Source organism: Oryza sativa, chromosome 1, assembly GCF_034140825.1.
Source record: "Oryza sativa Japonica Group chromosome 1, ASM3414082v1".
Lineage (NCBI taxonomy): Eukaryota > Viridiplantae > Streptophyta > Magnoliopsida > Poales > Poaceae > Oryza > Oryza sativa.
In genome coordinates, this window is record NC_089035.1 from 36,177,218 (window position 1) to 36,238,367 (window position 61,150).

At 46.7% G+C, this 61,150-nt stretch overlaps 9 protein-coding genes across 9 annotated transcripts; 5 read left to right on the top strand and 4 right to left on the bottom strand.

Annotated features, from left to right (window-relative positions):
* The first annotated feature begins 5,499 nt into the window (after positions 1-5,499).
* LOC4327431 (transcription factor LAX PANICLE 1-like) lies at positions 5,500-6,966 on the top strand. The gene has a single exon (NM_001409099.1). The coding sequence runs from the start codon at positions 5,932-5,934 to the stop codon at positions 6,577-6,579; it is 648 nt and encodes a 215-aa protein (NP_001396028.1). The 5' UTR covers positions 5,500-5,931; the 3' UTR covers positions 6,580-6,966.
* Positions 6,967-29,948: 22,982 nt separating this feature from the next.
* Positions 29,949-33,388, top strand: LOC4327432 (BAG family molecular chaperone regulator 4). Its single transcript, NM_001409101.1, has 4 exons — positions 29,949-30,430; positions 31,293-31,555; positions 31,651-31,797; positions 32,979-33,388. The coding sequence occupies exons 1-4, from the start codon at positions 30,250-30,252 to the stop codon at positions 33,174-33,176; spliced, it is 789 nt and encodes a 262-aa protein (NP_001396030.1). The 5' UTR covers positions 29,949-30,249; the 3' UTR covers positions 33,177-33,388.
* Positions 33,389-33,531: 143 nt separating this feature from the next.
* On the bottom strand, positions 33,532-36,224 carry LOC4327433 (ammonium transporter 2 member 3-like). The gene is made up of 3 exons (NM_001409100.1): positions 35,396-36,224; positions 34,557-34,842; positions 33,532-34,375 (listed from the first exon to the last, which is right to left on the bottom strand). The coding sequence occupies exons 1-3, from the start codon at positions 36,044-36,046 to the stop codon at positions 33,819-33,821; spliced, it is 1,494 nt and encodes a 497-aa protein (NP_001396029.1). The 5' UTR covers positions 36,047-36,224; the 3' UTR covers positions 33,532-33,818.
* Positions 36,225-37,960: 1,736 nt separating this feature from the next.
* On the top strand, positions 37,961-38,917 carry LOC136355503 (uncharacterized). Its single transcript, XM_066308151.1, has 2 exons — positions 37,961-38,367; positions 38,572-38,917. The coding sequence occupies exons 1-2, from the start codon at positions 37,961-37,963 to the stop codon at positions 38,915-38,917; spliced, it is 753 nt and encodes a 250-aa protein (XP_066164248.1).
* A 3,690-nt stretch (positions 38,918-42,607) lies between these two features.
* Positions 42,608-43,441, top strand: LOC107277154 (uncharacterized). Its single transcript, XM_026025031.2, has one exon. The coding sequence runs from the start codon at positions 42,608-42,610 to the stop codon at positions 43,439-43,441; it is 834 nt and encodes a 277-aa protein (XP_025880816.2).
* A 1,320-nt stretch (positions 43,442-44,761) lies between these two features.
* Positions 44,762-46,687, bottom strand: LOC4327434 (ammonium transporter 2 member 2-like). Its single transcript, NM_001409104.1, has 3 exons — positions 45,975-46,687; positions 45,596-45,881; positions 44,762-45,510 (listed from the first exon to the last, which is right to left on the bottom strand). The coding sequence occupies exons 1-3, from the start codon at positions 46,635-46,637 to the stop codon at positions 44,954-44,956; spliced, it is 1,506 nt and encodes a 501-aa protein (NP_001396033.1). The 5' UTR covers positions 46,638-46,687; the 3' UTR covers positions 44,762-44,953.
* A 2,123-nt stretch (positions 46,688-48,810) lies between these two features.
* On the bottom strand, positions 48,811-51,718 carry LOC4327435 (probable phytol kinase 2, chloroplastic). The gene is made up of 6 exons (NM_001409103.1): positions 51,349-51,718; positions 49,945-50,012; positions 49,741-49,872; positions 49,394-49,509; positions 49,175-49,289; positions 48,811-49,097 (listed from the first exon to the last, which is right to left on the bottom strand). The coding sequence occupies exons 1-6, from the start codon at positions 51,652-51,654 to the stop codon at positions 48,920-48,922; spliced, it is 915 nt and encodes a 304-aa protein (NP_001396032.1). The 5' UTR covers positions 51,655-51,718; the 3' UTR covers positions 48,811-48,919.
* Positions 51,719-53,372: 1,654 nt separating this feature from the next.
* On the top strand, positions 53,373-55,586 carry LOC4327436 (GDSL esterase/lipase At2g40250). Its single transcript, XM_015789396.3, has 3 exons — positions 53,373-54,049; positions 54,619-54,886; positions 55,004-55,586. Exons 1-3 carry the CDS (start codon positions 53,417-53,419, stop codon positions 55,195-55,197), a joined length of 1,095 nt encoding a protein of 364 aa, XP_015644882.1. The 5' UTR covers positions 53,373-53,416; the 3' UTR covers positions 55,198-55,586.
* A 1,700-nt stretch (positions 55,587-57,286) lies between these two features.
* On the bottom strand, positions 57,287-60,734 carry LOC4327437 (selT-like protein). Its single transcript, XM_015756170.3, has 4 exons — positions 60,485-60,734; positions 60,307-60,377; positions 58,683-58,998; positions 57,287-57,699 (listed from the first exon to the last, which is right to left on the bottom strand). Exons 1-4 carry the CDS (start codon positions 60,677-60,679, stop codon positions 57,583-57,585), a joined length of 699 nt encoding a protein of 232 aa, XP_015611656.1. The 5' UTR covers positions 60,680-60,734; the 3' UTR covers positions 57,287-57,582.
* Positions 60,735-61,150: the final 416 nt, after the last annotated feature.

The window sequence follows — 61,150 nt, forward strand, 5'->3', positions numbered from 1 at the left end:
AGGACGAGCGCAGGTGTGTTGGGAGTCTAATTTACAAAATTCCAATGATTTAGAATGATCACTTCTATTTAATGTCAAATTTATTAATCTACTGTCATGAGGATGAAGTCATTGTAATCGGTCATTTTAATTTACTTGCTGCCGTTCTTCCTTTTCTCTTCTTCCTAATCTTTCGGTTGCCTTCTTCTCTTGGTTCTTGCTGACGTAGGAGAAGTAGAGTGCGTCAACATCTCTTTTGATAATTTTTTGATCACCTCACGATTAGCGTCGGTCGATTGGACGACTTAGCTTTTAGGGTTTTAACATTGAGAGAGTTTGAGAGTCCCCGCGAATTAAATTTCAAAATATACCGTTTATTTAATTTTTTTAAGGAATATTTGGGATGAAAATTTTTTTTTTGCGAAAATATACCGTCGATCTCGCACAATCATTGCGCGAAAATAACGGATGCGTGACGTCGCAGGCGGTATCGCGTGGGCTATGTGCGAGACCGCGCGGTCTTACGAAATGAAAGAGCGAGGTCTTGCTGAAACAGTCTGCGACAGTATTAACCGGCTCCATTTAATTAGTGATCAAGTACATAATTAACTATTAGCTAATAATAATTAGTGATTAATTATCGTGCACGGTGCGGTCTCGTACTTTCAATGCGCAATACCGTCTGCAATGTCACATCCACGTCATTTTCGCGCAACGGTTGTGCGAGATCGTGCGAGATCGACGTTATATTATCGCAAAAAAGTTTACATTCGAAATATTTTGAAAAAAAAAATAGATGAACAATATATTTTTCAAATTTAATTCGCTTCCCTGCTACCTCTCCTCCGCTTTATTTATTTTGTAGGGATACTGGTAGAACTCAGGTGATTAATCTTCTGTTACCTAGGTTCGATTCTGTTTTACACTAATCATACAAAATAAAACTTTATCTTATATTTTTTTCTTAATATATAGGAAAGGCAACGATGGTTCTATCTTTTTTTTAATTATTTTTATCGGCAGTAGTGAACCCATAAATCAAGGCACCGGCGTGACAAGCACACGATCAAGCAGCAACGTCGTCGTCTCGCGGCCGCCCGACCGGCCGGCGCCGTGGCCTGGTGCGCGCGACGCGATTGCATTGCATGTGCACAACCGTACATGTGCGGCACCGGCCCGTGCAGCACGAATGCAGGATGCACCACTGCACACGGCTAAGCTAAGCTGCGGGGGCAGGTAGGGGGCCAGATTTTCCATGTCGCTACTCCGTGCCAGTGCCACTGCAGCGTCGTCAGCGACTCTCAGGCGCGCGCGGCCACATCATATCATATCATATCATATCACGTCTCGTCTCGCTCTCGGTGCAGGCGGTCCTAGGCGCGCGCGCGCGCGCTCGTACGTACACAGGCCGGAATGTCACATGGCAATCTCTTCACGGCGACGCGACGCGGTCGGTCCGTACGACGACGTTGCGCGCGTCCGGGTTCTCGCTGGCGAGCTGGGCCTGACAGAACTGACTGTTCAATGTGTTCATAGACTATTCTTTGTCACGGAAGAGAGCCGTGCCTCCGAGACGACCATAGCAAGTTCGGTGTGGAGTAGGAGTACTAGAACTAAAAGATCATCAGGTGTTCCAAATTGGAAATTGAGATTTTCCCAAAACGAAATTAAGATGAGGTCCGGAGTATAATAACGCATGGCAAAGCCCCTATAGCTAGACTCACTAAACATGCTCATTGCCGTCAGCTTTGTGACATCTTAAACACACAATCACCCACCCGGCCAGGAGTTTTTCCCATTTAATGGAGAAGCTTGAAGCAATGAAATTGTTGGCGTCAAAAGTCTAAAATACATGCAGTCGTCAAAGAACCTGGATTAATTTGCAATGAGCAGATTTTTTTTTAAAAAATACTAACCGGTTTTCAGGCAAATCGACTAAGAAACTACTACTACTCTAGACATGAAGGAAAAAAATAAAAAAGATAGGTATTTCTAGTCGCCCCTAACCCGAAATATACATAGGGGCACCTAGGATCAGTGGCCTGGTATTAAATATATTTTAGAATAGATTTTGAGTGCCTCCAAATTTGTTAAAGTTCAGTTATTTTATTCATCCGTTGGATGATAATACAATGGTTGCCAACACCTCCTAATTACACTTATTTAAACAAAGTCACTTCTTTAGATACATGGTTGAAAAATATGTTACTCTAACCAGAAAAAAAATATAAAATTACATGAAATAAACTTATAGCTAATAAAAAGTTATAAAATTTACGTGCATTTTTTTTAACTTAGATTAAATATAAAGTAAAAAAAATCATATATAACGACAAATTTGTAGTTAGATATATGCATTGTGGAATTATAGATGACTGAAAATGTATAACTCCTTAACCGTATGAAATCTATCAAATCCCTAATTAAAATAGAATTGCACATCATGTTCCAATCCAATTAACGTAAATTGATGGAGAGAAAAATATCACGTACTCTCCATTTATCATATATAAGCATTTCTACTCTATCCGTTCTAAAATATAAACAACACTATCACCTTCTGGCAGTTCTAGCTACTTCCTACCTTACCAGTGTATTTTGAGGTAAATTACAAACACCCCCTTAATTAGCCGCCTCCGTTGCCTACTTGCCTCCGCCCTGCAGTGATCTGTCATGCATGGCTTGTCTCTGCCTCCCATCCTCTATCTCCTCCTCTTTGCCTAGCCTCCATTTGTTTAAGCTGATCGAGGCGACCGCGCGATGTAACACGGCAAGGCATGCACGTACACGCGCGGACGAGAAGCTCTGACTCGTTGCAGGCTAGAATGCTACAGTACAGTAGATAGCTGGTACGTGTTAAGACCGAGTTTAGTTCCAAACTTTTTCTTCAAACTTTTAATTTTTTTATCACATCTAAACTTTCTTACACACATAAACTTTCAACTTTTCTATCATATCTTTCCAATTTCAACCAAACTTCTAATTTTAACGTGAACTAAACACACACTTAATCTTCCAGAGGCCCGGAAGGTAGGAGTAGCTATATAGCCTATTGTTGCAAGCAGAGCCAATATATATAGAAGGAAATATATACCTGGTACGTACGTACTCGTCGATATGGAAGCTAAGCTAAGCTACACCGCGAAGCGGCTGGGCACTGTTCATGCATGGCCATCGACCGAATAGAATAGAAAGTACACGTACTTGTAGCCACTGTGTCACAGCGACTTCCATTTCCAAGAACTGTACTCGCGCACGCTCGGTTGGAAGCTTGTAGGCGTACGGTATCGGGCGCCTTCGATTCAACGATTTCCTCAAAGTGCTATAACATCCTTCCAATGATGATGATCAGAGATTTGGATGACTCGAGTCTTGTGCAACCATGCATGCGCATATATGCATGTGTCGTTAAGTTATAAGCTCGACAGTGAAATCCCATCTTGTTTGGAAGCCGAAGGTTTTCCAAAATTCGTTGAACTTTCTTAGGATAATTATGGAAGTGATAATTCAGTGTGTTCAACTCTTTCGCGTTTATTATATTAAAAAATAGTTTTTTTTAAAAAAAATATGTGTTTCAAATCCCGCTAACTCTATTTGAATTAATTTCTCTCAACGTATATATGTGTGGTTACCTATTATCCTAGTGATCACAGAGCCAGAAATTCTAAAATTTATAAGTAGGGAGGTGTTTGCTGCGGTCATATATAACTTGTCTCATACTCCTATTTGCTTAAACTATAATAAGCTAGCATTTGCTTAAGCAAAAATAATTTGAGTACGATGGTAATTCCCGATAGAAATGAATGGAGGGATCGTCCAAAGTAATGCTTCCAAGAGTAGACCACGCTAATAAGTCCCATAAGCGCTCATGGAGCTTATATGACCCAATGACTGAAATATTTTTTTCAATGACAGCATCGGCTACGTACAGGGCTTCAAATATCCACCAAACACAAGTCTGTACAAGGTAAAACAACTGGAGTAGACAGAAGACTAGAGGTGAAGCTAGCTAGAAACGAATAAAGAGCCATTATTCTATGCTGTCTCTTTGCCACCATCTCCGGGGATGTGTTACCTCCCGGGTGGTCATGTGTACAAAGGGGTGAATGTGACACAGGTACCAATCATGTGATCATGTATTTCACAAAGGCACTCAATAAAAAGGGATTGTACGGCTTCCGAAGACCCTAGCTGGCTAGGCTTCTTTTCACCAAAAATATAGCGGGCTTTCGATCACTGGTACTGTATGAGTGCTAGTAAAAATTAAAGTCGAGATCTCTAGAGACTAGAGCTATCCCATCCATGTACGTACCTCTTCATGAATTAAAGCATGTATTGTGAACTAACAATGTCAACATTATTCATGACCGAATCTGTTTATTTCATCTCTCGCTGTATAGTACAAATTAGGACTTTAATTTTGCAAAGTTGTAGATATATGTATTAATTAATTGTTTAAATGTTGTGATATTTTTCTTAAAAAATATAACCATTCAGTTGATATTTAAGAACAAAAAACATGAATCTAAACGAGTGCACGTGCACTTGAGTAGGTACGGAGCACAATTTTTCTGCCCACTGCACTGATCATCAGAAATAACTAGGCCAATTACGAAAACATTGCCTACGTTTTTTTATTAATAGAAGAAGCCTTGCGTTGATCCTTTTTCAAACGTAATTAAACTCATCAATTTAAATTAATTAAACTCATCAATTTAAAATCAATTCAAACCCTGGTCTTAGGTGGGTTGACTGTAACCCTATTTTCTTCTTAATTGATTGGCAGAGTTCCTATCCCTTTTCTATAAGAATTCAAAGCATCAAACTATGAGACTAGAGGGGGAAAATACAATAACAGTGCATGATGTATTTCTTAAGAGGGGACCGTCTATTGTCCAATATAAAAATTCAATCAAATTAAAAGAGTAGCCAGCTTACATCGGACTCATGTAAGATCGTAATCTAATATATATTTCCTGGTCCTATTACATAACCCATGATATCTTCATTGTACATTTTTGTCACGCTCTCGTCACCAATGAAGTCGCTAAAGGCCCCTTCTCTCTTCCCCACCTCTTCAGCAATACTCCCATGTGCCCCCCTTTTCTTCTTTGTCGGTGATTCGTCTTGTCGCACTTTTCCTGTCTGTAGTGGCTTATGCGACACACTCCCTCTACTACATACCTAAACATACTTGGTCTTTCTCACCTTCTAGTGGAATCTACCACTGCCTCATCCAGTTCAATTCATTGCTTGGAATAATATAACGACGCCCTTTAATTTCTCTGCTCACCTTTAGGTTTTAGCCATCTAGATCATCCCTACAAGCTCTAGACACACACTTCATGCTGTGTCTCTTCGATTGGCGTTTTTAATTTGTTGGTGTCAAGTCTTAGAGTATGAATCTCAACACCAATTCTCTTATTTTTCCTCTTTATTAACCGATTTGGTTCAGTGATATCACTGAACCACCAAATCACTTACAAGATTGACCAAATCACTTACAAGATTGGCCATGACGATGGTTAATCCAAATAACATATTGGCCCGGGTTCCAACTTCTACCCTCTTAGGGTAAGTTATGAGCACGAGAATTACAGAATCTAGGAACAAAGTAAATATCAAACCGTACTTGACAAAGCTTTATCGATCAAATATAAGAAGCTTTATCTGATAAAACTTCTTGTCCAGTTATAATTTGTACTATACATGGTTAAAAAAGATCACGCGGAGTAACAGAACCATGCATCTATGTGCTTATACTCTCCCATGCGATTGTACGCGCGCAGTATATATATGCATACCGCGCGTCTCCTCCCAGCAAGCGGAAATAGCTCCAGGGGCTGAAACAAACCCAGCACATTTGTGTTTGTACGCGCAGCTAGCTAGCCACGAGCGCGGATCCATCTCCTAGCTAGCGCACCATCTATGGATCCATACCACGACTAAAACATGCATGACCCACGCGGCTTCCCCATCCACCCGCAGCCGTACCACCTCCACCCCACGGCCGGCGGCCTCGGCGAGGGCAGGATGCGGGGCGGCGGGCGGCGGCGCCCCGGCGCCAAGCTCTCCACCGACCCGCAGAGCGTGGCGGCGCGGGAGCGGCGGCACCGGATCAGCGACCGCTTCCGCGTGCTCCGCAGCCTCGTGCCGGGCGGCAGCAAGATGGACACGGTGTCCATGCTGGAGCAGGCCATCCACTACGTCAAGTTCCTCAAGGCGCAGGTCACCCTGCACCAGGCCGCGCTCGTGCAGCACGAGGAGGGCTGCCAGCACGCCGACGTCGCCGCGGCGTTCTCCGCCGCCGACGCCGATCTGGCCCTTGAGCTGAACCATCGCCACGGCGGCGCCGGCGATGATGACGCCGGGATGACGACGCTGGAGATGGCGCCGATGCAAGAGGCGGTGGGCTACGGCGACGGCCCGGCTCATCAGATGATGCAGCAAGCGCTCGATCCAGCGGGGCAGCTGATGATGGGCGGCGCTCATCAGCTGCCTCCTTTGCCTTGCTGTGTCTTCGTCCAGGAGACTGACCCCTCGTGCTACTCGGTGTGCAATGTCCACGGTGAGGAGTCTGGTGCGCAAGGATCTTATTAGCTAGCTAGTGAGACAGTGGCTTGCTTAGGTAGTTAATTTCCTTAAGTATGCTCGAATATTGGCTCTACCCACTAGCTGTCTAGCTCTACTTAGCTTACCTAGGTCGTCAACCAATATATTACCGGTTGGTCATGGTCCCTTAAATTAGCTAGACTCTTGATTTCTGTAAGAATGCATATATGCATGCATGGGGTTCTGTTGGAGCAATGCATAACAGAGCTTTGTTTTACATGCATGCGTGCATGCTTCCTAGATATCATTCTGAAATCTGAACTTGTTTGCTCGATCGCTTAATTGCTATCTCACCATTTCGGTTAGTCTGATGTTTATCGTTCAGCTCCATTCTGTGTTAATTTCTTTTCCTTTCCATTTGCGGCATGTATGATAGTACGTATATTCTTCTCACTACGTCCTAAAATATAAGGGATTTTAGGTGGATGAGACGTATCCTAATACGAATCTGGACATGCTCCCTATCTAGATTCATAGAATTAGGATACATTATATCTAACCAAAATCCCTTATATTTAGGAACAAAGGGAGTACATTACTACTCGCTCCCCCGGTCACAAAAAGATGGTTTGAACTTTTAAAATCAACAAGGATGGTAGCTCACGTATTCACGCGGGCAAGTATATCATAAGCCCGTATTTGAAAAACTTATAAGGATCAGAAGTACATTTTCTTCATAAATTTATTTGCTGGCTTTGCTCAAATATTTTTCATTAGGTATTTGTTATCTTCATACTACGTAATATTTAATTCATCTCTATAAGTAATTATTATTTTCTTCTTCATCATTTAAAAATGAGGTAGACTTAGTTTGTTTAGAAAACATGTCTAATAGTTCAAATTAAAAATAAGGTGCTTTTTTCTTTTTAGATTGAATGTTTTGGGATTTTTTTAACAAATCTTAAAAAATATTATTTTTAATAATGGACCATCAAGCTAGCCCTCCTTTTAATTGGTTCATATTAATGTAATTTGTTATACATATATTTACATATGGATCAGTAAAGATAGATTAGATATATGTATCCTGATCTTGCTTACAGGAGACGTGCACAGGTACGCCCGACATTAGGAAGAGATGAGTTTTATTTCCTTTGAGATAGATTCATTGGTTTCACCAACTTGAGTTATCTATATTTACAAACATAATAATGACCCAAAGTTCTATACTTATTAAATATATATTTTCTAATTAAAATTGTTTATTATTGCATATTGTTCTATTTAAAATATATGTGTTGCTAAATAGATTGTTAAAATATCTATACGATTTTCCCTATAAATGTGTTTTATTTCTTTTACTTACTAAATATAGTTAGTTTGGGTCTTCAACTATAATTTTTTTGGTAAATATTCTAATGTTCTAATGATGTATTATGTATTTTCTACATAATATAGCATGAAGAGGAGGAGAGAAAGGATATATGGCGTACGTACGTGCACACAGTACGTGCACCAGTGCACGTACACGATACGGATTTAAAGTGGGTCCACCGTATTTAAAATAAAATCTATGGTTTACCTTTTAAGAATTATTAGATATTCCTTAAATTTATTAAAACACCATGTGGCGACTTAGGAGCGTTTGTAGGATTTACACGTGGCGGCTTGAGAGCGTTTGTAGGAAATTTAATAGACTTTTAATATATAATAATAGATAAGATATAACTTCGACATATAGTGTTATACTATTATGAAAGCTTAGATAATACTAGCTAACTTAGCTACTCCCGTCACAAATAACTGACGTTTTGGATGTGACAAATAAAATTGTCGACAATGCATTAGTTTTGGTACTTCCTCCGTTTTATATTATAAGACATATGTGTTTACATTCATTAACATCTATATAAATATGGGCAATGCTAGAAAGTTTTATAATATGAAACGGAAGGAGTACTAATTACTACTATCTCTATTCTAGAATAATTTCATTTTTAACTTGCTTTTTTCTCGTTTGTCCCAAAATAAGTTCATTCTTTAAATAATAATTGCATAAGTGTTTGTAAAAGTATGAAAATAAATATATTAGGAACAAATTAACAAATGAATAATTTCATTGGTATTTGATAAAGTAAAAGTACTCTGATCTTTTATATTGATATGTGTGAGATAAGTGAAAAATAAACTTATTTTGAGATAAAGAGTGTACTATTTAACTTATAACAGGAAACTATTTTGATCCCTCGAGGGGACTCCCCTCGTTATTTGCATATCACTCAAATGATTATGACAAAAATTGAAAAAAGAATTGAGAAGTTGTATTAACATGCGATATATCACTTCACAAATATACAAGTTCAAAAATCAACTTCTACATCTTGCAACGGAAAAAAAATTAAACTACAACAAGTTAATATGTATTCACAGTTAAATTTGTTTTTTTCGTTGCGAAATGTAGAAGTTAAATTTGAACTTGCATGTTTGTGGAGTGTTATATCACATGTTAGTACATCTTCTCAATTTTTTTATAACTATTAGAGTGACACGCAAACAACGAGGGGATGTCACCTCGAGGGATCAAAATCCACTCCCAACTTATAACAAAGTGTTACACATTAACTTAGGGTATAATTAACCGAATGCAGTAGTATAAGTTACAACAAAATTCTACTACCTCCGTCCCAAAATAAGTGCAGCCATAAATATCTGTGTTTAGCGCTTTGACCATCCGTCTTATTTGAAAAATTTATGAAAAATATTAAAAAAATTAGTCACACATAAGGTACTATTCATGTTTTATCATCTAATAATAATAAAAATACTAATCATAATCTTTTTTTAAATAAAACAAACGGTCAAACGTTGAACATAAATAGTACTAAAACTGCACTTATTTTGGGACGGAAGGAGTACGTTCCAAATGGACCACTAGCGGGCACCCTCAACGCCTTCCTCTTATCACTATCTCTAAAAGGATTTTCATTATAAAATGGCAATACAAAGCGACCACATGCTAGCTAGGTGACATTGACACATTGTTGGACTTGGACGTAAGTGCCCTTAAACTCATCAGTTGCAAAGATACACAGTTTATACTGACTAAGGTATATTTCTTCCGGATTTTCTATTTCAGATATATAAAAAATCTTATATTTTTAAAAATATATCACTTCCATTAAATTGTTATTAAAATACTGTAAAATTCATAGTTGCTATTTCCTAAGACCATATGCAGTGGCGAGTTGACTCGTGTAGGCCACGTAAAATGGTTCGAGTCGACGACTCCCTCATCTCCACAAATGCTAACCCGTCATCATGTTGGGCTATCCTAATTAATAAAAAAAAATCCCAAACATGAAAGCAACGTGACCATAATATTTAGGGGCATTTGCAAGCCAACCACTGTTTTTGATATTTTGTAAAAATGCCACACGAGTGGTAGTTTATGGCAGTTTTTACAAGTATTCAAATGACAGTTTTACAACAATAATTTAAACAGCGGTAAATTTATAATTGCTCCTAATATGTACTTCTGCATGCATCAACTCATATTATGCTTCGGTTTTTTTGCATTATGCAAGATTCTTGTGTTCTCCGGTGAGGAAGACTCGATTCATAAGTTGCCAGCTCGTTGTATATTTATATGAGGCCTCACAGCACGAGCTCAGTTTTGTTATGGCTCCGCTTGGTCCATGCAGTCAAATCGATAGAGCTAGACGTTTAGTTTTATCTATTTAATAATAAGAGATGATCATAGTCGATTTAGATAAAAGAAAATTTAAAGGCTATTGATAACAATCCGGCTCAGGTGGGGTTGGCTGAGGCCCAATAACTTAAGATTGCTCGGACCTCAACAGTTCATAGGCACACACACTCGGGGAAAGGCCCAATCTCCCTAAAAGACACTGGTGGAGAAGGAGTTTTTACTCCCGGTTCGTAACCCCCTGTAACCGGGACTATGAATCCGGGACTAAAGATCGCTATCTTTAGTCCCGAATGAAAAAACCGAGAGTAAAAATCCATTTTTAGTCCTGGTTGGTGTTTCTTTAGTCCCGGTTGGTAACAGATCGGTTGCTACTTTATTCTATTCTTTTCTTCATTGTTTTTAATATATTGATTCACTCTATCTCATCCCAAAATCCCAAATCAATCATCCCCGAATAGTCTCCAAATTCTCAAATCAATATCTCTAAATACATCACAAAATCTTAAAAAAATTACATCACAACTTCTACAAAATTCATCACAAATACATCACATATTCATATCACACACAAATCGTCTCAGACCCGAATTGTAACGCTCCGCTTTTCGTGAGGCGTTAAAAACTAATTCGGCAAAATCCTAATTGCGAAAATTTTCGTTCTTTGTGTGAGAGTCTAAGTCGTGCCAAGATCTCATCTCAAATCACATTGTTCCCTCTCATCGAAATCAAAATCCTCCACCTCAAATTCCTCTTCCGATTCAAGTCTCCAAATCAAATTCCGAAATTCAGTCGCATCCTTTGAATCCTCGCTAAACACTCGCTCCCAATTCCGAAAAATACCAAACCCTATCTTGAGCTTTCCTTGATTCCTCCCTGAACCCTCGAGTTCGAATATCGAATTTGAATCCAAATCCAAACTCCAATTCTCTCCAAATCAGCCTTCTCTGTGAAAGTCTATTTTACCTCCCTCTGGCTCAGTGGGCCGACTCTTCTTCCCCAGCCCATCTCCTCTCAGCCCGCTTCACCTCCTCCCCGCACGTGCGCTGCATGCGCCGAGAGAGAGAGAGAGGCATCGCCTCTCTTCTTCCTCTCTCTTTCCTCGCTCTCTCTCTCTGCTTCCTTTCTCCCTCTCCTCAGCGCCGATTTCCCGCCGCCGCCGTTCGAAATCCGGCTGCACCCCCGCGTCGCGCGCGCTCGCTCGAGAGGTGGCCGACCGGCCGAACGCCGCCGCCATCAGCCCTTGCGCCGCCGACGCCACGAGCTGCCGCCTTGCCCCCGCTCCATGACAAACCGACCGCCGCCGTCATCGCCGACGTCATCCATGGCCCCTGCCACTCCACGCCGCATCGTCCAAGAATGGGAGAAGCAGCTGCTTCCCCTCTCCTCAATATGGCAAAGGACCAACCCCCCTTTTTCCCCCCTTCTTTTTTTCCCTTTCCCCGACCACCGCCGGCGTCACCACCTCTGCGCCGCTTGACCGCTCGCGCCACCCGCCTCATCTCCTTGACCGCCCCAAGGTCGGTTCTCTCAAACTGACATCGCCACCTATAAAACCCACACCCCCTCCCATACCTCTCGCTTCCTCTCCTCCATCACACCACTGCCGCCTCGCCGTTCGTCGTCGTTCTCGCCCTCCTCTGCCGTCGTGCGTGTCGGGGAACTTGCGAGCACGAGGAGTCGACGAGGAGCTCCGCGCCGCCCCCATCCTCGCGCCTCTCCATCTGTTCTTCCCCGGCCGCGCCCTCTCGGTGCCGCGCCGCCCCGCCGTCGCGTCCGCCTCGCCGCGACTCCATCCGCGCCGCCGACTCCATTTCTCTCGTCGGTGAGCTCCCCACCGAACCCCTTTTCCCCTGTCGCACGCCGCGCCGCGCCCGCCGCCGTGTGTCACATCTCGCCGCGCGCCCTTGCTCTGTCCCGGGCGTCGCTCGCCGTCGCCGGCCTCTATCGGCGTCGCCCGTGCCCTCTCAACCGGTGGAATGAGCTCGCGACCTCGCGTAGATGCTCCAGCTCCAACGAATCGAACCCCCGTTGCCCCAGTGAAGTTTTCCCTCTTTGCTCGCCGCCGACGATCGCTGTCGAAATCCGCCGTCGTCGGCTCCTCTCGCGTCGATTCCTCTCGCCGCCACGCTCCCGGGGATCCCCTTGACCTCCCCCTGGCTGCCCCAAGGCCGCCGGCCTTCTCCTTTGTCTCCGCGCCGTGTCGCCGCTTCCGCCGCCGCCTAACGCCGCCGTGCGTGCGCCGCCGGTGACCATCGGGTCCCGCGTCCCCGCGTGCGCATCGCGGTCGCGTACTGGTTCGGCTTAGCCCGAGCCCGCGCGCCCTTCGCTCTTCTCGCGCGTGGCCACGTCGGCGTGCCGGCGAGATTGGTCGCCGCCGCCAGCCGCCGTCGTTTTTCCCCCGGCTAATCCGCTCCATTGAATCGATTCCCCTTGGCCTCCTCTCTCTTCCGGTGCTACCCCCCCAATCCACCTCGCCGCTGTTCGCCGGTTCACGTCGCTCGTCGCCGGCCATCGGATTAGCCTGCCCGGCCTCCTCTCCCTTCCCCATCCGACGTGGCATCCATGTGGATGCCACCTCAGCCGCCTGGCCCCGCGGAGACCGGTCAAAGGTCTCCCGGTCCACCGATCCAACGCGCCGCCTTGCGTGCACCCCGCTCGCGTGAGCCGTGTCGCCGCCTTGTGGGTCCCACCTTGCGCCCGGCACGGTGGACCGCGTCCACCGGCTTGCGTCGCGTGGGCCGCGCCTCGTTCGGCCTTGGGCCGCCTCCCTCCCGCGCGCCGGCCCGCTCGCCTCGGCCGCGCCCGCGCATCTCTTCGGGCCGCGTCCCTTCGCTCGGCCCAAGTCCAATTAACATCCCTCCATCCTTTTCTTTTTCAGGGATTTAATAAATCATTTTTCCTTTGTCCCATAAATCAATTCCTTATTCCAAAATCCCATAAACCATTTCCTTTGGTCCCGCGTGACAATGACTGTCAATAATATTCTTGAGAATATTATAAATTTCATAAACCATTTCTCCTATTCCAGAAACTCCAATTAAACTTCTAAAAATTCATATCACCCAATTCGCAACTCCGATTGACTCCGTTCCACTTCCAGTATTTTCATAAAATTGAGATCTATTTAATGGCACTACTAATTAGTCTAAATAGGATCTTTCTTTTGGTCTCTTGTTTAGGTTTTCGATTGTTGCGTATAGTTGCGGTTATCGGTTTTTCGTCGATCGCGGGTTTTCCCGAAGATTCGTGAAGCTTCGTGAAGACCTTGAGCAAGGCAAGTCACCCTTTGATCAATTGCCCCTATAATTGAAAAGTCATTATTATTTTATTTGCAACTTGCATTATTAGAATCACACACTTAACTTGCTTGGCCTCGGTTTGCGTGCCAAACCGACGGACCTACCCAGTAGTCGCACTAATTTCCGTAGGTCGTACTACCCTGATTCCTTGTCGCTCCACCCTTGTGGTACCTCGGTATTCGTGCTCTCTGAGCGCGTATACCAAATATCCCACATACACCGTTGTTTGTCGAAAACATGGGAAATAGGTTTGTGAAGCCTTCAAAACCCGACATGTGGTGTCGGTGTGTTTGAAAACAAAATGAATTTTGAAAACTCGCGATGCGGGGGTTGTGCCTATGTGGCACTGTCCCGTATTCGCATATAAGGACCGATTCCTGTGGGAAACTCATCGAACATAATCAAAGTGCAACCACAAGGTGAAATGGGACACCCTGGCTAAGTAACTAGTCGGTTCAGGAAAACCTCGCATGCCAATAGTTGGGAACGCCGGGGCGGGGTCGGTTGGAGCCAAACCGGGTTCCTGGTAATGCAAGAACGAGAAGCTTGCTGAATTACCGATCGAGGTGGTTGGAGTTTGAATTGTGAACGCCTAAAATGGCCTATGTTTATGTGAGGATTTGATCCTTCTATGTGGCATGAGGTATCCCTGGGTCGGCTTGGGAAAGGCTTTGTCGCGAACCTCTGACACCGGCCAGTGTCTGGAGTAAGTTCGTGTCGTGTGGGTAAAGTGTACCCCCTCTGCAGAGGTTAACTAACTGTTCGAACAGCCGTGCCCACGGTCATGGGTGGATGTGAGGTGGTTCCCGTTGCGTAGATTTGTTTGCCTGTGCTTTGTGAAAAGTTGTTGTGGTGTGGGAATCGTAACCAGAATCAGCCTATGTGGCAGATGGACGATCTGAGTGGTCAGAAACGAATCTGTGTGATTCGGGATGTCTGCGGGCATCATAGATTAGGCTTCCCGAGTGGAAGCAGATTGTTGTGCTGCTGGGCAGCTGGACTCTGGGAGTCACCGTGGGTACCAGCACTATGTCCTGGGACTGGTACCGAGATCGCGGTTTCGTAGGAAGCGGTTCACGTTGTTTTCCCTACGACACGCTCCTGTCAGGTGCCGTTGTACGGCGGTATCAGATTAGGGTGTGACACGAATCACAGATTCTCAACAAAAAAAAAAGAAAGAAGACGAACGGCCCGTTGCCTCGCCAGCCACCGCCGCACCGCCCGCCGCGTCGCCGTGAAGCATCTAGGCTCCCGGTGTTAATTTTGGTAATTAATGACAAGCGCTAATTGTGGACTAACCGTTGTCTTTGAGCTATACATTTTAAGTTAGGTCCACATCATATGTGCGCATGGATGATTATCGATGGATTAAAATTGACGGCGCAAAGCAAAGGGAAAGAAGACGGTAAAACTAGCGCTTTAATTTAGAATTGATCGTGGTGTAGGGCGATCAAATTTGCTAGTTTATTTTTAGTTTCGCCGTACTATTAAGAGGGGTAATGACCTAGCAAAGAGATGATTACAATTGCCACATTAGGTCATTGCATTTTCATTTGTGCTCTCTTTTTCATCACACACACATTCACTTGCAAATTCACTGGGTTCGGCCTGACCAGGGGCGGTCAGACCGGCCACATAGTGGCGGTCTGACCGACGTGCCCTGGCCGGTCTGACCGGCGGCATTTGCGCGGTCAGACCGGCCCCCTGGAGGCCGGGATGGTGCTGCTCGGGATGGCCGATACAGAGCCGACGGAGCCGTATTCGGTCAGACCGAGCCGATGACGGTCTGACCAAGCCGAGGCCGGTCTGACCGGCCACCCCATGCCGGTCTGACCAGCCAGGCCGTTGGGGCCCTCTGACAGGGCTACAACAGCTAGTTTTCTAGCCGTTGCAGAGTAGCACGGTCTGACCGGCCACATACCTCCGATCAGACCGGCAGAGCACAGAGTTAGGGGATTTCGCCCCCAACGACTAGTTTTGGTGGGTGGGAGTATAAATACTCCCCCACCAGCAGCAAGGGGGCTCTCTAGGCACCCAATTCAATTGCATACACTCCTTGCACCTCTCTCACACTCACTTGAGCTTTGTGTTCATCCATCTAGTGTGTTAGAGGGTTGTTTAGCCAAGAGTCAAGTGCATTTGCTTCCATTGTAGAGCTAGTGTGGCACTTGATCATCTCCACACCGGGTCATTGCTTGTTACTCCTGGAGGTTGCCGTCTCCTAGACGGCTTGTGGAGGAGTTGCCCGGTGACCTCTCCGAGAAGATTGTGGAGGAGGCCCGGCGCCGGTTTGTGAGTGGTTTGGAGTTCACCACCTTCGGAGTGAAGTAAGAACTACCCCGAGTGATCGAGGCTTGGGTAGTCCTCTCCGTGGGCCGGCTCCCGCCTTGCCCACCCCTTGACGAAGGGGGCGTGCGGTGGCTTCGTGGTTGAGCGGTGGAGTTGGGCTCGCCTCAACGGGGAGTAGGAAACCGGCGAGTTTCCGAACCTCGGTGAAAAATCTCTTGTCTCATTGTCTCATTTGATTGTCGCATTTACATTTGTGCAATTTACTTTCCTAGAGATATAATTGAGCCACTATCACCCTAGGTTTGCAAAACATAAATTAGTTGCTTAGTTAGAGTTCACCCTCACCAAGCCTAGCAACTTAGGTTAGATTTGATTAGGTGTTATTTATTCTTTAAATCGCCTATTCAGCCCCCCTCTAGTCGACATCTCGATCCTGCAAGTGGTATCAGAGCTTGGTCTCTCTTGATTGGGCTTCACCGCCTAGAGAGAAGATGTCGAACGAGGTGAACCATGTAGGGAAGGCTTCCATGTTTAATGGCACAAACTACTCCACTTGGAAAATTAAAATGTCTACTCACCTCAAAGCTATGAGCTTCCATATTTGGAGTATTGTGGATGTAGGCTTTGATATCACCGGCACACCCTTGACGGAGAGTGATCACCGTAACCTCCAACTCAATGCCCAAGCCATGAATGCCTTGTTCAACTCTTTGAGCCAAGAGGAGTTCGATAGAGTGAGCAACCTTGAGACCGCATATGAGATTTGGAACAAGTTGGCGGAGATCCATGAGGGTACAAGTGAGTACAAGGATGCCAAGCTTCATTTCCTCAAGATCCAATATGAGACATTCTCCATGTTGCCTCATGAGAGTGTGAATGACATGTATGGGAGGCTCAATGTCATTGTGAATGATCTCAAGGGGCTTGGGGCAAACTACACCGATCTTGAGGTTGCCCAAAAGATGCTTAGAGCCCTACCGGAGAAGTATGAGACCCTTGTCACCATGCTCATCAACTCCGACATGTCAAGAATGACACCCGCAAGCCTCTTGGGGAAGATCAACACCAATGACATGTACAAGTTGAAGAAGGAGATGGAGGAAGCCTCACCCTCCAAGAAGTGCGTTGCTCTCCAAGCCAAAGTTGAAGACAAGAGCAAGAGCAAGGTGAATGAAGTCAATGAGGACTTGTAGGAAGAGATGATCCTTCTTGCTAGAAAGTTCAATGATCTCTTGGGAAGGAGAAAGGAGAGAGGAAGGGGCTCCAACTCAAATAGGAGAAGAAATAGAAGACCCAACAAGACTCTCTCCAACTTGAGGTGTTTTGAGTGTGGTGAGAAGGGACACTTTGCTTCCAAGTGCCCTTCCAAGGATGATGATGGAGACAAGTCATCCAAGAAGAAGACTGGAGGCTACAAGCTCATGAAGAAGCTTAAGAAGGAAGGGAAGAAGATTGAGGCTTTCATCGGGGAATGGGACTCAAATGAGGAGAGCTCCGTCTCATCCGGGTCCGAGGAAGAAGGTGGTGATGATGCAAGCTCCAAGAAGAAGAAGATGGCCGTTGTTCCCATCAAGGAGGCTCCATCACTCTTCGCTCCACTTTGTCTCATGGCAAAGGGCTCCTCTAAGGTAACATCCCTTAGTGATAGTGAGAGTGATGATGATTGTGATGATGTTTCCTATGATGAGCTTGTGAGTATGTTTGAGGAGCTCCATGCTTATAGTGAGAAGGAGATTGTCAAGTTCAAGGCCCTAAAGAAGGATCATGTTTCTTTGGAGGTCTTGTATGAGGAGTTAAAGACCTCTCATGAGAGACTCACCATTTCTCATGAGAAGCTTAAGGAAGCTCATGACAACCTCCTTTCCACTACTCAACATGGAGCTCACATTGATGTTGGCATATCTTGTGATTTGCTTGATGATAGTGCTACTTGCCATATTGCTCATATTGCATCATCTAGCATTTCTACCTCTTGGGATGATCTTATGGATATGCCTAGCCCTAGCTCTAGCTCTAGCTCTTGTGTTTCTATTTGTGATGCCTCACTTATTGTTGAGAACAATGAGCTTAAGGAGCAAGTGGCTAAGCTCAACAAGAGTTTGGAGAGATGCTTCAAGGGTAAGAACACTCTTGACAAGATTTTGAGTGAGCAACGGTGCATCCTTAACAAGGAGGGACTTGGATTCACTCCAAAGAAGGGTAAGAAACCTTCTCACCATGCCACTCGTTTTGTCAAGAGCAATGGTAAGTATTGCTCCAAGTGTTGTGAGGTTGGGCATTTGGTGAGTGATTGCCCCGGTGGTAAGCCTCCTAAGACATGCATGTTCGATTCTCATTATATGCTTAGGAAGGCTTATGATGGTAGTATTGTTGCTAGATATGTGGGTTCCCCTATACTCGGTGGTAAAAAGAATGCCATTTGGGTGCCCAAAGCTTTGGTCTCTAACCTCCAAGGACCCAAACAAGTTTGGGTACCTAAAAGAGCTTGATCTTCTTTTGTAGGTGAACTACCGCACCGGTGGGAGCCATTGGGTGCTTGATAGTGGATACACTCAACACATGACCGGTGATAGGGCTATGTTCACCACATTTGAAGTAGGAGAGAATGAACAAGAGAAAGTGACATTTGGAGACAATAGCAAAGGAAAGGTAATTGGGTTAGGTAAAATTGTTATCTCCAATGATTTGTCAAATGAAAATGTCTCTCTTGTTAAATCTCTAAATTTTAATTTGCTTTCGGTTGCTCAAATTTGTGATCTTGGCTTGTCATGTGCCTTCTTCCCACAAGAAGTTATTGTTTCTAGCCTTCTTGACAAGTCTTGTGTGTTCAAAGGTTTTAGATATGGAAATCTTTATTTGGTTGATTTCAATTCTAGTGAAGCAAATTTGAAAACTTGTTTAGTTGCAAAAACTTCATTGGGTTGGCTTTGGCATAGGAGGCTAGCTCATGTTGGCATGAATCAATTGAGCAAACTTTCAAAACGTGATCTAGTTGTGGGCTTGAAAGATCTGAAGTTTGAGAAAGATAAGCTTTGTAGTGCTTGTCAAGCCGGCAAGCAAGTTGCAGGTTCTCATTCTACTAAGAGTATCATGTCCACATCTAGACCATTGGAGCTCTTGCATATGAATTTGTTTGGCCCAACAACCTATAAGAGCATTGGTGGTAATAGTCATTGTCTTGTGATTGTTGATGATTATTCTCGCTATACTTGGGTGTTCTTTTTGCATGATAAGTCTATTGTTGCCGAGTTTTTCAAAAAGTTTGCAAAAAGGGCCCAAAATGAATTTAGTTGCACTCTTGTGAAAATTAGAAGTGACAATGGTTCCGAATTTAAGAATACCAATATCGAGGACTATTGTGATGATCTTCATATCAAACACGAACTTTCCGCTACCTACTCACCTCAACAAAATGGTGTAGTGGAAAGGAAAAATCGTACATTGATTGAGATGGCAAGAACTATGCTAGATGAATATGGTGTTTCCGATTCTTTTTGGGCGGAAGCCATAAACACCGCTTGCCATGCAACCAATAGACTTTATTTGCATCGTCTCTTGAAAAAGACTTTCTATGAGCTAATTGTTGGGAGGAAGCCAAATGTCGCCTATTTTCGAGTTTTTGGTTGCAAGTGTTATATTTACCGAAATGGTGTTAGACTAACCAAATTTGAAAGTCGGTGTGATGAAGGGTTTCTTCTAGGTTATGCCTCAAATAGCAAGGCATACCGGGTCTACAACAAGAACAAAGGTATTGTGGAAGAAACCGCCGATGTTCAATTTGATGAGACTAATGGCTCCCAAGAGGGGCACGAGAATTTGGATGTTGTAGGTGATGAAGGCTTGATGAGAGCTATGAAGAACATGTCTATTAGAGATGTCAAGTCTATTGAAGTGGAAGACAAGCCATCCACCTCCACTCAAGATGAGCCATCTACTTCCGCTTCGCCAAGTCAAGCTCAAGTTGAAGTGGAGGAGGAGAAGGCACAAGATCCACCTATGCCTCCAAGAATACACACCGCTCTTTCCAAGGATCACCCAATTGACCAAGTGTTGGGTGACATTAGTAAGGGTGTTCAAACTCGATCTCGTGTCGCTTCGATTTGTGAACATTACTCGTTTGTTTCTTGTCTTGAGCCAAAACATGTAGATGAAGCTCTTTGTGATCCGGATTGGATGAATGCTATGCATGAAGAGCTCAACAACTTTGCAAGAAACAAGGTGTGGACTTTGGTTGAAAGACCTAGAGACCACAATGTCATAGGGACAAAGTGGATATTTAGGAACAAAGTGGATTGGTGGTGAGAAACAAGGCAAGGTTGGTGGCGCAAGGTTTCACACAAGTTGAAGGAATTTGGTGATATGATGTCTAGGGAATTTGAGATGTCCATGATTGGAGAGTTGAGCTTCTTCCTTGGACTTCAAATCAAGCAACTCAAGGATGGGACGTTCGTGAGCCAAACCAAGTACATCAAGGATCTACTCAAGAGGTTTGGTTTGGAGGATGCGAAGCCCATCAAGACACCTATGGCAACCAACGGACATCTCGACCTTGATGAGGGAGGTAAACCGGTAGATTTAAAGCTTTATCGTTCCATGATTGGTAGCTTGCTTTACCTTACCGCATCTAGGCCGGATATCATGTTTAGTGTTTGCATGTGTGCACGGTTTCAAGCCGCTCCTAAGGAGTGTCACTTAGTGGCCGTGAAAAGGATTTAAAGCATTCCTATACTATTGGCTTGTGGTACCCAAAAGGTGCTAAATTTAAGCTTGTTGGCTATTCCGATTCAGATTATGCCGGTTGCAAAGTGGATAGAAAGAGCACATCCGGTAGTTGCCAAATGCTTGGTAGATCCCTTGTGTCATGGTCATCCAAGAAACAAAACTCCGTAGCCCTCTCTACCGCCGAGGCGGAATATGTTTCGGCGGGTAGTTGTTGTGCCCAATTGCTTTGGATGAAACAAACCTTGTTGGACTATGGCATATCCTTCACCAAAACCCCACTCCTATGTGACAATGATAGTGCCATAAAAATAGCCAATAACCCGGTCCAACATTCTAGAACCAAGCATATTGACATTCGCCATCACTTCCTAAGAGACCATGTTGCCAAGTGTGACATAGTCATTAGCCACATAAGAACCGAGGACCAACTAGCCGACATCTTTACCAAGCCTCTTGATGAAACCCGCTTTTGTAAGTTGAGGAATGAGTTAAATGTCATAGATTTCTCTAATGTGGTTTGAGATGGTGCACTATGGTTGCTTCTTTTGCATTTTGTATATTTGCTCCTATTTGCTCTTATGCTTTGGACTTATTGCCATTTGGTTCTTCATTGTGAAAATGGAGCATGTCACATTAAGGGGGAGTTTTGGACTCTTGCATGTGCTCTACTTCCTTTTATATGTGAGCAAATCAACTAAAAGTGCTAGTAGTGTTTTTCAAAATGCCCAAGTCAACATAAGTCAAAACTTTTGCAAAATCAATGAAATTTGAAAACTATTTCTTGGAAAATGTTTCAAAAGGGTCCCTATATGTTTTCCAAGCCTCACATTGCTAGAAAAATGATTTTTGAACGAAAAATGCCATTTTGGCTCTCTTTTGAAGAATCTAGATTCTTGTTTTTGGCCAAAATGAGATTAAACCCCATAATGAGTTTGAGAAGGAATCTGAGAAAAGATTCAAAACAAAGTTGGTAGAGAGGAGTATTTGAAATGTTTTAGGTATTCAAATCATATTCAAAAACCAAATATTTCAAAAGTTGTTTGAAAATCAAATTCGTCCAAAAACCCCTATAGACCATAAAAGGCCACCTCCTAGCACTCAAGTGAGTTTTGTTGCAAATCTTCATAAATTTCAAATATTATGAATGGTTGGCAATATTTCAACTCACACATTTCAAAATTGCTCCAAAAATCAAAATTTTATTGATATTTATTGAGTGGGGGCAGCCAACTGTGCAAGGGCTGTGCACAGTCGGCTGGGGGGCCAGGCGGTCTGACCGGCGCTATATGCGCGGTCTGACCGGCCTGGTGGCAGCGGTCTGACCGGCCACTAGGGCTCGGTCTGACCGGCTGCAACCCGGCGGTCTGACCGGACGCGTAAAGCTGGTCTGACCGGCCTAGGATGGTGGGCCCAGGACTTTATCCTTTCTTCCTCATCCTCCTTCTACCCGACCCCTCCTCATCCCATCTCATCTCTTCTCTTCTCCAACTCGAAAAAACTCCTCCTCTCTCCTCTCCCAAACCCTAGCCACCTCCCTCCACCAAATCCATCCGGTTCAACCGTCAAAATCACTCCGGTTACACCGTAAGTGAATCTCCTCCTCTTCCTCTCTCTATTCCATGGATTGATTTGAGTTCTTATTGAGTTTGTGATCCATGGCATGGAACACTAGGTGAAGGAAGAGGTGTTCTTCGATTTGCACCAATAGAGGGTGGTTTCTTGGTGTGATTCAACTCCTTCAACCGGTACATCACTCTCCCTCTTGTGCTTTGCTCTCAAATTGGTCTATCTAAATCTCTAGGGTTAAGGGTAGTTTCCCCCATTGCTTCAATCTCTATGAAATAGACCTACACCTTGATGTTCATGTTCCAATCTTGTGGAACTTTGTCCTAGCAATTTTTAGAATCATTTGTGTGGATTGTGGAAGGATTCGGTTGTGCTACTGTCAGCGGCGGTCTGACCGGCCTATGGCCGTCGGTCTGACCGGCCGTGAGACACCGGTCTGATCGGCCAATGGCCGTCGGTCTGACCGGCCGTTGGCCATCGGTCTGACCGGCCTTGGCTCTCGGTCTGACCGCCCCTGACAGGCAGCACCCCCATTCCTCCCTCTTCACTATGTGGCTTCTAAAATTGTTGCTTATCCATCCTTTGCTCCTTGTTTTTCAGCCATGCCTCCCCGCACTCGCCATGGTCGTCGTGAGCCCACGCCCGATCCCGTCAGTGAGAATGAGGAATCAAGCGGAGATGAGTATGTTCAAAGTGATGATGACAATATGGAAAATGTTGAGGGTGATGAGATGGAAGTAAGTGATGATGGTGATGACAATGGGAGTGGAAATGGTGAAGATGATGAGGCAAGTGATGATGGGAGTCCTCTCGATTCCTCCATCCAATTTGTGCTTAATTTGAGGAATGCTCAACAATACACTATCCTCCGTCATCATGATCAATTCCGGAGGCCTAACGATTGTAATGATCCAAGATTTCATACACGGTTCCAAAAGTCCGTGTATGCACAAGTGTATGCCAACAAAGCCTTCGCCGAGCACAAGTGGATTTCTTGGAGGCACATTGGTGAGACACCGGAGTTTGAGAATTTGCAAGAGATGTTCCGGACCGTTGGGATTGATAGAATTGTCACCATGAAGCAACCTTTTGATGAAGATCTCATCCGGCAATTCTATGCCACCGTATGGGTGTCCGGCGATTGTGATGCAATGAAGTGGATGTCGGGGACCCTCCGATGCTCTATCAACCGCCATGAATTCAAGGAGCTCTTGCACATTCGCTTCAACAACGGGGATGACCTTCATGATGAGCACACCCACAACCCCTTCCCCATTGATCACTTTTCTCAGTTTTATGAAGAAGGGAGAAGGCACACATATGGCAAGGTGGCGGGTTTGAGGGCTCTCCCAAGTGTGATCAACCGCATAGTAAGGGCCACCATCCTCCCAAGAGGCGGCAACAATGATGACATACGCGGAGTTGCTTGGCATGTTATTGATGCCATTATGGATGGTCGTCGGTTTGATGTTATCAACCTTATGATGAAGGAGATTGCCATCTCAAAGGGGACTCTTGGACAAGGAATCTATTATGCTCCCTACATAATGAGGTTGATTCAAAGCAAGTTGGGACAAATTGGTCACAATTTAAAAGAACATAAGGAGTACAAGCCTCGTCTCAAACTCTCCTCCCCTAGAGCTCCTCGTGTGCGCCAACCAACATTCGATCAAGGTGCAAGCTCAAGTGCAGCCCCCCTCCTCCTCAAGGGTATGATCCAAGTGTTTTTTTTTCCATCCACAATATGCCTACTTTGGAATGCAACCCAATGACTTCTTCAACCCGGTCCTTGGGGCTATTAATACCCTAAGTGAAAGCATTCAACGCTTATCCACCGGGCATGAAGCATTGCATGAGGATGTTCGTGGCTTGCGCACCGATGTTTGCAACTTGAATACTTCGGTGGGAAGATTGCATACTAGGGTGGGTGTATTGGATTCTCGAGTCCAAACCTTGGAGAGTACCCAAGCTTTTGTCTATCATCGCCACCGTGATGCTTCTCATCCTTCCACTTCGGCGCGTCCTCCTTCTCCTCCACAAGAGTGAAGACCTTTTTGGTGCTTGATGCCAAAAGGGGGAGAATAGTGTGTTTTATGTTTTGTGGGTTGGGACTAGTAGTAGTGAGGTTAGTCACCTCATATTTAATAGGCTAAGGAGGATTGGGCTATATTTGGTATGGGTATGGGCTATTACTCTATATTGTGTGTTCCTTTTTCGTTTTGTTGTTCTCTATGTCATTTGGACCCTTCGTGGTCTTGTAATAGCCTATATTTATTTGTGAGCCCTTTATGTGGTCTTAATGTGAACTTCTGCTATGATGGATGGTTGGTGTGACATTGATATATTTGTGACCATCTTATGCCCATGGATGAATATTTCTTTAAGTTCACATTGAGATATTGCTCTTGTGTTTGTGATATGTTGAAATGTGAAATTGAATTGTGCATTGGCTCCATATTTGCTATTTGTGATTGTTATGCATATGTTTAGGGGGAGCTTTTGCTTGTCAATACAATATATGTCCATGTGCTATATGTCTGATTATATATATTTGTGGTGTTTGTCATCAATTACCAAAAAGGGGGAGATTGAAGCATTTAGGCCCCCGGTGTTAATTTTGGTAATTAATGACAAGCGCTAATTGTGGACTAACCGTTGTCTTTGAGCTATACATTTTAAGTTAGGTCCACATCATATGTGCGCATGGATGATTATCGATGGATTAAAATTGACGGCGCAAAGCAAAGAGAAAGAAGACGGTAAAACTAGCGCTTTAATTTAGAATTGATCGAGGTGTAAGGCGATCAAATTTGCTAGTTTATTTTTAGTTTCGCCGTACTATTAAGAGGGGTAATGACCTAGCAAAGAGATGATTACAATTGCCACATTAGGTCATTGCATTTTCATTTGTGCTCTCTTTTTCATCACACATACATTCACTTGCAAATTCACTGGGTTCGGCCTGACCAGGGGCGGTCAGACCGGCCACATAGTGGCGGTCTGACCGGCGTGCCCTGGCCGGTCTGACCGGCCGCAAGAAGGCGGTCTGACCGGAGCATAAGGCCGGTCTGACCGGCGGCATTTGCGCGGTCAGACCGGCCCCCTGGAGGCCGGGATGGTGCTGCTCGGGATGGCCGATACAGAGCCGACGGAGCCATATTTGGTCAGACCGAGCCGAGGCCGGTCTGACCGGCCACCCCATGCCGGTCTGACCGGCCAGGCAGATGGGGCCCTCTGACAGGGCTACAACAGCTAGTTTTCTAGCCGTTGCAGAGTAGCACGGTCTGACCGGCCACATACCTCCGGTCAGACCGGCAGAGCACAGAGTTGGGGGATTTCGCCCCCAACGGCTAGTTTTGGTGGGTGGGAGTATAAATACTTCCCCACCAGCAGCAAGGGGGCTCTCTTGGCACCCAATTCAATTGCATACACTCCTTGCACCTTTCTCACACTCACTTGAGCTTTGTGTTCATCCATCTAGTGTGTTAGAGGGTTGTTTAGCCAAGAGTCAAGTGCATTTGCTTCTATTGTAGAGCTAGTGTGGCACTTGATCATCTCAACACCGGGTCATTGCTTGTTACTCCTGGAGGTTGCCGCCTCCTAGACGGCTTGTGGAGGAGTTGCCTGGTGACCTCTCTGAGAAGATTGTGGAGGAGGCCCGGCGCCGGTTTGTGAGTGGTTTGGAGTTCACCACCTTCGGAGTGAAGGAAGAACTACCCCGAGTGATCGAGGCTTGGGTAGTCCTCTCCGTGGGCCGGCTCCCGCCTTGCCCACCCCTTGACGAAGGGGGCGTGCGGTGGCTTTGTGGTTGAGCGGTGGACTAGCAACTTAGGTTAGATTTGATTAGGTGTTATTTATTCTTTAAATCGCCTATTCACCCCCCTCTAGTCGACATCTCGATCCTACACGCCGGCCGCCGCCGCACCGCCCACCACGTCCCCGGCTCCGCCACCAGCGCGCCAGCACGCCGCCGCGCCGCCTCGCCCGGCCCTCCGTGCGCCGCGCCACCACGCCGGCCGGCAGCCGCCGCGCGCCACCTGCCGCGTCCTCGGCCGCCGCCGCGAGGCCGCCAGCCGCCAGCGCGGCGCCACGCTGCCTCGCCCGGCCCTCCGCGTCCCTTCGTTGCAGAGGGAGGTGGGGAGGTGGGTAGGAGGGAGGGGGGAGAGGAGGAGAGGAAGGGAGGAGGGAGAGGAAGAGATAAGGGTGACTCTGTGAGGAGATGAGTTAAAAAAGGAGAGGAGGAGATTGTATTGATCCGATCCGCGTGCAACCACCCCGCTTATGCCAATTTTTTTCCCGGTTGATAGAGCTTTCAAACCGGGACTAAAGATGTTTTTAGTCCCTTCCTTAATAGTGGAGGATGTCCTCATCATTCCCACCCCCTCCCTTCCTTAATAGTGGAGGATGTCCTCATCATTCCCACCCCCTTCCTCCTTTTAAGCTAAGCAAGACGCTTCCCACCTCCCTCTCTTCCGCCCGACTTTAGCTTTCAAAGCGGGACTAAAGATGTTTTTAGTCCCTTCCTTAATAGTCCCCTCCCTTCCGCCCGACTTTAGCTTTCAAAGCGGAACTAAAATTGTTTTTAGTCCCTTCTTTAATAGTCCTTCCTTAATAGTGGAGGATGTCCTCATCATTCTCACCCCCCTTCCTCCCCCTCCCTTCCGCCCGACTTTAGCTTTCAAAGCGCTTAATAGTCCTTCCTTAATAGTGGAGGATGTCCTCATCATTCCCACCCCCCCGTCCTCCCCCTCCCTTCCGCCCAACTTTAGCTTTCAAAGCGGGACTAAAGATGTTTTTTAGTCCCTTCCTTAATAGTCCTTCCTTAATAGTGTAGGATGTCCTCATCATTCCCACCCCCCTTCCTCCTTCCAAGCTAAGCAAGACGCTTCCCACCCCCCTTCCTTCCGTCCGACTTTAGCTTTCAAAGCTTCCCACCCCCCTCCCTTCCGCCCGACTTTAGCTTTCAAAGCGGGACTAAAGATGTTTTTAGTCCCTTCCTTAATATTGGAGGATGCCCTTACAGTGGGTAATAGTGTAGGATGTCCTCATCATTCCCACCCCTTTAAATAAGGGCCCAGGTGGGGTTGGCTGAGGCCCATAGTGGAGGATGTCCTCATCATTCCCACCCCCTTAAACAAGGGCCCAGGTGGGGTTGGTCGAGGCCCAATAAGTAATAACTTAAGGTTGCTCGGACCCCAACAGTTCATAGGCACACCCACTCGGGGAAAGGCCCAATCTCCCTAAAAGACTAGTCCAATAGGGGAAGGGTGGCTCTCCTTTTTAAGGTGGCTTCCTCCTTCCAAGCTAAACAAGACGCTTTCCACCCCCCCTCCCTTCCGCCCGACTTTAGCTTTCAAAATGGGACTAAAGATGTCTTTAGTCCCTTCCTTAATCCCCCTTCTTCCTTCCAAGCTAAGCAAGATGCTTCCCACCCCCCTCCCTTCTGCCCTCCTTCAAAGCTAAGCAAGACTAAGCTAAGCAAGACGCTTCCCACCCCCCTCCCTTCCTTCCGCCCTCCTTCCAAGCTAAGCAAGACGCTTCCCACCCCCCCTCCTTTCCGCCCGACTTTAGCTTTCAAAGCGGGACTATTTAGTCCCTTCCCGCCCCTCTCCCTTCCGCCCGACTTTAGCTTTCAAAGCGGGACTAAAGATGTTTTTAGTCCCTTCCTTAATAGACTTTTTCAAAGCGGGACTAAAGATGTTTTTAATCCCTTCCTTAATAGACTTTAGCTCCCTTCCGTCCGACTTTAGCTTTCAAAGCGGGACTAAAGATGTTTTTAGTCCCTTCCTTAATAGACTTTAGCTTTCAAAGCGGGACTAAAGATGTTTTTAGTCCCTTCCCGCCCCCCCTCCCTTCCGCCCGACTTTAGCTTTCAAAGCGGGACTAAAGATGTTTTTAGTCCCTTCCCGCCCCCTCCCTTCCGCCCAGCGGGACTAAAGATGTTTTTAGTCCCTTCCCGCCCGACTTTAGCTTTCAAAGCCCCCCTCCCTTCTGCCCAGCGGAACTAAAGATGTTTTTAGTCCCTTCCCGCCCCCTCCCTTCCGCCCAGCCGCCCGAATTTAGATTTCAAAGCGGGACTAAAGATGTTTTTGGTCCCTTCCGCCCCCTCCCTTAAAGATGTTTTTAGTCCCTTCCCGCCCCCCTCCCTTCCGCTTTTTGAATAGAAAGTTAATGTATCTAACCAACTATTTTACAGGAGTATCTAGTTGGCGAAGGCGATTTCAGAATAAAAAAAAGTAAAGTCAAAATCATTTAGAACTTCTAAAAGGTTCTCGAAAAAGAGGTAATTTTTTTTGGGCCTGTATTCTTTTTCTAGGTTCACTAGGATTCTTAGCTTTCTTTTTCTAGGTTCACTAGGATTCTTAGCGGTTGGGGCTTCCAGTTATCTTGGTAAGAATATTCAGAATCAAAAAAAGTAAAGTCAAAATCTTTTAGAACTTCTGAAAGGTTCTCGAAAAAGAGGTAATTTTTTCTGGGCCTGTATTCTTTTTCTAGGTTCACTAGGATTCTTAGCGGTTGGGGCTTCCAGTTATCTTGGTAAGAATATTAACTAAAGATATTTTTAGTCCCGCCCAGCCTTTTAGTCCCTTCCGCCCCCAGGTGGGGTTGGCCGAGGCCCAATAACTTAAGGTTACCCGGACCCCAACAGTTCATAGGCACACCCACTCGGGGAAATGCCCAATCTTCCTAAAAGACTAGTCCAATAGGGGAAGGGTGGCTCTCCCTTTTAAGGTGGCTTCCTCCTCCCAAGCTAAGCAATGTGGGATTATTCAGAGGCTCACACGGTCGCCGCTCGACTTTAGCGTCTCTGCCAGCGGGTAATAGTGTGGGATGTCCTCATCAGCTATGCTGCTAAAATTTAAAGGGCTATGTATATTTTAGAATATTGGAATTAATTACTTTCTGAGAACGTAAATGTGGGCTAGCTAGCTGTATATACATGCATGCATTGGTTTTCCTCGGAGCATATGCATCAGATGGCTGTCTAGCAGTCCTCCGTAAGTTAAAAAAAAGGATGGTTGTCAAGTACTAATTAATTTAATTAGTCTATCACCGACCTGCCACCGGCCTTGGGGCCTTGCCACGCTTCCGGCTTCGCTTCCATTTCCCAGCGAGGACATTACACTGTCTTGTGGGCCTCATAATTTAGCTCACAGGGCCCACATCTCAACTGCAAAATCCTAACAATGTTAGTACTGTACTTCTGTAGTGGTACTACACTACTTACTACCGCTAATTGCAGTACTTTACCATCTAGTGTCGGCGCAACCATACCATCATGTTAGCCGTACCATAAAGTCTGCTATCATTGCGTAATCACGGTTTGTGCCTTTGTGGGCCTTAATTACGACGTTTACCCTTGGCCATCGAAGACAAGGATTAGGCACACCAAACATCACGACAGCTCCTCGTTAGTACCACATTTTTTTTAATCATCAGGTGAACGGCAGCTATGAACAAAGCTGAGATTTTATCCTGTACGTACAAGTGGAAATTCAGGTTTCAGATGGGAGTTAATTGAAAAAAGAAAATCTGCAACCGAATCGTGGACTTATCTGCACCGCTAGTCCGAGGAGGCTGTGGAGAGTTCGACTCGGCGATACCAGTAGGCGCACGCGGCGCACCGCACCGAGCCGTCCCGCGAGCGATCTCACATTCTCACGAACCAAACGTGTCACGAGGGCCCAAAAACCACGCGCCCCGCGAGGCGTCGACCGACCCCACCGCGAACTCTCCCGTCCTATCCGCAGCGGAGGCAGCACGCGACGCGAGACGAGGCCTCCACGCCAGCGAGCCTCCTTTGTTTCCCCCTGCGGCCTCGCGAGAATCCAAAGTTGTACTTGGCGAAAAAAAAAAAACAGCTCTCGCAAAATCTCGCTGCCGCTGCCGCTCGCGAGCAAGCTCTACCGCCACTGCCGCGCGGCTGTTCTTGCTTCTCCGGAGGGGAAGGAACCCCGCGGGGAGGGAGCCTTCCACCCTTCGCAAAAGCCACGCGCCACCAAATCCTCCTTTTCTCCTCATCTTCCCTCCATCCCTTCCTCCCTCCGGCCGCGCGTCGCTTTCGCCGCGACCGAATCGGTGGGGTCGTGTGGGGGGAGGAGAGGGGCGCCATAAAGGCGGCTGGGGTCGGCGATGATGAGCGGCGTTGGAGGAGGCAGATCGGGCGGGAGGGACGCGGAGGGCGAGTGGGAGGTCCGGCCTGGCGGGATGCTGGTGCAGCGCAGGGACGGCGACACGGGTCCGGCCGTCAGGCTCAGGGTCTCCCACGGCGCCTCCTTCCGCGACGTCGCCGTGCCGGCGCACTCCACCTTCGGTATGATCCTCGCCTCCTCCCTCCTCGTGAAACTCGCCGTGGGCGATTGCAACGAGGGTGCCTTGTGATCGGTTATGTTTCGATTAGTATTTTTGATGTAGGCAAGCTCAAACGCTTGCCCGGAAAGTGCACGACGAATTGCCGCTCCCGGTTAGTTACAGCAGCGACCACCATGCTCGATCTGCTATGTTGCACTTGAGCTACGGATCTTGACCAGTCAACCCGGCGATTCGTCGAGGAGTTAATAAGATCACATCGTCCTTGTCTCCTTTTCCGTGAATCGAATTGGATGCAAATCTAGATTCAGAACAAAAGCATTGCAATACTATGTGCTTGTGTGGCAGGGGGCAGGCAGATGGATTATGGTCCTGCTCTTTTAACTATAATATCCTCTTGGACTGTGGCAAGCAGATGTACCTAGGTATATGGCGACAAAAATATACTAGTTTTTAAGTGTATATTTGACGACATGTCTGTGCGTCATGCTATATCCGTCCACCATTAGGCCCACACTGAATTACTGTTGTACCGCTGTATTTGTACACTTCTGTTCATTCATGACGTTAAAACTGTTGTACCGTTGTATTGTATTAGTACACTCCTGTTCATTCATGACGTTAAATAGGTGCACATACTGGCTCAACTGAGGTTGTGTGATTTACTAAATTTACACTATTTTATCATTTTCTGTACAGATGGAAGCTCAATGTTATATAGTTCAACGTTTGAAAGAAGCCTTCTCTTATCGAATTTTTGGAGTAGTTCGCAGAAGCAGTACATCATGATCTGCTTCCTTAGAAGGAACTGGTTTCCATTGCTTTGATATGTAGTTAGGATTAATTGTTCACTCTTTTGTATGAAGGTGAATTGAAGGGGGTCCTTACCCAGGCAACTGGCGTAGAGCCTGAAAGGCAGAGGCTCTTCTTCCGTGGGAAGGAGAAGAGTGACAATGAGTTCCTGCATACAGCTGGGGTCAAGGATGGAGCAAAACTTCTTCTACTTGAGAAGCCTGCCCCTGCCAATGTAGAGCAGAGGGCCGAGCCAGTAATTATGGATGAGAGCATGATGAAGGCTTGTGAGGCTGTTGGCCGTGTAAGAGCTGAAGTTGACAGACTCTCTGCCAAGGTGAAGGAATAATGTTTCTCCAGCCTCTTCCATTAAACATTAACTCTTCTTATATCTTGATGCTGATACGGTTTTTGTTTTTGTTCTATTACCAGGTATGTGATTTGGAGAAGAGTGTGTTTGCAGGGAGAAAGATTGAGGATAAAGATTTTGTTGTCTTGACGGAGCTTCTTATGATGGAGCTGCTGAAACTTGATGGCATAGAGGCAGAGGGAGAAGCAAGGGCACAAAGGAAGGCTGAGGTACAGTGGCCATTATACATCTCAACATGATTGGTCATGGCTTATCTCATATAATACAAATTCAATTACTAGTACTGGTGCTGAAATATTGGTCATCCTAAGCTTTCAAAATGGTTTATTTTCTGTTGATAAATAGCTATCACATACTATTACTCAAACCTGATTTCCTTTTATTTACTAAAATTTAACCACACACACCTATGCTGATGATGGAATTTTCCTGATGAATCAACATACATCTATGCTGATGATGGAATTTTTTTGTTCCTTACCATGTAGTGTAGCATTGCTACCCTGTAATGATAAATCTTATTAATGCCCTTTATAGGACCATGGCTTAAAAGCCATGAAAAGACAATACATACGGCACATCTAGTAAAGAAAGCTTGCCATTTAGCTATTTTCTGCTATGCTGAATCAATTATAGTCTTCATTTGCATCACAAGGGTGTCTCCCAACTCCTTCCAGGACTAATTCTAGTTTCTTTGTTTGACTTTGACCTTCCCCCGTACTCCAATGATTATTTTCTTGGTTATGGGTAATGAACTAGTTGTGTGGCTTGAGCAGTTCCACATTAAGACGGTCCATTTAGCCTTAGGCTTGTAACCAGTATAGCACAAAACTATTTTAACTTGGCTGTGTGGTTTGAATCCAGCTTCTAATGCAAAACCTGCTGGAGCTTATACTTAATAAATGCCTGGTCTGATATGGGATAGACCTGAGGTTTATAACCATTTATTAGTGTTGGTTTCGAGAGAATTTTGCCAGATTAGGACCTTTGTTGGTCAAGAGTGAAATGCTATTTGTAGCTTCCTCACTTTTTTGTTGCCCTATTATATTGAAGAACAAGACCAGTGAAATGGTCAGCATGCGCAGGGTGCTTCAAAAACATTGTTGAGCCAAGCTTAATCGGTAGAACATCTTATATGTATTGTAACATATTAATAAAGTCAAAATTCATTTGTTTCTTCAGTTTAAAGAATCCTTATTTTGCCCTTTTGAATTTTATGGAGTTGGTTTGGTTGCTTGACGGTAATATATCTGAATAATTGTTGCTGCTATGACCATCTGACCACGGGTTTGGTCCCTGTTGCAAAATCTTTTTGTTGTCATAAAGTAATAGTCACTGGAGGCATTGTATGCTGTACATACCCTCACAATAACGATGACTTGCATTGCAGGTACGCCGTGTCCAAGGTCTTGTGGAGACGTTGGATAAGCTGAAGGCAAGAAATGCCAATCCCTTCAGCGATCAAAACAAATCTGTTTCAGTGACAACGCAGTGGGAGACGTTCGACAATGGCATGGGCAGCTTGAATGCACCCCCACCACGGGTTTCTTCCACACAAATAAACACCGACTGGGAGCAATTCGACTAGCCTCGGATTGCGTTTTCTCATTGTATCGTTAACTTGTGAGATCAGGTATCTAAATTCCTTTCACAGGCACACGATTGTTGTGTATATGCAAGAAGTTTGACGCCTATTGCTAACACTGCCTGTGCAATGTTATCGAATGATGCAAGTGATGAATTGCTTCGGTGATCTGTTAGGCTGTCATATTTCAGTTTGCACTGGCCTGTCTTCAGGCTTGCTTCTGCAGTTCTTCAGACTCAGATCAGGCGTCCACGTGCGGTCGCGTACTCTACAGTTTTGAGATATTCTCAGACCTGTCCAAGCTAACTAAGCAAAACCAATTTACAGTAGATTCCACTGAAACCATGGTACCGTGAGGTTTGCTTGTGTGCAATGCTGGCAAAAGTTTGTTTATCTATTGGGACTCCCAGGGTAGGACACATTGCATACTGACTGCATCAGATTGCAAATATCTACCACTACCCCAAAACGAATCTTGATTTACTCCAGAAATAAAATAATGAAGCATATGTGTTTAGTAATATCTGCTACTCCATCTTGCTAGTTGCAAGATCTACCTGTACGAGATGAGAATTATCGTATGGTCAACGTCCAGTTTAGCTGCAGTGCGGCAAAGCCTGCGACAAAATGCCCACTCTACCACCACTACAGCTGAATCGTGACTCCTCTCGCTCCCATTCCGGCCAGCCGGTGATCCATCGCCTCGTCCACGACCGCGGCGCCCCACGCGCCGCCCCTCGCCCCCTCATGGCGCGTCACGTCGAACCTCTCGCCGTCTCCCCATAGCGCGTAGGCCTCCTCCCCGTGCGCCGCGTCGTCGCCGATCTTGAGCTGCTCGTCGGGCATGCGGAGCGGGACGACGAGGCCGACGCCGAGCAGGATGACGGTGGTGGCCACGACGTTCCACACGACGACGAAGAGCGCGCCGGCGATCTGCTTCCCCACCTGGGCGATGCCGCCGCCGTAGAACGCGCCGCGCGCGCCAGGGATGTGGGTGTGGACGGCGGTGAGGTCCGGCAAGGCGAACAGGCCCGTGAGGAAGCCGCCGAGGAGGCCCGCGACGGCGTGGGTGTGGAAGACGGCGAGGGTGTCGTCCACCTTCTGGAGCAGCGCCGATCTCTTGTGGAGGATCATCATGGAGAACCACGGCAAGCTGCCGCCACAGATGCCCATCAGTATGGCCGCCCACGTGTGCACCAGACCTGCATGCCATCACACAACTAGTTCGTTAATCCAACTGAATTAATTAACGAATGGCCAATTCAACGACCTCATTAATGAAACTATGTGAATGGCAACTGGCTAATCACAGTGTAGTAGTACTAAATTGCTAATCTAGTTGGATTCTAGAATTGATCAAAGCTAGCAGGAAGCAGCTGATACCTGCGCCGGGGGTGATGCAGACGAGACCGGTCATCATGCCCTGCACGGCGCCGATGACGGAGGGCTTGCCGAAGAAGATGACGTCGAGGCAGGTCCAGGTGAGGAGGCTCGCCGCGGCGCTGACGTTGGTGTTGAGCACGGCGATGGACGCGGTGATGTTTGGGGCGTACGGCGCGCCGCCGTTGAACCCGGCCCAGCCCAGCCACAGCAGCCCGCCGCCGGCGATCATGAGGAGGATGTTGTTCGGCGAGAACCGCTCCCTGTCGCTCTTCAGCCTCGGCCCCACCTGTCACAAAAAAAGTATTTATTAATCGCCGTCACGTGGTTAACACTTAACGCCGTCGAGATTCGTGCCACGTACTGTTCTAGAATCTGGATTCTGCAAGCTGAGCCAGCACTGTTTTTTTTTTTTTTCTTTCTAGCAACTCGTCTATATATGTACTTTTGCAGGTACGAGGAAATTAGGCTCGAGCCTAAGCTACATCGAATCGTTTCTTTCCATAGTACTAGTTCACCATCGTCCATGTCCAAAACACGTCTCACTCGATCAATACACGCAAGTGACTAGTCTACCCCGGGCGCTGACGACTCCGTGCTCCCGCGACCGCGTGCCCCGAACGTTTCACCACAAAGTCCACACGTCACATGTACTGCTAATGTACGGGTGCAAGTACTCGTGTAAGTCCTGACCCGTGAGCGCGCACCGGAAAAGTAAACCCCGGCGGGTCGTGACAAACCGAACAACCAAAAGTTGTGAAGAAAATCCGACCAGGCAATGACCAGAATTAACCAACCGACCGTACGTTGCAAATGGTAGAGGAAGCGAGAGCTTATCTTACCCAGTAGGCGGCGGTGAAGCCGGCGATGCCGGAGGAGAGGTGGATGACGTATCCGCCGGAGTAGTCGATGACGCCCCACTGGTAGAGGAAGCCGCCGCCCCAGAGGCTGAAGGCGCAGACGGTGTAGGAGAAGAGGAGCCAGAGCGGAGTGAACGCCATCCACGCCTTGATGTTCATCCTCCCGAGGAGCGACCCGGCGAGCAGCACCAGCGTGATGGCGGCGAGCTCGAACTGGAACAGCACCATGGACGCCTCCGGGTAGAACGGCTCGGTGCGCGGCGACTCCAGGGCGCCGTCCTTCCCGTAGTGCGCCGTGGCCGGGACCGACGCGCGCGCCACGAGGAACCCCTCCGTCAGCGCCGCGCCGGCCTTCCCCCAGAACGGGAGCAGCCGGTCGCCGAACGCCATGCGGAAGCCGACCAGCACCCACACGATGAGCGTGGACGCGTACGCGTACAGCGCCATGAAGGCCGAGTTGACGGCCCACTTCTTCTTCACGATGCTGCCGTACAGCACCACCAGCCCAGGCATCGACTGGAGCCCGACGAACGTCGCCGCCGCGAGCTGCCACCCGTTGTCCCCGGTGTTCAGCCACTCCGGCACCGCCGGTGGGCGCGGCATGTACGGCCCCGGCCGGGTCGGCGACGCCATCACTCACTTCTTCTCGTCGACCGACGTGATTGTTTGGATCGATTGCAATAATCCGTGCAACGCGACGCGGCTCACTGGCGACGCGGGACGCGCTTAAAAATAGTTTGGAGCCCAGCGGCAGCAGCGAAGGGCGAAGCGGCGGTTGGTGGACGTGGAATTTGAGTGGGAAGATGAGATAGTACGTGATCGGCATGAACCAATGGCGCGCGAGCCTGCCAGCCGGTGAGAACGGTGGCCTAAGGCAGGTCAACGTGAGCCGAGGCACAAGTGGCCTATAGTATTTGAGCGTTCCGTGTGCGTTTTTTCTTCTATTTGTTTTTCTCCACCTGATTTTCCTCCGCATTTTGTCGACGACGCCGTTGTTGATAGCATGTTGTTTCTCGCGTTGGTATGTTGGGGGCTGGTTTGCGTACATCATTTGTGTTTGATAATTTGGAAGCCTATGGCGTCATCATTTCTGTATTAAAAACGAGAAGTGCAAATCTTGTCGTGTGTACATGCATGTTTCCGGCCTTCCCACGGTTATAAAGACTTTCTCCCAGTCATGAGGAGCAGAGGCGGCATTGAACAGTGCACCCGCGCCACCAATTGATGCATTGAAAGCTTATTAATATTTTTTCCCATTGCAATTGGCTGTTGAGTTTGCAGAAATCATCTACTAGTACATGCCTAATGCGTTGTTTTTAGTCTTGACCCTTAGGAACGCATAATTTTTAACGGATTTTTACACGAACTAATTTAATTCGTGGAAAAGTCCTTCGAAAATTCTGTTCCAAAAGAGTTATAACAGTATAAGCATCTCATAGCCTTGCGGTAACCTTAACTTTCATCTAAGGGCCACTTTTTTTTTTTACTTTCACCGAAGGCTACACAAAAAGAGTGATCCAAGAAAAGGAAATTGCTTATGTGGCTTTTCCCAATACCACTTATGTAAATCAAATGGTAACGTGCGACTACACCCAATTCATCGGATTTAGAGACAGCCAGACTCGAAAGATGATCGGAACATGGTGTTATAATCCGGACTATCTAGGTGGACTATTGCTGTCACACCCGTATCCAGTTTCTCCCCCTCCCCACCCTCCACCTCACAACCACAGGAGCACGCCACCCAAAGGGCATGCCAGCCAAAGATAACGGCGATGGAGTCTCCTCCCCATAGTCTTCCCTGATCATGGTAGCAAGCCATGTTGGGGTCCTGACGGTGGCGCTAACTGGCTCTTGTTGTAAGTGGTAGCTGGATCTATTGGCATTTTGGTCGTGAGACGACTCTAGTGCTCATGTCTCTTGATTTGGTGCCTTGGGAGTGGATCTGTACACGGCTGAGTAGGAGCTCAACACCATGGAGGATGCATTGTGGCTGTCTTGCGCAACAGTATTATGGCACGGGCGAGGATGGTGGCTGTAGGAGGTCGTTAGCGTGGGCGTCGGCGATGAGTGCGCTTAGGGGTGGGCAAAATTAGACCGAACCGAAAAGACCGAGACCCAAAAATCCGGGTAGCTGTTCGGTCCCTAACATCAAAAGACCGAATTTATTTCGGGCATTTCGGTTATTGGGCTCGGTTAACTGAAATACCCGAAATAACCGAACTGGCCCAATAGGCCTAGGAGGCTAGGAGGCCCGGTACTAAAAAAACCCTAGATCACCAACCGTCCAACCCTACTCCCGTCTCCCACTCGGCTCCACACAGGCGCCGAGAAAATTGCATATCTACCATCCCATAAGAATGGCTTCGCTAGAATACCATTATGAAAACGGGCTTCGCTGGAATACCATCCTCAATCAGAGTGTCTTCGCTAAAATGCCATCCCGGACGGAAATGCCCCTGGCTCTTCTTCTTCCTCCATCCCGCGCGTGAAGAGCTCGCCGGCGGCCATGGCCATCTCCACCGCCGTGCCGATGCCGCCTTGCCGATGGCGATTGGGGCGCTGCCCTCCCTGCCATCCCCGCCAGCGCCTGTGCAGATGAGGTCGTCGCGGAAGGACTCCGGCAACGACGTGCGGATCCCGCCAGCGCGCGTGCGCGTGGGGCCGGTGGCGCAGCTCCTGGCCGCCACCGCCTCCTCGTTGCCACCGCGTAGCCAGCCGCAATCGACCGAGCCTGCCGCCACCGCGCCGCCCTCCGCCGGAGCCCGCGGCCGCCGCCGTCGACCACGCCAGCCGCCACCACGCCGCCCTCCACCGGAGCCCGCGGCCGCCGCCGTCGACCGCGTCAGCCGCCACCGCGCAGCCCTCCGATCCGCCGGAGCCCACGCCCGCGCCTGCCGCCACCGCGTAGCCCTCCGCCAGAGCCCGCGCCCGCCGCCCGTGCGGCGGGGATGGCAGGGAGGGAGCTAGCCATGGCCGCCGGCGAGCTCTTCACACGTGGGATGGAGGAGGAAGAAGAGCCATGGGCATTTCCGTCCGGGATGGCATTTTGGCGAAGACACTCTGGTTGAGGATGGTATTCCAGCGAAGCCCGTTTTCATAATAGTATTCTAGCGAAGCCATTCTTATGGGATGGTAGATATGCAATTTTCTCACAGGCGCCGCACGCCCGGACTCCTCACACTCGCGCTCACAGCCTCCAGACTCCAGCACCATGCCACGCCGCCGCCTGCCTCCACCGCGCCGGTGCCACCTCCATCCGCTCACGGCCCACCGCGTCGGCGCAGCCTCCAGCATCGCGCCGGCGCCGCCTCCGCCTCCGCCTCCGCCCTCCACCGCGCGGTCCGCGCCGGCACCGCCTTCGTCCTTCCTCGGCCCACCGCGTCGGCGCCGCCTCCACCTCCGCCCGCCCTCCGCCTCCATCGCGCCGCCTCCGCCTCCACCACGCCGGCGTCGTCCTTCACCACCGCGGCCGTAGGATTCGGCGCACCTGGTGGAGATTGACGGGATTCAAACATAGAGGCTAGAGCTTGATTTGTCTTTCTGAATCTGCATTTGCATATGCATCTTGATCTATTGAGTTGCTTTTGATTTGTCAACCTTATATTTGTTATTTGGCTTTTGTGATTTTTTTGAGACTGCTCGGGTTATTCGGTCATGACCGAGACCAAACCGAACTAACTGAAAACCGAAGTGCTCGGTCCTCAGTTTTTTTTTTGACCGATCGGTCTTAAGTTTTTTATGACCGAAATTTTAAAAAGACCGAGAAACAGAATCGAATTTCTCGGTTAGACCGAATGCTTATCCCTAAGTGCGCTTAGAGATTGGACAAAGGCTAAAGGCGCCACCAATCCCGCCGCCATTGTCAACCGCATCATCACCATTAACTACACCATCATCATCTCACTGCCATTTTGCCGCTAATCCTACTCCCCTAGCATCCATCTCCATGTGTCCTCCTCTCCTCTCCATCGTCACCATTAAAAAATATGCATTTCGACATCCAAAAAATTGTTACGTCAAGCGCATTTTGGCATCCAAAAAATTAAATTCTTAGGACAAGCGTGACACCCAAGACCTGAAAATGGTATTAGGCCCAACTCATTCAGTCGAACCACACATATACTACGATACACTACTTTTTTGTCAACGCTTCATGCAAAAAGAATTCGTACCCTGTGTTGAAGGTTCCGGCCTTTCGGGCAAGCCAGTCTCCTACTCCCTCCGTCCCAAAATATAAACATTTTTAGAATAGTACCAAATCAAACTTTTTAAATTCTGAGTATTAATAGCAAAGAAATAAAAAAGATTAATAATGTAAATTTGATGTTACTAGATTTATCATTAAACAAACTATCATAATATGCAATTTTTTATTTAAACATTTTAAAATTTTGTAAATATTGTTGGTCAAAGTAGCATCTCGAAAACCGGGTCGAAGTCTAAAAGTACTTATATTTTGGAACGGAGAAAGTATTTAAGCTGCTCCCTCTCTTTCAAATTGGCGAGATGGTATTAATATTAAGGCTTGTTCACTTTGCTACCATTTTTAAACTTAACTTTTTGGCAAAGTTAAAAAAAAAGTGACTACATTTAGTTTGTTGCCAAATTTTAGTTTAGTACATACGAAATCTTGCCAAAATTTGACAACCTTACCAAAATTTTGACAATCTTACTAAAATTTAGCAATGCCAAAACTTAATAAGGTTGAAAATGGTAGCAAAGTGAACAAGCCCTTAATATTGGCTCCTCTTGCTTGCCGGTTAGCTTGCTGCTGCTGCTAAACACTGCTTGCTGCTGTTGCTTGCGGCTATATGGCCCAAGGCCAGCTACTGCTGCTCGCTGTAGGAAAAAGTGCACCGAAGGTCCCCAACTTGTCATCGAGATAAAAAACGTCCTCCGACCACAAAACCAGATATGCGGGGTCCCTCAACTATACAAAACCGGTCATCCGAGGTCCCTAGGTGGTTTTCAACCCGGTTTTGTCTGACGTGGCGGCTGAGTCAGCATGGGACCCACATGGGCCCCACATGTCAGCTGGCCACGTCAGCCTCATCCCTCTCCCCCTCTTCTCTCCCTTCCTCCTCTCTCTCTCACTCACTCTTGTCTCTGTGGCTCTCTGGGCAGGGGAGCAAGGCGGCAGCGGCGGCGGGAGCAGGGGAGAAAGGCGGCGGCGGCGGCGGCGGCCTCCGGTCTCCCCCGCCCTCTTCGCTTTGGGCTGAGGCCGCCGTGCTCGCCCCGTCCTCTTCACTCTGCCCAAGGTGGCGGAAACCCAAATTGATGGAGCGATGGAGATGGAGATGGAGTTGTTGGTGGGGATGTGGAACTTGTCGGCGACCCACGACATCTCCGGCGCGCGCTGCCGCGTCCTTGGCCACGCACCGGAGGCGGTTGTGGAGGTGGACGGTGTCGGCCTGGAGGTGGACGTAGTGGAGCACGTCGGTGACGTCGGCGGCAACCTTGAGGCGAGACTGCCACGACGCGAGCAGGGTGAAGGACGGGTTGTTCGGGTTGCGGTGGAGCGCGAAGAGCGGCGACGCGTCGAGGAGGAGCTCGTAGGCGAGGAAGAGCGAGCCGTTGGGCGACGCGGAGACGCCGAGGAGGCGCGCGATGGCGGCGTGGTGGCAGTGGCCGAGGACGGCGAGGCGGGCGGTGACGTGCGCCTGGTCGCGCGCGGAGCGGGCGGCGGTGTAGGATCGAATCACAAGAACTAAGCCAACCAGAGGGGGGGTGAATGGTTGGTATACCCAAAAACCGAAAACTTTTAGCGGAAATAAAAGTTACCCTCAAAATCGACGGAGATCGGTCTGACCGAAGTTGCCTTGCCAGTCTGACCGCTCGGATGTCGTCGGTCTGACCGGTATAGATCAACCGGTCTGACCGCTGAAGCTGCTTGCCGCGCCTGTCGTCACCTCCGGTCTGACCGCCGTGCACCCGCCGGTCTGACCGCCGCTTGCCGCCGGTCTGACCGCCGGTAGATCGCCGGTTAGACCGCCGAAACCCGGTGAAACACAAATTGAAGAACTCTTAAAGTAGATGACGACTTTATTGATTCTCTCTGTGTTTACAAAGTGCACCAACAGCACTCCTTACAAAAATTTCGACTAAACTCGAAACCCTAACTCTAAACTCAACTCAATTGCTCTCTAAAGCGATACCGGGAAGCCTCACGCTCCCCCTCTATTTATACATGAGGTAGGCAGCCTAAAGCCACGAACCAAACTCATACTAAGAGTCCTAAACACCTTAGGAAACCCTCTAGTACAAGAAAGAAACTTTACATAACCAATCGTACCAAATTTGGACTCCTTCCAAATTCGACTCCGCATCCCATACGCACACAACACCTCCATCGTATGCCATATAAAATCTCCATCAACCACGTGCATCAACTCTAGCCTAAGTATCCCGCATGATCTCTGACCATCACGGACGTCGTCTTATCCCCAAGCCGACTCCCGGTCCATCACCGCAAATACTCTCCCAAGACATCGAGTCACCTACACATGAAACAAACAAAGAAACCATATTCCGATACCAAGCTATCTCCAACTTGACTCATTAGCAGCAAACAATAGTATTACATACGTATAGTATCCATCTAGAAGCCATAATCATGAAATAAACTCGGATATCCAAATAAACAACCCGAAACCGAAACCGACACAGTGTCGGCCAGTCAGACCGCGGGCTGCGCCAGTCTGACCGCGCATTACACACCAGTCTGACCGGCACACACTGCCCGGTCTGACCGGTCACATGAAATAACGATCCTGCGATTCACCTGTAAATCCAATCATCTCCAAAACCACTTCGTGAATAAATTCCAAATAACAAAACCAATAATCTCCAATGTCCAATTGTTCGTCACAGAATAATAACCAAAAACACCTTTAATTTTACAGGCGGAAGACCGCGGCGGAGTGGCCGCGGAGGGAGCAGCGAAACGACGAGGAAGAACTCACCGCGGCGGCGGCGGTGAGGCAGTGGGAGGAGAAGTCGGCGGTGGCGGCGGCGACGTGGACCACGCACTTGTGCACGCTTGCCATGGCAAATGGCAATGATGCCATCTCCGTTGCTTTATATGCTTGCAGCGCGCGAGCCCACGAGAGAAACCGGAAGTCTCTTTTGAGCTTGCAACGCACGCACAGTTTGCACATGCAGCTTAGCTAGTGAGTGACGAGATCATAGGGTATGATGAGTCCTGGTGTTTCGGCCAAGAAGCGCCACGCCGGCGTGAGGTTCACGCTCGGCTGCGGCTGCAAGGACGCGAAGAGCGTGTCCGTCTCGGCGCCGGTGGTGGGGACGCCGTCGACAACGGCGACGCGGCGCAGGAGCGCTGGGATGAACCCGTCGGGGTCGACGACGACCGACACTCTTACCATAACGTCCGCGTTGTCGTCCTTCCTGTGGGAGCGCTCCGTGGTGGAGTTCGACGATGACGGCGGCGACTACGGGCCGGAGAGCTTCTCCGGCCTTCTGCGCGAGCTCAGCGAGCTGGAGCAGAGCGTCGCGTCGTGGGGCCGGAAGAGCCACCACCAGAACCACGACAAGAAGCACTCGCCGCCGTCGTCATCGCCGTTGCCATCACAGGAGGACAGGAAGGAGAAGAACGGCAGCAACGGCGATGCCACGGACAAACCAGGAGACTGCCGTGACGGCGACGATGGCGTCGGTGTGGGGCTCGACGGCAGCGTGGCGGTGGTGAAGCAGTCCGACGACCCGCTGGGCGAGTTCCGGCAGTCTGAGCGAGCCAGGCGCCGACGTGGTCCTAGCACTCCTCGGCGGGTTCCCCTTCGTCGCCACACCGACGCTGCTACAAGATCGTGGTTGGGCCCTCGGCGACGACGGCGAGAGCTCCCCTGCTCCCACGCCGTCACCGCCGCCGCCGCCTTGCTCCCCTGCTCCCGCGTCGTCGTCGCCGTCGCCGCCACCGCCGCGACGTCGCCGGCCGCCGGACCTCCTCTCCCGCATCACCCTGTCGGCCGGCGGCGCCGGTCTACCCAGAGCACCAAACGAGAAGAGTGAGAGAGAGAGGAGAAAGGGAGAGGAGGAGAGAGGGTGATGATGTGGCCAGCTGACATGTGGGGCCCATGTGGGTCCCACGCTGACTCAGCCGCCACGTCGGACAAAACCAGGTTGAAAACCACCAAGAGACCTTGGATGACCGGATTTGTATAGTTGAGGGATCCCGCATATCTGGTTTTATGGTTGGAGGACGTTTTTTATCTCGATAACAAGTTGAGGGACCTTCGGTGTACTTTTTCCCTCGCTGTACTACTACTGCTGCAGCTAGTCGCCATGGGCTAGGCCCAAGAACAGCAGAGCTGTTGCTGCATGCACGGTTAGCGAATTTTTTTTATTTATACATTTTTTTATTAAAATATTTACAAAAATAATTTTTTGTTTCGAAAATTTACAAATCTAATTGCCTGCCGCCCTTAAGAAGGGCGATTTTTAAAAATCGCCCTCTCAAAGGGCGGCAAGGGACCTAAATACAAAATTTTTATTTGTGATCAAACCCTTCCCACCGGTTTTAATTGCTTAAAAACTAATAATGCTTATTCGATACTCCAAATGATTTTAAATGGAAAAGTGATAAACTACAAAGTTATAGATCTCATCAAGATCTACAACTTTATATAAAGTTTATCTCCATCCAATGTCGTTTGAAATGTAGATCTGAGATTTTTTAAAATGTGTTTTATATTTTGTAACGAATATTTGGATATCTAAAACATCTTAAATGAAAAAGTTATTAACTACAAAGTTGTAGATCTCCTTGAGCTCTACAATTTTGATATAAAGTTTTATTTCATCTGACTTTATATAATATAATTTTAAATTGTAAAATTATAGAGCTAACAAGTTATGCTGGAAAATTTACATTTAGGTCCCTTGCCGCCCTGTGGAAGGGCGATTTTTAAAAATCGCCCTCCCAAAGGGCGGCAGGCGATTAGATTTGTAAATTTTCGAAACAACAAATTATTTTTGTAAATATTTTAATAAAAAAAGTATAAATAAAAAAAATTCCACGGTTAGCTCCCTGCTTGCTTTTATTTTTCTTTTCTTATCTAATTATTACGGGGCGTTACATAAGTCATGCAGAAAAATATTTGAGTTTGAGGATCGACTTGAAAGCATATTGTAAAAGATAGTCCTAAATGTAAAATCCTTATCTTTGTCAGTGCCCAAGCTACGTCATTTGTACCATGAACTTAAATATGATACATTATATTAAACCAAGTTTATAAATCTAGATATACTTCAATCTAAGTTTATGACATGCAATCTATTTTAATAAAAATCTTAATGCTGGAATGGCAAGTAATCTGAAAGGAAGGGAGTACGTAAGTTCACCTCATAAACTTTTTGTTAACCAGATAATTCTCATGTTTTCGATGAACTAATTCAGTTAACAATAACAGAAACTACACCAGCATTACATCACCGAATTAACACTAAACGTTGAAAGTAACATACATCAGTGCCATACATCATCAGAATCACTGGAACGAGCAAGCACACCCTTCCCGTCTTCTACAACTGAATGGTGACACCCCTGGCTCCCATGTTGGTCAGCCTCTGCTCCATGGTGTCCTCCCTGCCCGCGCCGCCTGCACCTCCCGTCCTCGTCGTCTCCGGCCGCGTCACGTCGAACTTCTCACCGTCCCCCCACAGAGCGTAGGCCTCCTCCCCGTGCGCCGCGTCGTCGCCGATCATGAGCTGGTCGTCGGACATGCGGAGCGGGATGAAGAGGCCGATGCAGAGGAGAATGGCGCTGGTGACGATGAGGTTCCAGACGGTGACGAACAGCGCGCCGCCGAGCTGCTTCCCGAGCTGGCCGATGCCGCTGCCGTAGAAGACGCCGCGCATGTTCGGGATCGGGCAATCGAGAGCGCAGAGCTCCGGCGTGGCGAGGAGGCCCGTGAGGACGCCGCCCAGGATGCCGGCGACGGCGTGGGTGTGGAAGACGGCGAGGGTGTCGTCGACCTTCATGAGGAAGGTGGATTTCTTGTGCAGGATCATCATCGTGAACCACGGGACGCTGCCGGCGAACATGCCCATCAGCATCGCTGACCACGTGTGCACCAGCCCTGCGTCCATGCAAAACGTACGTGAGGATTTGGACCCATGAACTGTGTGTGTGCTGTGGTTTTGATCGGACGAAAGATTTGTTACCGGCGCCGGGCGTGATGCAGACGAGCCCCGTCATCATACCCTGCACGGCGCCGATGACGGAGGGCTTGCCGAAGAAGATGACGTCGAGGCAGGTCCAGGTGAGGAGGCTCGTCGCGGCGCTGACGTTGGTGTTGAGCACGGCGACCGTGGCGGTGACGTTGGGGGCGTACGGCGCGCCGCCGTTGAACCCGGCCCAGCCCAACCACAGCAGCCCGCCGCCGGCGATCATGAGCAGGATGTTGTTCGGCGAGAACCGCTCCCTGTCGCTCTTCAGCCTCGGGCCCACCTGTCAGAGTCACGTTGTAACATGGAGGCGTGTGAATAGTGCAACAAACAGTCGAACACGATGCATGCAATGCACGGTTGCACGTGTGTTTACCCAGTAGGCGGCGGTGAAGCCGGCGACGCCGGAGGAGAGGTGGATGACGTATCCGCCGGAGTAGTCGATGACGCCCCACTGGTAGAGGAAGCCGCCGCCCCAGAGGCTGAACGCGCCGACGGTGTAGGAGAAGAGGAGCCAGAGCGGGGTGAACGCCATCCACGCCTTGATGTTCATCCGCCCCAGGAGCGACCCGGCGAGCAGCACCAGCGTGATGGCCGCGAACTCGAACTCGAACAGCACCAGCGCCGCCTCCGCGTAGAACGGCTCGGTGCGCGGCGTCTCGAGCGTGCCGTCGCTGCCGTAGTGCGCCGTCGCCGGGAACACCGCGCGTTGCACCAGGAAGTCCTGCGTCAGCGCCGGCCCGGCCTTGGCCCAGAACGGGAGCAGCCGGTCGCCGAACGCCATGCGGAAGCCGACGAGCACCCACACGATAAGCGTGGACGCGTAGGCGTACAGCGCCATGAAGGCGGAGTTGACGGCCCACTTCTTCTTCACGATGCTGCCGTAGATCACCACCAGCCCAGGCATCGACTGGATGCCGACGAACGTCGCCGCCACCAGCTGCCACGCGGTGTCGCCCTTGTTCAGCCACGCCGGCACCGCCGGCAGGTCCGGCATGTACGGCCCGGGCTGCGGCGGCGACGCCATCCTTAGGTGCATTCTCAGCTCGAAGCAAAGCGAGAGAGCGAGCGAGCGATGGAACGCGAAGTGGCCGGCTAGCTACGTTGTGATGGGCGTTTAATAGCCGCGCCGAGATGGCGATTTGTGAGTTTAATTATTGGTTTGAGACGAGCTCTCGCGAGTCGTGATGACGCGCGCTTGAACCGATGCGAGGTGGGGACGAAATGTGGGGAGCCGTAGCCGGTTTCCGGGTCAACCAGGGCAACTCTGGCCCATGGTTAGACTATGGAGGGATACATACAGTTTGTTCTTCCTTAACCTCTTGTTAAGTCTTTCATTGATTTCTTAAACTTCTTTGCGATTTTTTGTGCAAACGAACTGCTTGTCAACCGAGGTCCGATGCACGGGAGGATACAGGAGAGAACGTAGGATATGCTGACAGTACATGTGAGTGGTCCACTCCAGCATGTATGCTTGTGGGGGCAGCCATGCGGATGCCCGCTAGATAGCCTTTCAGCTGAGAATCTCCAATTTTGGAATGTGTTAGGGGCTTCGATTTAAGATACATAACAGTAAAGTCGCCAGCTTTAGTTGGGAAATTCATCTATTTATCGGTACTGTGTCCAATTCCAAGTTGTTTAGATGCATCAAAATTAGTCTTCGGTATTGAGTATGTACATTTTACAAAGGTACATTCAAATGATGGGACTAACCTATTAATCTTTCGTCAGATTTATAGCTTCAAATATTATAGAATTTTTAACCAATGAATAGGGCCCGTATTAAATGAAATAAACAAATAAAAAAACAAACATGTAACTATAAATTTTTCGGTGTGAGTGTAACAAATCTTGATGCAAGATCCTGTGGATGAAAAAATGAAAGATAGGAGCCAAAAAAAGCTATCGCAAGTGAAACAGAAAAACCATTTGATTAAACTATTGTAAATTTATAAATTCAAGACAGTGTATAACATAACTATAAATTTAACACCAAATTTATTACGAAACTACCTGTTTCGTCTCTAAAAAAGTGTATTTTCAGCTATGAACTTGGACAGTGGCCATAGCTAAAAGGTTATTGTTTTAGAGATGGATGGAGTACACATTAATATAAAGTATCACAAAACTACATATTTAAGACATAAGACATAGTTTCGAGAATCCAATTCCACTACGAAATAAAGATAAAAAAAAAAAGAGAGACCGTCACCATTGATAAGAACTCTCTTGTATACATAGGTCAATGTAGGCATTTTTTTCCCTAGCAAAAATAAAAGCAGGCAATTGTTTGATTAATCATGTGGCTGAATCATGTCATGTACGCTGTAGCTAAGAAAACCATGCTATTCAGATATAAATTTCCATGGCATCCTGCTTTTCTTATCTGAAAAATGATCTGTACAACGGAGGTACAGTTTGCATCTGAATACTGGAGATTGGTCCCATGGGATCGCTCTTCAGTATATTCCCCCTCCAAAGGTCCTCGAAATGGAGAACCATCTCTTTTATCGTAAAGTGACCGTGTAAGGTTGACTGTGATGGGGTAACAGCTGGGGATTGGATCTCAACGGGACATTCTAAGTCACAGTCATGTCATCCTGTCATATTTGTAACCACAACTTGGATCATGCGAGTTGTATAGTGCACACGAATGCATGCTGTGGCGAAGGCCGAAGCATAAATATAGGCTAGATGGTTTAGGGTTAATGATTTGCTTGCAGGATCCAACACAAATATGAAGGTGAATCCCAACAAGGAGTTCAGAGTAATCGATTAGGTATGCTCAATGCTTGCCAGGATTACTGAAATGCTGGGAGGCTTGTCTACCTCCGCTGTAGCATAGCCGAATTATCAACTTACCAACTTGAGAGAAACTTCTATAGGTTATCGGAATAAGGGAACCGTAAAGTTACACTGTTTCATAACCTGCAATAGAAAAAAAGCCTTACAAGGAGGGACATGAACCTACCGTCCTGGATACTGAAAATCGATGCTAGTTGAACAGATCCAGTGCATCACTTAAGCGTTTGGGATAAGCCAGTAATTCAATGGGGATCATTTTAGAATGCTTATTCGCACATCAACCTAGGGAGCAAATGGAAGAAATAAAAAGCAGGTTGTTTTTTTGACATACTTCAAATATCTAGCTAAATCTGTACAAAGTATATAATGTTTTCTTTTTCACAAGGAAGTACATAATGCTAGTTGGTAAAAGTACCAGTGGGCAATTTTGTTCATACCATTGGAACCAAAGTTCCTTATTGAAATATTCCTTACATGTCAGAAGATCTCCCAGTAATTTTCCTTCAAAGGTAAACATCAGAAAACAAGGCTACCAACTAGGAATGATGTTAAAGGAACAGTCAAGTTGTCATCCAAATGTGTGCTGATGGGATGGGACTCTACAAGTGCTGCAGTTACAGAAACAACAAGGAAGCCAAAAGCCAAGGACCAGCTTTCTTCAATGAAACCGAATGACTGGAAGTAATGCATATACCTGAACAATATGCGAATGAATGACTTAAAAACACATATGCAACAGAAAACTTCAGTAAAAGCCTCTCAAATAATTACCCAATTGAAGCCATGAAACCAGCTAGTGCCATTGCTATGCTGCCTGCATATGACTTGTTGGGGTTGTATGGAAGCTTTTCTTGGCCAAGACGTCTCCCCACTATGTCTGCTATTCCTGAAAGTGTAGTGGGGGGGGGGGGGGGGGGGAGGGAATGTCAGCAAGGAAAGTATGCATAGCTTGTTTACGCTAAGCTAAGGACTGGAGATATACGCACATACCGTCCCCAGCACATAAGTTGCAAATAAGGGCTATAGCGATTGGAGAGGTTCTCCAGAATATAGAAGTGGCAAAAGTTATAGTGGTAGCATAATACAGTGGACCCTTGAGAAGTTCCCTGTGTTCATGAGAAAATGAAGTCTAAAGGATCATGACCTGAAGCAGCAGCAGCAGCAACTATAGATATTCAACAGAAACAAAGAATAAGCAAATCTGTGCCAAAAAGAAGGCATAGAATAGGAAAAAGGAAAATCAGAGTGAAAAATGCAAAGAATAAAAGGCAAATATGAGCAGAAACAAGCTTATTAATTATGTAATCGCCAAAGGTTGGTGTATGCGAGTATACAACCTCGGGTCTCCAGATCGGCTCATTGATTTTACCATAGCTTCATTTTTCATTACTCCTAACCCCAGCAGAAGCATCCTTATAATATTAATCCCTGGTGCTACTGCAGCCAGGAAAGGAGCATAGCTTCCTGAGCTGTATAAAGCATCAATATGTGAGTACCAATATGGTGATTTATGTTGACCAGAGAAAATTAGATTTTCTTACCTGAAAAGAGGCCAAAAGAGCAAGAATACCATACCGATAGTTATATGCACAAGTTTTCTATTGAGTTTCTGCAGGCAAACAAATGGAATTTATCAATAGAAAGCATCATCGTATTGAAGCAAATCTCAATAAGAAAAACTACTGTTAATTTGTCAGCTAATTGCATGGTTCAGTTTATATGTCTATGTTATGTTGAGAACCTAGCTGAATTTCATCTGGTGTCAATGAGCTAATGCCAGCCATCAGACATCCATCTGAAATTACTGGTAAGAAGGCTGTGCTGTGCATTTACCCCAAGATTTTGTGAATCTGAGTTTTTGTTGGTGGGAACTTATACTTCATTTTTCACTATTTCTGAAATATATTTAACAACAGTTGGTGGATTATCTCACATGAATGCGCTGCAAAGTAAAACTTTAAGAGTTGCAATGTGCAGAGTGAGACACTGAGGGGTTTTATGGCTTAAATATCATGCTTGATTTTTTTTTTCTAAACGAGTGTTGGAAATGGGATAGAAAGATCAATCTTGTTAACAGAAACTAGAAAAGGTAACATTATACTTTTGAATAAAAACTGCATAAAATTCGGGAATACCCAGGGGCGCATTTTTTCCATTAAGAGAAATAAAAGTTATTTAGAATCAAAGAAAGAACAGCACGGGACAGAGACCGGAATGAAATACAAGACTCATAAGCCTACTTCTCGCACTAAATATATGCTTTAATATCTTGAACAAAAATATCAGGATTTGCTTCGCAACCCTCGCTCCTCGTTCTTAACTTGGAATTCTTAGAACATAACGGTAGACCATCAAATTGACATATTTCACATGCATCTCCATGGACCTTTTCCATTATATCTTTCTTGAATCTAACAGGCACTAACTAGACTTGTACTGAAAGGGTCTATTTCGGAAGAATATGGAAATGCTTACCCATTTATCACTAATCCCCACCTAAAAATCCTATCTCAAAGTAAAACTACTAAACAGACACCTCAGATGAGCACAATTAATACTTAGCAGTATGGGACTCCTGTACAGCTTGGAGGCTGGGACTAATTGCGCTGAATATTTTAACAAACAAGTTGTACTGCTTGGGAGAAGCGCAGAGCACCGTGAAGATGATCACACAAATATAATTGTTCGTACATGCAACCTTGGCAAAAATACGAGAAACGAATCCAAATCTGCGTGTCTGTCTCGTCACCCACCCATGGGAATCTCAGTAGTATGAGTCAGTGAGCGTGTAATTCAGTAGCGACCTCCTTACTGTTGCATCGAAATTCAAATAGTAATGGCTACTAAGGGAGCATGCATCTTAGTTGGAGATATTTAGCTACTAGAAGCCTCCAGTGACGCGCCAACGGGGGAAAGGGCGAAGCGAAGAGGCGGCGGTGGCTGACCTGCTCGAAGACCCCGCGCTTGGCGAGCTCCTCGAAGAAGCGGAGGAGGGCGAGGGCGACGCCTGCGGTGACGGCCGCGGACCCGAGGTCGTGGGCCAGGCCGCTTGCCTCGGGCGGGATCGCCGCAGCCATCGTCCCCTTCCTCCGGCTCCCGTCGGCGACGAGGCGGCGGGGCCGGGGCAGGTCGAAGGAGCAGGAGGCGGCGGCGGCGGCGGCGGGCGGCGAGAGGGGCGGCCTCGATTGCGGGCGAGAGCGCGGCGCGGATGAGGGTAGCGAGAGGAGATGGGCACTGATGAGACTGACCATACCGATTTCTGAACTCTGAAGCTCCCAAACTCCCACAAGTTCCAACCTCCAACTAACGACTTCGACCACCGCAGTAATGGACAAACGGATGGATAAAACGAGGATTTTGCCACTCGTAATTTAGGATTTGTCAATCACATGTGTTTGACAGGGAAGAGAGTCCAAGACTCACGCATGATTGACAGTGGCAAATCCTCAAATTTTCTATTTCTGAGTGTGGGTATTTTGGAAAAAAAATATTTTTAAGAAAGAATCTAGTGTCTATTTGAAACATAGGAGGAATTTCATGTGAACAATTTCATTTCGTATATAAAAACCAGGAAAACTTTTACATTCTAAACGGGCATGATGACACGAAAAAAATAGCTCCGAAAGGGTCATATTTTTGTTTTTTGTTATGAGACAAAATTTATGACGCATGAGTAGTTACCAATTTTTTATGAGAATTAAGCGCTAATCATGTTTGAATTAAGGAGAATTATGAGCAACCTCAGTAGTGGCAAACTATTGTTTTTCTTTTTTGCTGACGGAAATAATGGAAGCGGTAAAGAAGACCATGTGCCCATTTATAGCTGATCACCGGTTTAATGAACACTGTTTTCATACAGTTGTAGTATACAGTAGTTGGGTTTTTGCTAGGCTGGTTGACCCATTTATAGATGATTACCGGTGTAATGAGTCTATTAAGATTTTAAGATCGCTTTTCACCCATTTATACCTGATCACAGTTTAACAAACGTTGTCATACTCAGGGAGTCAGGATAGATCACATCTGGTTACTTCCAACTCCCTCCAATCCTGAACTTTAATATAGAGATGATTTTTTATGGGACGGAGAAAGTATATAGGAGCCTTTATGCGTCTTTTGCTACCTTGTTTCTAGAGTTAGTATGTTAGTATGTGTTTTATCCAACACTACAAAATGAGGGAACCAAATAGGCATGCTCTTCATCATTTTTTTATTCAATCCATTCTATGCCATCAACAAAGCTCGGGTTCTACAATATATCACTAACAAAGCTCGGTTTTACAATATACCTTGGAACAACTTATTTTCTTCCTTATATGCCATCAGCGTTAGTCAACCGTTAGTCATACACCATTAAAGGAGAAAGATGGCAATTTTACCCCTAGGATAAAATTGAGATTTTGCACAATGCCATGCCTAATTAAATAATCTTGGATGATAGAAAGACAAGTGATTTCTATTTTTCATCAATGAGAAGAATTAGTGGATCGTGACCAATGAAATCCATGATCGTACGCACGGTACCCTAGAGGTAAAATGGACATTTTCTTTCTCTTAACGGAATTAAACTAACCGTTGACTAGCGGCAATGGTATGTAAGTAAGAAAACTAGTTGTTCAACGCTATATTATAAAACTCAGTTTTGTCGGTGGTATATTGTAGAATTCATCCTTTGTCAATGTTATGGAATGGATTATCTCTTTTTTTTTTCAAACCCTAGTAACCAAATAAAACTCAATGGTACTGATTAGATTATCTCTTTTCCTGAATTCTATGCATGCTTAAATGGATGCATGGTCATTTAAAACCAATCACATCGCCTCTTGTGCCATTATCTGACTGGGGCTGATGAACAATGCAAGAATGACAAAGAGTTAGTTGACAGGCTGCTCGTAAATACAAGCGGCCAATGCTGATAGCAGTTGATGCTACTAGCATATATAAACACGAGCGACCAACTGCACTGTGCGTGTACACCATCTTAGCTGGAACGTGCATGCGTACGTTGCCCACATGGCGCTCAAGCCAACGCTCGCCGCCCTCCTCTTCTCCCTGGCCGCCATCCACGGCATCGTCGTCGTCGCCGTCGACGCGGCCGCTGCCGCCGTGTCACGGGGTGGGAGCGCGCGACGCATACCGGCCGTCTTCGCCTTCGGGGACTCCACGCTCGACGCGGGCAACAACAACCGCCTCGTCACCGCGGTGCGCGCCGACCACCCGCCCTACGGCCAGGACTTCCCCGGCGGCGCGCCGACGGGGAGGTTCTGCGACGGCAAGATCATGAGCGACTTCCTCGTGGAGGCGCTCGGCGTCAAGGGCCTCCTGCCGGCGTACCACTCCGGCTCCGAAGTCCTCAGCGACGCCGACGCCGCCACGGGGGTCAGCTTCGCGTCCGGCGGCTCGGGACTCGACGACAGGACGGCGACGAACGCCGGCGTCGCGACGATGGCCTCGCAGATCGCGGACTTTAGCGAGCTCGTCGGGAGGATGGGCGCCGGCAAGGCCGGTGAGGTGGTGAACAAGTCGCTGTTCCTCGTGTCGGCCGGGACGAACGACATGATCATGAATTACTACCTGCTGCCGAGCAAGTACACGCTGGACCAGTATCACGCCCTCCTCATCGGCAAGCTCCGATCGTACATTCAGGTTAATTTCTTCGCGAATTCCATTCGTTTCTTCAGGTTAACTCGGTCCATTTCTAGTGACAGCTACAATGCTGCAAGTTGCATGCGAAACCTTTGAGATTCGGAGATTAGTTAAATTAGTATCTATATCGACGTCACCGTAATGCCATTTTCGTGAGAAGTTCTCAGTTTATAACTAACTGTGATTGCACTTTTGTGCTAATGCCATTTTCGTGAGAAGTTCTCGCGCAGTTTATAACTAACTGTGATTGCACTTGTGCGTAGTGTGCTTTGTTCCTGGAAAGTAAGGATACTGATTGCACTTGCATTTCTGGCACGAGATCAGGTGCAAATGTAGTCCTTGATCTCTCTTGCTCTGCAAACAATGGCAAGAAGCAATTGCAGTTAGGGTAGTTAGGCACTCTGTTTCAAGTTTCAACAAGCAAGATCGAATCCTATCCATCAACACAGTGGATCTGCCCATGCATGCTGCACCATTGCAACCTTCAAACGTGTCGAGTCCCCCAACCTCGCTGTAAAACCTGAATTTGACCTTTCCAAGATTTAACCATATGGTCAAACAATGTGCAGAGCCTGTACAACCTGGGCGCCCGGAGACTCCTGGTCGCCGGATTGCCGCCGGTCGGATGCCTCCCGGTGCAGATGACGCTGGCGGCGCTGAGGCAGCCGCCGAGGCCACAGGGCTGCATCGCGGAGCAGAACGCGGAGGCGGAGAAGTACAACGCCAAGCTCCGCAAAATGCTCACCAAGTTCCAGTCAACTTCGCCCGGAGCGAAAGCCGTGTACGCTGACATCTACACCCCTCTCACGGACATGGTCGATCATCCCCAGAAGTATGGTGAGTAAAGAGCTAACTTCTGAAAATCTGAAGCCGAAACCGATCGAAAAATTTCGGCGTTGTTTTTTACAGAATTGACAGCATTTGATGTTGCTTTCGGAACTTCTGTTAACCCAGGTTTCGCCGAAACTGGCAAGGGGTGCTGCGGCACTGGGCTGCTGGAGATGGGGCCCCTGTGCACCGATCTGATGCCGACCTGCACGACGCCGGCCCAGTTCATGTTCTGGGACTCTGTCCATCCGACGCAAGCCACATACAAAGCTGTCGCTGACCACTTCCTGCGAACTAACATGTTGCAGTTCGATGATTAAATGTGGCTTAATTAATGCCACAACTTACTAGCAGTAGCTCTGAAAGGTTTGTACGCACTGTGACAGTACTTATAGTACATCTTTGAAGACCAACCATTGCAACTTCGTCTTCAATGCAACGCTTTACTTGCAACCATTACCGACCTGAATTGCTGTTGCTAGTTGTGCACTGGCTTTTTTTATCAGGCTTCTTGGGTTTGTTTGGTTTACGGTCTAAGAGCAAATACTATAAGTTTGTAAGCACTTTATCTCTACATACCATGTAGATTTATTTACTGTTGTGGAAGAGAGAAGAGATGAAAGAAAGAATTAAGCCATCCCTCGTGTAAGATACAACCCCAATACAAACTTCAATAAATATATTTATTGAGATTTATGTTTAGAGATAACATACTGTACAGACTACTTCTTAATTTATATAGAGATGATAAAGATAAAATTGAAGGTGGCAGCTATCCCTTTCATAAAACTTGCTCTAACTCAGCCAAACCAAAGAAAATGTCAAATTGCCATTGCCAAATTATTTGGCTTAGTTAAATACCTAAATACAACTTTGGTAGCAAACTAAACAAAAACCTAGCCAGTTTTTGCCAAAATTTTTTTGGCAAGGTTACACTCCCTCCGTCCTTTAAAAAAAAGGCAAACCCTGAATTTCCGTGTCCAACTTTAATTGTCCATCTTATATGAAATTGTTTTATAATTCGTATTTTCATTGTTGTTAGATGATAAAACATGATTAATATTTTATGCGTGACTTGTCTTTTTAATTTTTTTCATAATTTTTTCAAATAAGACGGACGGTCAAACGTTGGGCACGGAAACCAGAGTTTGTCTTTTTATTGGACGGAGGGAGTACATAGCAAAGAACCAAACAAGCCCCAAGATTACTGTCCTGCATCATCCACGGGGAACGACAGCCAGCCTGCTTGCCTTTAATTTCCTCCGTTTCATACTATAATACATTTTGATTTTTTTTTCTAAGTAAAACATCTTTAAGTTTAATCAAGTTTATACGAAAATTTTGTAACATCTACAATACAATTAATTTTATTAAGTCTAACATTAGATCTATAGTATGTTTGTTTTGTGTTAAAAAATATTGGCACGTTTTCCTACGAATGGTCAAACTTAAAAAGAATTATTTTTTTAAAAAAATCAAAACATCATGTAATACGAAATGGAGAGAATAGTTTAACTGCATATGATGGCCCCCTTTTTTTTTGAGAACTCATATGATGGCCTGAACTCTGGTACTTCTGTAAACATCTGCAAGTGCCACTAGACCATGAGATAACCTCATCTCATCTCGGTTGCTGAGAATGATGAAACGCCTGCAGCTGAGAGGGAGCGCCAGGAGCCCAGGAGCAGGCCACTGGCCAGAGTTTGATCCCTGGTACTCCTCCCGGACGCCGGCAACGGACCCATACCTTTCTACGCCCGCAGGCGGGGAGGGGATCTGACCGACGCTGCCGAGGTCGCTCTCCGGCGATCAAGGGGCTCATCTTAGAATCAGGAATCTGATGAATTCGAGGAGAGGCCACGAGGACTATCTTAGAATCAGTTTTTTTTTTGTTGCAAATATCAGGATCAATATCATTTCCAATAGGATTGAGATTAATAACACCACCATATGTCTGAATCTTTATTTGTTTGTACTTTCAAAAAAAAAAAAGAGCTAGCTATAGCTGAATCATTGCAATTCAGTCATAGAGTTTCAAATGAATCTCTTCTTTCTATAAAGAAAATGTCCACTAAACACCTAAAACTCAAGCATGCAAGCATAGTATTTATTAGCACTCCTAAAACCTACATACAAACATATCACATCAACCCATTAAGCACACAAAGTTCAACATGCAAGCATAGTAATTATACCTTCAATTAATTTCATTTTAAAACTAAACATATAGGAGTACAATGCTCAATCATCATTCTCAAATCATTTTTATAATATTTCAAACCAAATCATTTCATCATTTCTCCAATATCTATCATATATCCCGCAGAAAGCACAGGGCATCATCTAGTAGTTTGCGACAGCAAATGACGCTTTAACCAGGGCAACAGAACATATCCGGAAAAAATGCACTTCCAATCCAAAGTCAGAGTAATTATTTCTGATAATTAATTAGGAATACTCGAGAAGGGGCGTTATGGTTCACATCCTCTTTGAGTAAATATGACAGTTCTAACAAACTAACATAGCCACAGAACTCCTTCACTTTCTTTGCGAGGGTAAAACATTATTTACAACAAAAAGAAAAGTACCTGCCTTCACAAAAGAAGAAGACAAATAGCATGTGATTGACAATTAGGCGTAAACTTTCAAGCGGTTCTATCAATTAAATAGCAGGTAAATGAAGTGGGCTCTCTTGACATCAACATCTATGACCAAACCTTTTCCAGATTTTTCCCGAATTGAGAATCTGGTAACCTGTTGCCAATGAGCTCCCGTAGCTCAAACTCGCTGGGAAATCTCTGTTCGGATAATTTTGAGAAAACCTGAAGAAAGAAATTGAATTGAGTTAGTGTATCGGGTACAAATGGAGACATGGAGCGCATAATGAATTAAGCTTCGCAAAAGAAAAACCAGGAGAACTTCATACACACAAAGCAAAAGTTAACAGATGGATTGCGTAAGAAATTAATCTTGCAAAAAAAAAAACAGAACACCTCAAACACACTAAACAAAGTTTAGTAACTGTGTTCTAAAAGCCAGCCACCTAGCCCACCAAATTGCCAATTAGTTGCTAGGAGCTGGTCTACCACCCAACTAGCACCTAGCGCCTGGTGAACATTATTAAGTGATCAGGACAAAGATTGCACAGTTCATTTAATTAAAGGGAATAAGTACAATTGCAAACCAGTTTTAGGAAACATGCAAGCTACTCTTTGTTTTGAAACAGCTAGTCTACTGATTATTACTAATTTAGTATGAACCCAATCTAATCATTCAAGTGTATCACTACACACAGCAATGCAAGGGTCTGAAAAAAATTGATGGCAACTAGGGGGTCTTGGGATTAGAACTCCAATAGACAGATAAATGGACAGTCAACTTGCACATATAAATGCAAGATATAGCTCTCTTCTACAGCAACTTTACTCTGGCTTCAAGGTTTCACCACTAACTGATATTGTGCCACACAACAGATCATTTTGAGTCAAAGATTCAGCTACAGAGTCTAGCATCATTGCAGTTCAGCTATGACTGAGGGCTCCAAAATGCCAGTTTCTTTCGAGAGAGATTATATAAATAAAGAAAATCCCATTGAAGCAAACCATAATAACTAGAAATTTTGGCACTAAACAACCATGGGTTATAACCATAGTAAACAACAGTTGCTGTACTGGTTTGCATAAAAAAGATCTTATGGCTGTTTTTTTTTTTTGGGGGGGGGGGGGATTCTAACATTACATAACACAAGCAAAAGTACTACTGAACCACTGCAGCAAAAAAAAGGATGTATGCATAACAAACATACCAATTGTCCATTGCAGTAAACTTCAAAGGCACCAGAACTTTGTAGAAATGACTGGGCGAAATTGCCAAACAGCCAGATTGTTGCCATTGTTCCAAATCTATTAGCACGGAGCGAGTAGTACCATGGAGGTGGAACCATTCCAAACCTAGGGAAAATCTGATCACCGGCCATTAAAGTTGCCATTGCTCCAACTTGAAGAAAAGGTACAGCTTTGCTGAGTGCGCGTTTTGGGAATGGTGGAGGGTAATTTTCTAAAACGACATGAATACCAGGAAATGAGGTTTCCAGCATCTTCTTCACGGTGACTGCATTTCCCCTGCAGAATTCGACTTAAAGTTATCTGTCTAACTCACAAACCAATTCATAGAAGAGAAAACAAAAGGCATTTTCACTAGAGCATGTGAAAGAAGGTTCTGCTCCATTACATGTTGAAATAAATGGTCATCACATCAACACAAGTTTATTCATTTAAAGTCAAACAAAGATATGTTCAGCATGAACTCTTCTTTCTCTCAGTTCATCTCTCCTAGCATGCCATGGGCATAAAAAAGGAGCAAAAAACACAGCGAAGTCCACAGAAATATAGCATTCCAGACTCTATAATAACCCACGAGCATAAGTGGGTGTGAACTAGGTCAGAGAGAAGAGTTAGAGCATTCCTGAGAGGATGAACCAAGATGTTTGGAGCAAAACATGCTCATTCACAAACTAAAAGAATATAAATGAATGGACTGAGAATCTGCATTCTTACCCAACAGACACTAGAAATGCATAAAAGAGAGAAGTAGTTAGTGGAACTATGTAAGTGGTATTCTTCTCATCACAAGCTATTCACTTCAAAAAAATAACCAAAAACATATGAAGGCACTCAAACTCAACTCATGGCGCAAGCCTTGTGTCAAAAAATAAATTAAAGGACTGTTGGTTAGTGAATACAGAAAATGCTGGTGTATCTTTGAATTAAGAAGATGAAAACAGAAGAATACGATATTATTTTGAAAAATAAAATGTGTGTGCTTTTTTTTCCCATTGTGCAATACCATTGGCAAACAGTAAGAAGTTTCAGCGATGCTTCACAGGAAGCAGATCATATATGAAAATGTTAGAAGACAACTACCATCAGTCCTTATTATGGTCTTAAAAGAACTAGAAGACGACCAGTATTAGGAAGTACGGTACTAGAACAAGGTATGACTCCACCTATTTCTGGCTTCTGCACAGGTTACTTAGGTGTTATAATTACAGTCAACCAGCCATTCCCATCATGATGACACTTGGAGTTTGAGCTCATGGTATCAGCTCAGATAAGTTAGGTGCTCGTGTGTTGCACACTGAACTCAAATCTAAATTCAGAATGGATCTCATTTTGGGGCCTTACAGTAACAGAAAAGCTATAGGCCGGCCGTACAATAGAAACTTGTACTCTAGATATCAGTATGGTCAACGCGGTCTTAACTATTGATACATAGTTCTGAACCCCTGCGATCTAGGGCTACAAGGAAATCTGACGAAACCTGTCGGGTTTGATCTGTGATTCACTGGCCATTATTCGACACTATCGATTCTACCAAACCAGCTAACAACTCCACAGATGACAGAAGCCATGAGTAGTACATGGTTTTACCTATAAGAGCAGGAGGCGCAGAACTTCAACTCGACGGTGGTGCCGGAGGCAGGCCCATCCACCTGCGGCTCCTACAACACAAGAGTCAACAGAGAGGGAAAAGCACATGACTCGTCTAGTTCAAACTAGATCGAAGATCAAAATTGGCACTGGATCGAGCAGCGAAGCTCGGACTTACAGCAATCTGCGCGGAAGCGGCGGCATCGGCGGCGATGTCGTCGGGCTGGACGGCGTCGGAGGCCGCGTCGGGGCTGGGGTGGGGCGGCAGGTCGGGCTGCGGGGTGGGCAGCTGCTCCGGCCCGAAGAGCGTGACGAGGTCGGAGCAGAAGAGGAGGATGGGGAGGCCGAGGAGCACGAGCTGCACGCGGTCCATGGCGGCTGCGCTGCTCTCCCCTCTGCTCCCGGGGTCTCCGCCTTCTCGGGCTCTCGGCTTCCAGAGGGCGTGACCACAGATTGAAGAAAACCGGAAGGGGGGGACACGTCACGCAAGGAATTTCGACGCGCCGGGAGCGAACAGCCCGGCAGGCCGGCACTGGCAGGCCGTCGATGCCAGTGGGCTGACACATGATGGGCCCACCGTTCAGGGCCACCTTGCCGGACGGAGCGATGGACCAGCCCAAATAGTCAAACACCCAAACCGTCTCGAATTTCTCCCTCTGTACTGTCTTTTTTGAAAGAAACATGCAGTGTACCATTGTAGTACTACATTGTACCAACGAGATAAAGGCTGTGTTTAGATCTAATTCAAACTTCTAACTTTTTTTATCACATCAATCTGTCATACATATATAACTTTTCAGTCACATTGTACCAATTTTAACCTAAACTTTCAACTTTAAAAGAA

What these genes read in the sequence shown, in the direction of transcription:
- LOC107277154 (XM_026025031.2), top strand. Translation starts at nt 42,608, where the DNA reads ATGATGAGTCCTGGTGTTTCGGCCAAGAAGCGCCACGCCGGCGTGAGG.
- LOC4327432 (NM_001409101.1), top strand. Translation starts at nt 30,250, where the DNA reads ATGATGAGCGGCGTTGGAGGAGGCAGATCGGGCGGGAGGGACGCGGAG. An exon ending in TTGACAGACTCTCTGCCAAG is followed by an intron (nt 31,556 to 31,650) that starts GTGAAGGAATAA and finishes TTCTATTACCAG; the next exon opens with GTATGTGATTTGGAGAAGAG. An exon ending in GGGCACAAAGGAAGGCTGAG is followed by an intron (nt 31,798 to 32,978) that starts GTACAGTGGCCA and finishes CTTGCATTGCAG; the next exon opens with GTACGCCGTGTCCAAGGTCT.
- LOC4327433 (NM_001409100.1), bottom strand. Translation starts at nt 36,046, where the DNA reads ATGGCGTCGCCGACCCGGCCGGGGCCGTACATGCCGCGCCCACCGGCG. An exon ending in GCTTCACCGCCGCCTACTGG is followed by an intron (nt 34,843 to 35,395) that starts GTAAGATAAGCT and finishes TTTTTGTGACAG; the next exon opens with GTGGGGCCGAGGCTGAAGAG. An exon ending in CTGCATCACCCCCGGCGCAG is followed by an intron (nt 34,376 to 34,556) that starts GTATCAGCTGCT and finishes GATGGCATGCAG; the next exon opens with GTCTGGTGCACACGTGGGCG.
- LOC4327436 (XM_015789396.3), top strand. Translation starts at nt 53,417, where the DNA reads ATGGCGCTCAAGCCAACGCTCGCCGCCCTCCTCTTCTCCCTGGCCGCC. An exon ending in AGCTCCGATCGTACATTCAG is followed by an intron (nt 54,050 to 54,618) that starts GTTAATTTCTTC and finishes AACAATGTGCAG; the next exon opens with AGCCTGTACAACCTGGGCGC. An exon ending in CGATCATCCCCAGAAGTATG is followed by an intron (nt 54,887 to 55,003) that starts GTGAGTAAAGAG and finishes CTGTTAACCCAG; the next exon opens with GTTTCGCCGAAACTGGCAAG.
- LOC4327437 (XM_015756170.3), bottom strand. Translation starts at nt 60,679, where the DNA reads ATGGACCGCGTGCAGCTCGTGCTCCTCGGCCTCCCCATCCTCCTCTTC. An exon ending in CCGCTTCCGCGCAGATTGCT is followed by an intron (nt 60,378 to 60,484) that starts GTAAGTCCGAGC and finishes CTTGTGTTGTAG; the next exon opens with GAGCCGCAGGTGGATGGGCC. An exon ending in TTTACTGCAATGGACAATTG is followed by an intron (nt 57,700 to 58,682) that starts GTATGTTTGTTA and finishes TTCTTTCTTCAG; the next exon opens with GTTTTCTCAAAATTATCCGA.
- LOC4327435 (NM_001409103.1), bottom strand. Translation starts at nt 51,654, where the DNA reads ATGGTCAGTCTCATCAGTGCCCATCTCCTCTCGCTACCCTCATCCGCG. An exon ending in AGCGCGGGGTCTTCGAGCAG is followed by an intron (nt 50,013 to 51,348) that starts GTCAGCCACCGC and finishes GTTTGCCTGCAG; the next exon opens with AAACTCAATAGAAAACTTGT. An exon ending in CTCTTTTGGCCTCTTTTCAG is followed by an intron (nt 49,873 to 49,944) that starts GTAAGAAAATCT and finishes TGCTTTATACAG; the next exon opens with CTCAGGAAGCTATGCTCCTT.
- LOC136355503 (XM_066308151.1), top strand. Translation starts at nt 37,961, where the DNA reads ATGGCGATTGGGGCGCTGCCCTCCCTGCCATCCCCGCCAGCGCCTGTG. An exon ending in CCGCCCGTGCGGCGGGGATG is followed by an intron (nt 38,368 to 38,571) that starts GCAGGGAGGGAG and finishes ATTTTCTCACAG; the next exon opens with GCGCCGCACGCCCGGACTCC.
- LOC4327434 (NM_001409104.1), bottom strand. Translation starts at nt 46,637, where the DNA reads ATGCACCTAAGGATGGCGTCGCCGCCGCAGCCCGGGCCGTACATGCCG. An exon ending in GCTTCACCGCCGCCTACTGG is followed by an intron (nt 45,882 to 45,974) that starts GTAAACACACGT and finishes TGACTCTGACAG; the next exon opens with GTGGGCCCGAGGCTGAAGAG. An exon ending in CTGCATCACGCCCGGCGCCG is followed by an intron (nt 45,511 to 45,595) that starts GTAACAAATCTT and finishes GCATGGACGCAG; the next exon opens with GGCTGGTGCACACGTGGTCA.
- LOC4327431 (NM_001409099.1), top strand. Translation starts at nt 5,932, where the DNA reads ATGCATGACCCACGCGGCTTCCCCATCCACCCGCAGCCGTACCACCTC.